This window comes from Lactuca virosa, chromosome 8 (assembly GCF_052849685.1).
Source record: "Lactuca virosa cultivar CGN04683 chromosome 8, Lactuca_virosa_CGN04683_v6, whole genome shotgun sequence".
In the NCBI taxonomy this organism is placed as follows: Eukaryota; Viridiplantae; Streptophyta; class Magnoliopsida; order Asterales; family Asteraceae; genus Lactuca; species Lactuca virosa.
In genome coordinates this window covers 185,362,993-185,435,081 of record NC_136433.1, presented here as the reverse complement: position 1 = coordinate 185,435,081, position 72,089 = coordinate 185,362,993, and the positions used below count along the sequence as shown (strand labels likewise).

Sequence of the window (72,089 nt, the reverse complement as noted above, 5' to 3'; positions counted from 1 at the left end):
TTCTAGAAAGACTCCTCTTCGTGCTACAAAGACCACGTTTTCACTAGGCCTGTAGAACAAATATCCAAAAGACTGCTTTGGGTAACCAATGAAAACACATTTCTCACTTCTAGCTGCTAGCTTGTCGTGAGTCTCTCGTCTTACGAAAGCTTCACAACCCCAGACTTTAATATGTGCCAACGAGGGAACTTTCCCCGTCCACATTTCGTGAGGTGTTTTGGCAACCTTCTTTGTAGGGACAAGATTGAGGATGTGGGCGGCTGTCTCTAAGGCATACCCCCAGAAGTGAATAGGAAGTGAAGCACGACTCATCATAGAACGAACCATGTCTAACAAGGTCCGATTACGCCTCTTAGCTACACCATTTAACTGTGGTGTCCTAGGAGGAGTCAATTGTGAGACTATCCCACATTCTTTCAGATAGTCGTAGAACTCGATACTAAGATACTCCCCGCCTCTATCGGATCTAAGTATCTTTATCTTTCTGCCCAATTGATTTTCGACCTCATGCTTAAACTCTTTGAACTTTTCAAAGGTTTTTGACTTATGTTTGATCAAGTAGATATAACCATATCTGCTATAATCGTCAGTGAAAGTCACATAGAATCGATTAGCATCCCTTGTGGTTGATCTGAAGGGCCCACACACATCTGTATGTATGAGATCCAACAGACCTTCACCTCTTTCACAAGACCCTGTGAATGGTGATTTTGTCATCTTTCCCAAAAGACAAGATTCACACATATCATCTGATTTTAGGTCAAATGATTCCAACACCCCATCCTTTTGGAGTTGGGCTATGCGTTTCTTGTTAATGTGTCCAAGACGACAATGCCACAAGCATGCCTTGTCTACACTATTAGACAAGTCAATATTAAGTACACTATTTCCTAAGCTATCAATACAAGTCACTGTTTCATACACACCATCACAAGGTAAAGCTTCAAACATAAAAATACCATTCTTATAAACAGAAATTGAACCATTCAAATCATTAAAAGAATATTTAAAACCTTGTCTCAACAATGCATGAAATGAAATAATGTTTCTCGTCATCTCAGACGAATAGCAACAATTTATCAAATCTAATCTAACATCATTACTAAGCAAAAGCTAATAAACTCCAATCTTGGTTACTGGTGAAGACTTTCTGTTTCCCATGATCAAGTTTATCCTTCCTCGCTCTATCTCCTCACTTTCCTTTAGCCCCTGCATATCAGAACATATATGAAAACCACATCTTGTATCAAGGACCCATGAACGAGAAGATAATGAGTTATTAGCAGAAATAGTGTAAATACCTGCCGAAGATGGCTTCACTTTGCCATCCTTAATATCTTGCAGATATTGAGGGCAAGATCTCTTCCAATGCCCCTTTTGATTGCAATAAAAGCAAATGGCCTCTTTTGGATCAGAAACATGAGGAGTGGTAGCATTGGGCTTAGCCTTTGGGCCATTACTAGATGACCCAGCTTGAGCCTTGCTCTTCCAGTTTTGCTTGGGAGGACCTTTCCTCTTTTTCCCCTTTCCCTGTCCAATAGCCAAGACAAGGGCACTTGGAGGTGTGGAGGGTATACTTTTACCCTTCATCCCTGCTTCAGCTGTCTGCAACAAGTTGTACAATTGGGCTAGAGTCTGCTCAGTGTTGTTCAAATGGTAAGTTAGAATAAACTGACCATAACAATCAGGTAGTGAGTTCAAGACCATGTCAATGGCCAATTCCTCATCAAAGTGAATGTTGAGCTTGACCAAACGCTCTATGTAGCGTTGCATTCTTTGCACATGTGACACAACCGACTCCCCTTCTTTCATCTTGCAAGCCATGAGTGACTTGACTACTTCAAACTTTTCTTGACGAGCTCGCTTATGGTACTTTTCCATAAGGTCCTTGTTCATCTTGAAAGGCCAGTAGTCCTCATAGTACCTTTGCAGTTCTGGGGGCATGGTTGCCACCATGATGCACGTCACTTTGGTAGCATCATCGTAATGTTTCTTGTAGGCAACAAGATCTTCAAGAGTAGCTTCAGACTCATCAAGCTCTTTGAGCTCCTTTTCGAGAACATATTCTTTGTTCTCAAAACGAAGCGCCATCTTGATGTTGGGCATCCAATCGTTATAGTTTGAGCCATCCATAACGACTTTGGAGCAGATATTGAGCAAAGAGAAGTTTTGGTTGGAGGAGGACGAAGCAGAAGTGTTTCCAAGAGTATACATCTGAAAGGAAAGAAAGTTTTAGTTAGATTTCAAGATACCTTAATAAAATAACCCAAAGATATAATATCAAGGTTAGGATCCAACTATGAAGATTCACAGCTTAGAAATGGGATGCCGAGATCCAAGAGTAAATTTCATAAAGGTAGGTGAATGACGATTCACCAATTCCACCATTAGACGAAACAAACGAAGTGAAATTCCTAATTCTTTTGAGATACATTGAAACTATTCAATGACATGTTTTAATCTCAGATTATGCTCTTCTATTTGTGACTGGGATGCCGAGGATCACAAACAAGATGTGAATAACCATGCAAATGTGCTTGGTAACCTCATTGTATTTATCATTAACTATTGATGTGCTGGTAAACCACACACGCTCCATCAAAATGACAATTATGAGATACCCATTACTACTCTTTATTAGTGCCTTTTAGTGTGCTGGTTAACCACACACGCTCCACTAACGACCAATAAAGCACAATGTGCAATTTCATGGATTAGCATACTTTTCACATTTTTCCTAAAGTAACTAGAGTTGGGATTTTGTAAAATAATGTTCTAGTACTTTCTTTAATAGCATTATACTTTTAATGAGAAGTAGTTGTCCTATCAAATCTGTTCTGCTAACGACCATCCACTAATCAAGGAAGCGGTGGGTGAGAGTGGACACCCATTCAACTACCATTTTATAGGCAGTTTCCTTATACCCCCCTTTTAGACTAGCTTCGTGAATGAGGCATACTAGCGATTTGACTGACCATATTCTTATACATATATAATATTAAACTTTTAATTATAATACATATATAAGGTATGTTTTAAACTTTTTAAAACTTTAAGGTTTATATAAATTTCGAAAATTAAACTATTAATTTAAATTTAAAATAAACCAAATTACTAGATTTAATGTTTATCTATTAATTAACTTTTAATCAATTTATTAAATCTTGTAAGGATTATCTAATCAAATTAATCAATTAATTTAATCCTAATCCTTATCCCTCTAAATTTCGAAAATTAGGGTAAAGGATAATTTCCTTATTTTTCTCAATTATCCAATTAGGCAATAATTATCCAAAATAAGATAAAACCCTAAAATAACAAGCAAATTTCGAAATTCAAGGGAGGAGGCTAGGGTTTTCCAAAACCCTAACCCTAATTTCGATTAGGGTTCATGGAGGCTAGGGTTTTTCGAAAAACCCTTTGAACCAAAAACCCTAAAAACGAAAATTTTGGCCTTTAGGGTTTAATGGCTATAAACCCTAATTTGCAATTCAACTATTATAGCAATTCAATTTAAAACAAACAATGGCTTTGATACCACTGATGGGTTTTAGGTAAAACAAATAAACTAGAAAACAATTCCTAAGTTCACATGCAACCTACTTTGGATCTATGTTTTAACTATTGAACATATAACTTTGAATTGCAAACAAGAACCCTAGAGGAGAGAGGCTAATTTCGAAATTAACAAACTAGGGTTTCAGAATTACATACCTTTCAATTGTTATAGCAAACAATTGTTAATCCTCTTGAACTTGATCTTCTTGGAAGCCTAGCACCACAAATGTAATGCATCTAATGGAATCACACTCAAGAACTAGCAAGAAGGAAACTTGAAGGAGAGAGAGGCTAGGGTATGCAAAATTCGGCCTAGGATTTCTTCCAAGGTAGGAGTGGCCGAATTTAGGAGCTGGGAGGCTCCTTATATAGCTGAGGGATCTAGGGTTTAGGGAAAACCCTAATACTCCTTTGCTTAGGGCCTAAGCTAACCCAAAGGCCTTATCCAAAGCCCCTTGGACTTTATAATTAATACTTTTAACCCCAAAATTAATTCTGATTAATTTCTGGCTAACTATTAATTAAACATAATGATTTCTAATTAATATATTAATCTTTTAACATATTAATAAATCATTTATATATATTAATTTATTAATCTTATAAATTAATATCTCTCCTTTCATAATTTCCTTGTCCAGTTGCTAGGTTGATGGCAACCTAAAAGGACTGTGCTGCCATCAATTCAAGTACATACCAATTATAGTTATGGGCTTAGACACCTAATCCAACAACCTTTCCATCAAATATTGGTGCATCTCGTATGGATAGTAGTCCTCGTAGGACTTTTGGAGTTCAACAGTCATTGTTGCGAGCATGATGCAATGTACCTTCGTTGCATCTATTTCATGAGTTTCAAACGCAACAATTTTCTCGGGAGTAGCAATGTTTGGGTTAACCTCTTTCAGCTCCTTGTCAAGAACATATTCTTTGTCCTCGTAGTGGGTGACCATGCGAATGTTGCGGATCCAATCATTGAAGTTGGTTCCATCGAAGATCACCCTCCCACACAAGTTCATGAGTGAGAATGAGCCAGAAGGGGTTGAGCCAGAAGCGTGTTTTGAGTAGACATCTGAAATAGAAAAGGAACATAGTTTAGATTAGATAATAATCCCAAATTAAACACCCAAATGAAAAATTAGGGCTAAGACCCAACATAATTATTTACAATTCATAAGAGGAATGTTGTAATCTAATTGCAAATAATATGAAGGTAGGTAAATGACGATTTACCAATTTCCACCATGAAAAACGAAAAGGACTTTAAGTTTTAAATGAATTGAAATTCCTAGATTCTTTTGAGATTCATTGAACTTTTCAATGACACGTTTAAATCTCGATTATGCCCTTCAAGTTTGTGACTGGGATACCGAGGATCACAAACAATGTGTGAATAACCATGCAAATGTACTTGACACTCTCGATGTCATTTACCACCTAATCAAGGTGTCGGTTAACCACACACGCTCCATTGATCTATGATAAACATCGAGCTACCCTTTGCTAGTCCCAAATTAGTGTGTCGGTTAACCACACACGCTCCACTAACGACTTGGCAAGGTGCAAAGTGTAATTTCATGGAATAACATACATTTTCACATTTTTCCTAAAGTAACTAAGATTGAGAATTTATAAAAACATTTAGTTACTTTATATAATCATTATACTTATTAACGAGGAATTGGTTGCCCTATCCTACCCGTTCGGCTAACAACCCTCCACCAATCAAGGAAGCTGTGGGTGAGAGTGGACACCCATTAAACTGTCATTTTATAGGCAACTACCTTATACCCCCATTAAAGATCGGTTTCGTGAATGATGCCTACTAACGGTAAGACTAGCTTTATCTTATACATACATACACACACACACACATATATATATATATATATATATATATATAATTAATCTTATGATATTATAATAGTATAAGGGTTGAATTTTAATTTTTAAAACTCTAGGGTTTAGAATTTAAATATTTCAAAATTAAAACTATTAATCAAAAATTTAAATTCCAAAACTTAAGGGCAAGTTTTGAAACTTTTCAAAACATCTTTTAGATCAAATTTGAAAAATAATTAATTAATCATATTATTAATCTTTATCACATAATTTGACCTAATCTATTTTCTTGACAAGACAATTAAAATAAAAAATACAAATAATCAATTTTATCTTATAAACAAGTAATTATCTTATTTATTGACAATTATCTTTCAATTGAATTAGGATAATCAATATCATATTAAAAAAATCAGATTTTATCTGTCAAAAACGTTTTTGGTAATTATCCCAATTCAATTTTGGTCAAAATCCCAAAAAATCTGCCATTTGACTCTCCGACTCGCCGAGTCACAGACTGGACTCGTCGAGTTCATCTGACTCGTCGAGTTCATCCGGTGACTCGACGAGTTCATGTGTCAGAATGCAAAAATTTTGATTTTTTTAGCAATGAATGATTAAACAAGGCATCAAATACAATAGAAAACAGCCTGGTCTCTAATACCACTGTTGGGTTATGAGCAAAACATCAATCCTATGGTGCACATGCAAACCCTAAAGCTTTGGATCTAGTTTTTCTATTTGTACATGCAATAATCATCCACAGCTTATAAACCCTAATCTAGCATACTATAAAAATCGAAATCAACATAAATAACTAGCACCTCAAATGCGATGCCTCTAATAGATCACAAACACCAAATCAATTGGAGAATGCAAGAAAGAGAGGGGAAATGCTAAAATCAGATCTAGGAATCCTTTTAGGGTTTCTGGTAGCCGAAATTGTGAAGCCAGGATGGTCTTTATATAGGTGAGGAATTAGGGTTTCAGCTAAAGACCTAATCCGGTTGCTTAGGCTCTAAGCAGCCCATAAGATCTTTCTAGAATCCTATGTTTGGACGAAATCCTTATGGGCTTCCATAAGATTTCGTCCACCCTATCTTTAGGGTTCCTCAGCCCACTCTCCAATTATCCAATAATTACAATAACAGTCCCATTAATTCAATTAACCTCTTTTGACCACAAAACTAATTCTAAATTAATTCTTGGCCAATGTTAATTAAATAAGAAAAAACATCATAAATGGTCCCTGTGGTTTCCCAAAATCTGAAGTTTAGTCCCCGTGGTTTAAAAACCTCATAGATGGTCCCTGTGTTTTCAAAACTTTTGACGATTGGTCCTTATTGCTAACTCCGTTAAGTTTTGTCCGTTAACTGAAGGGAATTTTCGTCATTTTACTACCACAGGGACCATTTATGATGTTTTTTTTAAGAAAAATTAAATATAATTATTTAATATATAAACTCTCTCTCTCTCTCTCTCATCGTGTTCTTCCTAAAAACACACTGAGATTACTCCTCCAATCCCACCCTTGCGAGCCTTCTTTCATGTTTCATGCTGGTAAAATATTTGATGATCGAAGGAACTCGATTTCTACTTTCTGCTACATGTGTTTGTGTTTTTTTTGGAGGAGGTATCTTGATTTCTCCTCTCTACTTCATAATAACTTGAAATGGGTGGTGTTACCTAATTCGTGAGCTACTGGGTCTGATGTTTTCTTTCAACTTTGAATGCATCAGGTGTGAAATTAGACACTTTCAGTTTTGTGAAGGTACTTTTCTTTCAGGTGTTTCATCGAGCACTTGGAGTGCATTGTTCTCCTCCTTCATTCTCTGATTTATTTATTAAGATTTATCACCATTGGAAGCATACACTTCCAATTTTCTTTCCAGAGACATCCAATTCAACAAATAGATAAACATGTATAGAACCCATTTGAAGAAAACATATTAAGATTTATCACCATTGCATTCCTGGGATTTTGATTTTATAACCAACATAACGTATTTTTCATTTTGAAACCCAACAAATTAAGGGCACAGTAGGCAATGAACCCATTTGAAGAAAACGAAAGGGGTTTTGTAGACTGAATTCTTCAGCGTATTTCTCATCTAAAACCTCATTCTCTCCCCTGTTCTTCCTCCATCTCTCCCCTCCGCATCAAATGACAAAACCTCTACCTCGCCTACCTGTTACATCACATCACATCATAAGATACTCCACCACCCCCAAAATCACCACCACCATCTTCGTTGGAGACAAACTCCCCGATCGCTGATTGTATCAAGGTGGCGCCAATGTGGATACCTACGAATCTTGGAATGTGATTAGCGTTGAAGCAGCATCCATTTTTTTCTCAGGAAATCAATGGTGAAGCTTTACAGTTGATGAAGATAAAGAAGAAAAAAGGAAGGGTTCTCTGTGTCGGAGATCGATTGAATGCCAAAAGGAAGCAAATGGGAGGGGCGTATGGTGGTTTGGGTTTTTAAGGGAAACAATTGAAAGGGAAGTACCCAGCAGCCACGCTCTTTGGAGAGAGAGAGAGAGAGAGAGAGAGAGAGAGAGAGAGTTTATATATTAAATAATTATATTTAATTTTTCTTTAAAAAAAACATCATAAATGGTCCCTATGGTAGTGAAATGATGAAAATACCCTTCAGTTAACGGATAAAACTTAACGGAGTTAGCAATAAGGACCAATCGTCAAAAGTTTTGAAAACACAGGGACCATCTATGAGGTTTTTAAACCACGGGGACTAAACTTCAGATTTTGGGAAACCACAGGCACCATTTATGATGTTTTTTCATTAAATAATATGATTTCTCTTTTAATATATTATTCACATAATATATTAATAAATCAATTTTATCCTCTTTCTCAATTATTCTTCCAGTCAAGTTACTCTGGTGAAGGCAACCCAAACGGACCATGCTACAACCGGGTCAAGTACATACTAAATATAGTTATGAGCTTAGACACCTAATCCAACAAGAAGTACATAGTGCACATTCAAATAACTAAAGAGGACTCGGAACCATGGGGGTCCGAGGGCAACGTCCCTGGTGAGTTCGAAGGGGTATTGCCTTTGGCGGGATCTAAGGGTAGCGCCCGTAGTTGGGACCAAGTGACAAAGCCCCCAACGAGGTTTGTGTTAAATAAAAGGAGGTACTATTTTTCCTACATATAAGAAAAATGGGTCAGACCGAAATTTTCCTGCCAAAACCCATTGTTTGCGTTCAATAAAAAAAGGCACCGTTTTCCCTACATAACCCTCATCTTCTACATACAAAAGAAGACTTGAATGTTGTAGAATAGTTAGAATATACAAGAAAAACTGTTTCTTCTCTCTGCAATCATTGTCTCTGGAAAACACATACAATTGCAAGGTATTTTTGTGTTTCAAAATTTAGAATAAGTCTGTATTCCAATTCAATTTGATCATTGGATTAGACCAAATCAGGTTTCACGATTCTCCAGACAATTGGTTCGGAATCACATATTTTGAAAAATGTTTCTCATACTGTCATACATGATCCTTGATTTTTCTACGCGATTTTATTGATATTCGAAACCCAAAATCTAACAGGTTATCCATGGTAGAAAACATACTAAATCTTCGATATTTAGTTTATAAGAACTTCAGTATCACCACCGTCCAAAATGCTTTGTTCGAGGTGTTCGATATCTTCATGGGCTCCACACACACACATTCGAGCTATAGTATTCGATTTGACCTTTTTTTCACTACTCCGAAAATGCCTATTCCAAAGTGGGCGATTATTATATAACATTTTTTACTTATTTTATACAAAATAACCTCGAAACTTGATTAGATTAATCACTTTCCCTTAATTCAAATATATGATTAAATCTAATTAAGCTTAATATGGAACATCATTATAAAACGGAAAAAATTGTGAAAGAAAGATCACCATTGAATTTTAGCACGCTCCTCGCACGTACGAAAATTTCAAATTCATCCACCTCACCAAATACGAAAACGATACTAGGGTTTTAGAACCGACAGGTCGGCGATCTTGGGCAGTTCGGTCATCTGCCCGTTGTATAATTTTTTCTTTCCCGTCCCCTCTTCATCCCTCCCGCTTCCTTCATTCATTCGAAATATATACACCCCCAAATACTCTCTAAACTACACGATTTCTCTCTTTTTCTCTCAAAATTTTATCTTCATTTCGGCCTCTTCAGCACTTGGAATTTCTTCTGCTGTCTTCAGATTTTCCCCTAAATTTAAGGTATAATTTGTTGATTAGTTTCTGCTTTCAGTTTAGGGTTTATGCGAGGTTTAAATTTTGAACAACAGATCTAACTTCAGTTGATGTTTTGTTGTGGCAATAACAATGGTTTTGGCTTTTTCTGTTTTGTAAAATTTTTGGTTGCCGATTGGATTAGGGTTTCTCTGTATGTTGAACTTGATGCTTGTTTATTGTGTATGCTTACTTACAGATCTCAATGTACTCTTTGATGTTATCGCTTCTAGGTTTACTGATTTGTTCGCTTTGATGACGTAGTAGGTAAAGTGTGCAACGCGTTTTACAGTAAACGTGTAACTGTGCTTAGATGTTTTGATTATATGAAATTTTGTTCATCGGTCATTTGAATCGAGAGATTTAGGGAAGTGCGTTATTTTAACGGTAGTAATTTGTATTCGAACTTGTAGAACATCGCTTTTAGACTCTGAATACTAGGCTATTTTCTATTACATCGTGATGCATGTAGAAAAATCCTGAAGAATGTAACATCATCGAACTCATATTAGAGATGATGGATAATAGGCCTTTTCATCTTATGGTAACATGCGTGGATTTTGGTTGATTTTGAATCATTGATATATGCAATATACAAAAAGTTTCAAATTATTTTATGTATCTATGCACGTGTATGATTTTGTTTTGAAGTCTCAACAAAATTTGCTCTGGAAAAGTGATGCGCATGAATCTAACCTGAATAATCAAACAAAAAATTGGCATTTGGAATGTAAACTGATTCAATTGTCAATTGCTACAACTGTTCTATGGTTCATAAATTATTCTGAATCATGCTTTTACACATTCTTTTACTGTTTTGCTTATTTAAAAGCATTTATAACATTACTGTTGCACAATTGAACTATTTTCTTTTCACTGTTATACTGTTTTCTTCCTTTTACTCAAGTTCTAATGGCTAGTTGTTCTCAAAGCACTGCTTCTAGTTGTACTAATGAGTTATGTGGTTTAAGTTTCACCTTTGGTTTCTTCTCACCTAAATTGTTATCCATTATGAGTTTTTATCATCTGATTTCACCATTTCTTATCCAGAAACTATGGAACTAAAAGATTGATTGTATTTCTCCAATCTTTTCAACAGGTGAAGATGGCTGTGGAGATTACAGAATTCCTTTTATCTGCTCAATCACCAGATGCAAAGGTCCGAACTGAAGCAGAAGTCAGACTCAGGCAATTTCAAGAACAAAACCTTCCAGGGTTTCTTCTCTCTTTGTCACTTGAACTCTCCAATGACAATAAACCTCTGGAGTCTAGAAGATTAGCTGGAATTGTCCTCAAGAACTCTTTAGATGCCAAAGATGCTACAACCAAAGAACATTTACTCCAAAGATGGGTGTCAAATGACATTTCATTCAGATCCCAAATCAAAGGTCTCCTCTTAAACACACTTGCTTCATCAGTTTCTGAAGCAGGCCACACTGCAGCTCAAGTAATTGCCAAAATCGCCTCCATTGAAATCCCAAGAAAAGAATGGCCTGAACTCATTAGCTCTCTACTTGGAAACATGACACAACAAGATAAACCATCATCATTAAAACAAGCAACATTGGAGTCACTTGGTTATGTATGTGAAGAAATCTCCCACAATGATCTTGTTCAAGATGAAGTCAACTCAGTCCTTACAGCTGTTGTTCAAGGTATGAATGTCACTGAACAAAGCTCTGTTCGTCTAGCTGCAGCCACAGCTTTATACAACGCACTTGATTTCGCACAAACAAATTTCGAAAATGAAATGGAAAGAAATTACATCATGAAAGTAGTATGTGAAACAGCTATGGCTAAAGAACCTGATGTCAGAAAAGCTGCATTCGAATGCCTTGTGTCAATCGCATCAACTTACTATGAAGTTCTTGAGCCTTACATGCAAACCCTCTTTGAGTTAACAGCAAATGCAGTAAAAGGAGATGAAGAAGACGTTGCTCTTCAAGCTATTGAGTTTTGGAGTTCCATTTGTGATGAAGAGATTGAGCTTCAAGATTTTGAAACTAATGAAACCGGTGATTCATACCCTCATTCACGTTTCATAGAAAAAGCTTTATCTTTACTTGTTCCAATGCTTCTAGAAACTTTATTAAAACAAGATGAAGATCAAGATCAAGAAGATGGAATCTGGAATTTGTCAATGGCAGGTGGGACATGTTTAGGTCTTGTTGCAAGAACTGTAGGGGATTCCATTGTCCCTTTGGTTATGCCATTTGTTCAAGAGAACATTTCAAAGCCAGATTGGCGGGCCCGCGAAGCTGCCACGTATGCATTTGGCTCCATTCTTGAAGGTCCAAGTGGCGAAAAGCTTTCTCCTATGGTGTTATCAGCTCTAGATTTTCTCCTCAATGCTATGGGAGATCAAAACAGTCATGTGAAAGACACAACTGCATGGACTTTAAGTCGAATTTTCGAATTATTACACAGCCCTGTTACTGGATCTTCCGTTATTACCCCTGTTAATCTTGAAAGAATCATCCAGGTCCTTCTAGAAAGCATCAAAGATTCACCTCATGTAGCTGAAAAAGTATGTGGTGCTATTTATTATCTCGCTCAAGGGTACGAAGGTTTTGAAAGTGGTTCTTCTGTTTTAACACCTTATCACGCTGACATCATCACTTCATTAATTGCAACTGCTGAAAGAACAGATGCTAATGACTCAAAGCTTCGATCTGCTGCTTATGAGACTTTGAATGAAGTTGTAAGGTGTTCAAATCTGAAAGAAACATCTCAAATCATTACTCAACTCCTACCTGTTGTGATGTCAAAACTCGGTCAAACAATTGACCTTCAAATTTTATCATCCGATGATCGCGAAAAGCAAGGAGATCTACAGGCGTTACTGTGTGGCGTGTTGCAGGTGATCATTCAAAAACTCAGCAGCATTGAGGAAACAAAACAGATCATTTTCCAAGCTGCTGATCAAATCATGGTTCTTTTTCTCAAAGTCTTTGCTTGTAGAAGCTCAACTGTACATGAAGAAGCCATGTTAGCAATTGGTGCTCTCGCTTATGCAACAGGGGAAAATTTCATAAAATACATGCCAGAGTTTTATAAATATCTAGAAATGGGATTACAAAACTTTGAGGAATATCAAGTTTGTACTATTTCAGTTGGAGTAGTTGGGGATATATGCAGAGCTTTGGATGACAAAATGTTGCCTTTTTGTGATAACATTATGAGTTTGCTTCTTAAGGATTTGTCTAGTGGCGATTTGCATAGATCCGTGAAGCCTCCGATTTTTTCTTGCTTTGGTGACGTGGCGCTTGCGATTGGGGAGCATTTTGAGAAGTATGTTCCTTATGCTATGCCGATGATGAAAGGAGCTGCGGAAGTTTGTGCTCAGATTGATGTGAATGATGAAGAAATGGTGGAGTATGGGAATCAGCTGAAAAGAAGTATTTTCGAAGCGTATTCAGGGATTTTACAAGGGTTTAAGAATTCGAAAGCTGAGTTGATGTTGCCTCATGCTCCTCATCTTTTGAAGTTCATTGAAGTTGTTGTTAAAGATGCTCACAGGTAATATTATATATAAAAATAAAAATAAAAATATTCACTTTTTTTTTTTTTTTTTTTTTTTTTTTTTCGTTTTACATATATTTTTGTTTATGTAGGGATGAGAGTGTGGTGAGGGCAGCAGTAGCAGTGCTTGGAGACCTTGCAGATGCACTTGGGCCCCACGTGAAGGCTCTCTTCAAAGACTTGGCGTTCTGTAGTGAGTTATTAGTAGAGTGTCTTCAATCGGAAGATGAGCAGTTGAAGGAGACAGCTACTTGGACACAAGGAATGATTGGGCGTGTTTTCTCGGTATGCGGGTAATAATAATGATAATGATAATAATAATAATAATAATTATTATTACTAGTTTTTTTTCTTGGTTACTGAAAGAAAAATGCGCTTTTTCATACAAAGTTTCGGTCAGGGTCGGGTCGGGTGAATCAATGTGAAGTCTTGTACTATGAATTTAAGTACAAAAAACTTTGGGGGAAAAGGTTGGTTATTCTGTGTATGGTTATTGAGTTTTTGGCACTGAGAAGTAAGAACTTAAGAAGGTCATTATAAAAGGTGGCTTATTGTTTTAATCTTTGGTTCTGGGGTTTTGTGTTTGTTTATGTTTTAGTTTTGAGAAAGCTTTTGGTTTTTTTGGAAGATTGAAATGATTGAAACTGATATCAGTTTTGGTTTTGGTAAAACAGTGTTAAAAATGTGAAAAAGTTATTAAAAGGGCAAAACAGTCTTTCCGAGTTAAAGAAATTTCATTTTTGGATTCTGATGGGTTCAAGTTGAAAACATTTTAGACCCGAGGAACCTCTTGGACCAAATTTGCTGTTTAGTGTTTAGCTTTTATAATTGTTAAATTAAATAAATAATAGTTTAATAAATGGTTCTTTTGAGTTTTGACTAAGTATTTTGTATTCTGCTATTTAAAAAAAAACTTGTATTTTTTTTTTATCAACAAAAATTTGGACTTAAGTAATTATTCTTAGCAAGTTCTCTGTCTATTATGAGAGTTTTTAAATATTTTCGTCAAGAATAAGAGATTATTGGAAAAGTGGATTGAATAATTACATAGATATGTATAATTTGCTTCTAAACATTTGTAAAACGACAATTAGTTACATAAAAACAGTAATGGCGATTCCAATGCTTAATTTCTTATACATTTAAATTTCTAACCCTTTTTATAAATCAAAATGGATTTCAAAATGTTTTTTAAACCGAACACTTCTTCAATCTTTGCTCTCTTTTATTAATTTATTTATGTAATCTCCTTTTCTTAGATTTTTAACCCTTTTTAACTCCTTTATATCTCTAACCCTCTTTATAACTTTGTGTGAAGTTATTTTAAATTAAGCATACCCGTGTAAATTGATGGTCGACGAGAGAAACGAATTATGACAACTAGTATAATTTCTTTGTTTGGGTTTTCGTATGCACACATGGTGTATGTATATCATATATACCTTTTGCTTTTAGTATTTTCTTTTAACAAAAGTGCTTATCATACTTTCGCAAACCATCGTGATTCTTCAGGCTTCCAAGAATAAATATCGTGTGTTGTGTGTGCAAGCAAAAACCTTAATAGCCCCTGTTGACAAATCTATGCAAATTTATTCTATTTGAGAGTCACTTCTAAGCAATGTTTTAAAAACTGGTTTTTTAATTGAACCGGTATGGTACCAGTTTCCGGTTCAACCGGTTCGACCGCTGAGTAAACCGGTTTCTATAATTTTCATATTTTCATACACATACATACACAAATCAAGAATTTGATGTCCACAAGTTCAAACATTAAAATACACATGAAAACAAGTTCTAGACCAATCTAACTATATTAAAATAACTCATAACCATAAGTTTTACATCAATCCACATGCATTAAAAAGAAAATAAAGTCCTACATGAATATAAACGCATCAAAAAACTTCATAACATTTATCATATGTTTTTATTCAGAAAAATTTTAATAATAAAAAAACTACAAAAGTTTATTATGCAAAATTTTCAATTTCATGTGTTTTTATTCAATTTAATCGGTTTAATTGAACCGGTTCAACCGGATTTTTGTAAAAATCGGCCGGTTCAATCCGGTTCAGAAATAGACATAAAACCGGTGATAGTTGAACCGCTTCCTTCCCTGATTCCCGGTCCAACCGGTTTGACTTTCGGTTTAAACCGGTTTTTAAAACATTGCTTCTAAGCAATATGTCTCTCTTGTACATTCTGACATATTTTTTTTTATTTAATTTCTAACAAGAATTAAATTAAATGAAATGGTAATATTTTCAAGAATTCAAATATTGATAGTTGCTTATTACTTTATTATTTTATTATAATAAAATCGTTATTCAAGGTTTAATAAATTGGTTAAGTTTCAGAAGATTTGGTTTAATCTCATCTTGCTCTCTCACTTTGATACTCACCACTCATTAGCTCATGAAACTATTCATTATTCAACATCCCCAGTTGGCTTTATCCTATGTCTTTTTGGGATTTGATGTGTTTTCTTAAGAGGCAAAACTAATTACGTACTTTAAATCATAAAACCATATCAAATAAATGTTTGATTCATCCGATTCAAATGTTTGTCGTTGATAGTAGGTTCAAACTTGTTTAATCATGGTTATGTTTATGGTTTCGGTTAGTCAATTACCCTACTAGTTGACTTGGGGACTCTTACTTTTTGTCATGAATTGTTTGCAATATTAAATAAACAATGATTATTTTGTGTATTATATGCAATTTGTAGCTGTCTACTTATTAATGTTTTCGTGAATTTTGATTAAGGACAAATAATGCAAGATGGAAATGTATTTTCGTTTAAGTTTCATCTCTACTAGTGAGGTCTAATTTTTTTAAAGCAATTTTGCAACCACATGTATTTTTAAAAGAATGATTATGTTATTTATGGTTGTGATATTTGCAAAAGTTATGAAATCAATATTTTGATACCAAAAGATTCAAATATTTACACAAGTTATTTGTGATTGATATAATATTATTACCAAAGTAACATCTATCATTTTAATTAATTTGATTGTAAATACATTAAGTTTTATACCATATTTTTTTTAAACTTTATTTGACCCAAAAGTATTTTCACTTTTCACATTGTCAATAAACAACAGTTATAACATGTTTATTTATTTTTAAAATATATTAATTGACACATATCTTATGTAAGATTGTCTTTTAATTTTTGGTTACCAATAAATTAAGCTATGCCATATTATTTTTTTAAGGGTAAATTAATTGATACAATATGTCACCAAAATATCTATTCTGTGAAAATTAATTTACAAGGAATTTAAATTTTATGGTTTATGTGTTAATTAATACGGATATTAATCAACCCAAAGGTAGATTGATATTTGGTCGGATAAACACATCTATGATTGTAAACATTCAACAATATTTTTTAGGTTACACGTTATTAATAAGTCAATCTAGGTATATTGTCGATGTTTATTATTAAATTTTATGGTTTATGTGTTAATTAATGCGGATATTAATCGACCCAAAGATAGGTTAATATTTGGCTGGATAAACAATGATAAATATACGACAATTTTTTTAGGTTACATGTCAGTAATACATCAATCTAAAGAGGGGCTTATTAATCGACTGATTTATTGTCAATGCTTATTATTAAATTATGTATTTTATGTGTTTGTTAATTAGCTGACTAAAAAGTTTGGTTGATACTTGGTCGGATAAACACATATGTAATGATAAACATGCGACAATTATTTTGGTTCTATGTGATTAATAAGTCAATCCAAAGAATGGCTTGTTAATTGACATTATTTACTGTCAATGTTTTATCACTAAAACAAATATATCTTTTGCAAATTAATATTACTGTCCAAAGACTTGGTATTAATGTTATGTCAATATCTAGTAAGTATGTCATAAATGAATTATTGATTAAAGTTTATGGATTAATGAGCATTAAACTAAGATTAGTTAATACTTATGTTCTCAAAACAACAAATTTGAATTCTGACATTATATCTACCAACATTGATCACATTCATATGATCAAGGGGACTAACTTTAAGGAATGGAATGAGAGAATTATATCAGTTCTCAGTTTCATGGATATTGAATTTGCATTTTAGATAGAGCAACATTCTTTAAGGATGTTGAGTTGAGTTTGGGGGAGAAGCAAGGTTAAAAACATTATCTTTAAGGATGAATTAATCTCGATTCCTATTATTGCCTTAATAGTATACAAATTATGAATCAGTGACCGACAATGTTATTCAATCTCTTATTCATAATGAACAAACTCAACAACCTTAACTTAGGATACCCCATCTATAGTACCATAGGTTTCATCAATTCATTATCCTTGTTTGGTTTTGAGGTAAATACAGTAAATGGTTATTTGTATCACAAATTCAATGTGAGTAAATTTATCTTTCTGGTTTTGTATGTTGATGACATATTGCTTGCCATCAATATATTAAAGTATTTTGAAATAAAGGATATTGGGGAAACTTATTTTGTATTAGGAATCTAGATTCAACGAGACATATCTCGTGGAATTCATGGATTATCACAAAAGATCTACATCAACAAGATCCTTGAAAGGTTTCACATGCTAACTACAAACCAAGCGACATCCTTGTTGCTAAAAGAGATTGATTTAATCTCAATCAATGCCCTAAATTTGACCTTAAAGTTAGAGAGATGTAAAACATTCCTTAGGTTTTCTTTGTTGGGAATCTGATGTATGCTCAGTATGTATACATCCATATATTATAAGGATGTTGGGCATATATCTAAGCAACCCAATTATAGATCATTCAGACGCATCCAAATGGGTTTTGAGATATCTATATAAAACAAAAGGCTATATGCTCAACTATAGGAAATAAGATGTTTTGGAGATCATTTGTATTAGGAGTATGATTTTATTAGATGTCAAAATGGTTATGAATCCATATCAGGATACTTTTACATGTTATCATGATGAGCCGACAATAAGTTAGTAATATTATATTCTAACAACAGTAGAAGTCAACTTAGTCAAATCATATTGATATCAAGCTTCTAACTATTAAAGAAAAATTACTAATGGACAAATATTTATATAATATATCAAGAAAAACTCCATGATAGCGGATCCACTCATAAATGGATTACCTCTGTAGGTCTTTCATGAGCATACCACACACGTTGGTGTGATATTTGGTTTTAGTGGGAGTTTTATGGTGTTTTATGTTTTTTTTAAGAAAAATTATGTTTTTCTGTATATAATTAAGAATTCAGTTAAGTCCAGTATTAGTTGCACTTATTTGAAGTTTGATATCTATTCAAGCTAAAGAGGAATTCGTTGGAAATCTATTTTTATTTAAAAACCATACATCATGTTTAATCTATATTGTTAGTTATATATGTATATGTGACCATCGATGGGTTTAGTTACGTAAATTGTAACAAAAACCGATTTGATCCTATACTTTTATGATTAGTGGATGAGATTGTTTAAGTGTAGCAATACTATGATAACATTCATTAAAGCGCTTATACGATTATATGTACATTTATATATTCGTGGTCCAGTGGGAGAATTTAGATAATTATGAGACCACTTCCAAGGGACATTTTCCTCGGAAATTCCTAGGAAATCGGTGTTTCCGAGGAAATACTGAGGAAAAGTTGTGCGTAGGTAAAACCCTCCTAGGAAATTTTTTGTGAGGGATTTCCCAGGAAACTTCCAAGGCATTTCTGAGGAGATACTTTTTGTCGGAAGTCCCGAGGCATTTCTAAGGCTATATTTCTCCAAGAAGTTTCCTAGGAAATATATTTTCGAGGAATTTCTTAGTAAATGTTTTTCCGAGGGATTTCCTAGGAAATATATTTCCGAGGGATTTCCTAGAAAATATATTTCTGAAAAATTTCCTAGGACCATATCTTTTTGACAGTTTTTTTGTGACAGAAGATTCCTAGGAATTTCCTAGAATATATGCAGCTTTAAAAAAAATTAAAAAAGTTGAAAATTTTATTGGCCAAAATGCAAAACAAAAATAAAAATAAAAATCAATAAATAAATAAATACAAATGACCAAATCCTATATGAAATTCATACACAAAACAATAAATCTATCTAAAAATTATACATAACAAAACAAGTTTTAACAATCATCTAAACCACAAAACATAATAAAAATATCTAGAAAAACATAAAAATATTTACTAAAATAACATAACGAGCATTTGGTGGATTGGGCTGATTATCAGGATAGTTATTACTATTGTGTCTCATGATTCGACTATTTGTGTTTGTCTTTTGGCCATTTCGCATTGTCTTTGGGTCATTTCTTGATAACTATATATGGTCCAACTCCCTAACCTAAAAAAATGTTAAAACAAACATACATACATTAGTAAACACAAAAATAGTAAAACAAAATATATATTAACAATTTTATCTATTATTGTAACACACAACATGTATTTACCAACAATTATTTCCTAAGTCTTTGTACCTGTAAATGTAAAGCCTCTAATGAAAATAAGCAATGACCTCGAGTAATTAGTTGAAATTTTTTGAATCTTAACAATATGAATCTTCCACATGTTATCATCCAAAGATTCCATTCCTTGTTATGACTTGTCTTTGGTAGCATTGGGTAAAAGAGAAAGTTTTCAGATATCATCTAAAGTTCCATGTCTGCTCTTTCAATTTAAGGTTGAGACTATAGTACATAGGGTATGCTAAAGTTATTAACAGAAACTAGTATAATTAAAAATCTAATCCAAAGTTTAGGAACTTTTATCCATGATTTCCAAAAAAGTAGTTAGTTCATACTCATTCAATTGGACATTTTACTTAGCATTTTATCAAACTATCAACAAAGATTACAAAATCACCCAACAAGTAGATTAACAGATTAGTTCAGTCATTCAGGCATTTTATCAAACACATGGTGATATTTAATAAATGTAATAACATGATAGCTAATTGTAGAATTCATAAAGACATAACCTTGATAGCTAATTGTAGAATTCATAAAGACGTAACCTTGATAACTAATTGTAGAATTCATAAATACATAACAATGGATATATACACATGTGATATAGTTTACAGAGTGTAACAACAATAGAGTAGAGTAGGTTTAAATTATTTAAAAAAAAAAAAAAAAAACTTACCTGTTCATCATCTTTTCTTCCACCTGCTTTAAACATCATCCATGCAAGATGCTTCCAACACCATGAACCTGCTAAATACCAGCCACCATAACAAACCACCTAGCCGAAACGCCATTATACCACAAACATCACCACCCTAACACCGCCTGCCATCTACCATTAACCATTGACCATTTCCCACTACACCCACACAGCCACCTGCCCCACCAAAAACGAACATCGAACCTCCTGCCATCACCACACCGAGCCACCTCCATCCTTAACCTCTACCGGAACCACAATCGATCCCAACTTACACAACCGTTGTTGTCTTCACAGCTAAAAACATCACCGTCATCACCGTCGCATAACCACCATACACAACTTACTTTAACCTTCACCCTCCACCGTCGGCTGAAAATCGAATAGACGCTTCACCTTCGGCCATATCAACAATCTTTAACCGTGAGCCAAAGAAGAAGAAAGAGGAATTTGTGGCGTCTACTTTTGGCTGCAAATGAAAGACACGCACAACACACAGAGAGGGCACAATAGTTACTGGGCTTAAATGGGCTAAAGATTTAAATTTAGGCTTATGAAAATACTACATTTAATTAATTTCCTCGGAACTTCGACGCATTACCGAGGACCGACGAAAAAATGAAAAAAAAAATAGTTTCCCACTTTAAGTCATCTTTACTAATTATTATTATAAATTTAATATTAAATTTATTTATATCATTAACTTATTATTATCATTATTTATATTCTCATAATAATAATAATAATAATAATAATAATAATAATAATATTATTATTATTATTAACAAGATTTCATTAATACACTGATACACATATATTAAAATATAATAATATTAAAAATACTAATAATGTTAAAAAAGATAATATAATAATAATAATAAAATAGTTGGAAAAATAATGAATAATATTCAATTTCCTCGGAAATGCGTAGGAACTTCCGAGGGAATTCTTAGGAACATAATTTCTTTTTTCATATTTCAAGGTTCAAACGCCATTTTTTTAGTTTTCATTTTTGTACCACTTTGTTATATACAAAATATTTTTCGCTTAACAAGTTATACTTATTATCCATATACACAAATATAAATATAGAATAAAAGTGAATGTTTTGAGTAATAAATTATGAATGTGCAAACGCATGTATAATTATGTATGTATCACATTTAACTGAGTAAGATAAAAGTTTTTAATGTATAACAAAGTTATACAAAATATGGAACGAAAAAACAATTTAAACTCTGAAAAAAAAAGAAGGAAGTTTTGGTCCTAGAAAATCCCTTGGAAATACCTACGTATTTCCAAGGGATTAGTGACAAATTTTGTATTACGTAGGAAATCCCTCGATATTTCCTACTCATTTCCAAGCGATTTCCTAGGAACATAATTTGTTTGTTCATTTTTAGATGTTCAAACAATGTTTTTTTCGTTCTATATTTTGTTTGACTTCATTATACATGAATTACTTTTATTTTACCAAGTTATACACAATATATACATACATACATGCATACGCACCATCAGAACCCATTACTCGAAACATTCGTTTACCATTATAAATCTATATGTATGTATATATGTATAATATGTATAACTTAGTAAAATAAAAGTATTTAATGTATAACAAAGTTGTACAAAATATGAAACAAAAAACAACATTTAAACCTTGAAAAAATAAAAAAACGAGTTTTGGTCCTAGGAAATCCCTTGGAAGTACCTACGCATTTCCAATGGATAAGTGACAAATTTTGTATTGCCTAGGAAATCTCTCGGTATTCCCTACATATTTCCAAGAGACTTCCTAGGGACATCATTTGTTTTTCATTTATTGATGCTCAAACTATATTTTTTCGTTCTATATTTTCTTCGACTTCATTATGCATTAACTACTTTTATTTCACCAAGTTATACGCAATATATACATACATACATGTGTGTACACCATCATAACCCATTACTCAAGACATTTGTTTGCTAGTGTAAATATATATGTATTTGTACATATGTATGGTTGTGTATGTGTATAATATGTGTAACGTTGTAAGATAAAGCTATATAATGTGCAATAAAGTTATACAAAATATGATAATAAGAATGAAAATATTCTTTGTTTCCTAGGAAAGGCATAGGAACTTCCGAGGAACTTCCTAGGAACCACTTAAGCGAAACACTCCAACGTAAATGTGAAGCTCTTTGGCATACTAAAAAAATATGATTTGTTTAATATTAAAATTGTAATAAAAATTTATCGAGGAACTGCCTAGGAACATTAAATATATATTTATTTCCTAGGAAAAGCGTATGAACTTCTGAGGGACTTCCTAGGAACTTTAAATATATATTTATTTCCTAGGAATCGTGTAGGAACTTCCGAGGGGCTTCCTAAGACAATTAGTAAAAGTTTAACATGTTTGGTGAGAGATCTTGGTTCAAAAATTTCCTAAGAAATCCCTCGGAAGTTCTGAGAAACTTCCTAGGAACCACTTAAGTGACACACTTCTAACGTAAATGTGAAGCTATTTGGCATATTTGAAAAAAATGATATGATTTGTTTATAATAATAAATGGTAATAAAAAAACTACCGAGGAACTACCTAGGAACGTTAAATATATATTTATTTCCAAAAGCGTATGAACTTCCGAGGGACTTCTGAGGGCAAAGAATTTCTCGGTATTTCCGATTTATTACCGAGGAAATTCTAAGGAAATTCCAGAAAGACGTTTTCCTCGGAAGTTCCTCGGTAATGAGTAGGAAGTAGCGAGAAATTTCTGGTCCTAGGAAATTTTTGTAGGAAACTCCACCTTTTTCTAGTAGTGAATGTTATCATTAAATATGGTTATTATGGTAAAAATATAAATTGTTGATGGACCGATTTATAAGATATTCACTTACCTTTTGTGGGCTGAGTTCCCGTTTTAACTCGATATTCTCTATACCCATTCCATCTCTCACATTAGGGTATATCTCCATTTATATATAAATGTGACGAGAAACATACAAAGATACATAGAAAAGTTCATTTTTTTATATAGCTGAGAATTTTAGAGAAAATTATTGAGATCAACTGGAAAACCAACCCTACTCATCAGATCCGTGAATCACAATGAAAACATGTATCTAATCGTGATTCTTATTTAACTTTTCTTTTAACTAGATTCGAGATAAAGATCTAAAGTTTATGCTTCCGCGTTTATTTTTTTGGTTATTAAAATTACCAACACATAAATCTAATAAAAACATAAATATATTTTTCCCTTGTCTCATACTATAGTCTTCAAATAGACACCAATACTATCAATATGACCGCCAGCAAGGCCATAAAATCCTACAAAAGAACCATCCTCAAATGATACCGTGAAATGCTCTCCTCGTATAGTACCATAAGGTCCATGGGTTTTTTTGTTTGTCCCAAATGATATTGACATTATTACTGTGTAACCGTTGCTTGCTAACCCAATTGTTCCGCTGATGGAATTTATTTCCTCATTATAATCAAATATTACCTGATCGGACAAACAAACAACGTATAAATAACAAAATTATAGCAAAATGCAGAAATTTAGAAAATGAATAATAGACTATGTATGATCAATACATAGAATGATGTAGTTCATTATTATTATACGTGTCATAAGACATAATGATACATTTGATATATACACATGCATATCATATCTAACATCTGGCACAATGTTATGGTTAACAAAATACCATTAACACTCTTTCTAGACATGTATTTGTGATTTATATCTTGTTAATGTTTTTAGTTTTTACCAAAAATTTATCACAATATGTAGTTTTTTTATTAACTTCCAAACAACGTAGTAAAAGCTTATGAGGTGATTATAACAGCCATGTCTTGAGAAACATGCATTTCCGAAATTCCGAATAAAAAAATTTAAAACTTGTCTGAGTTATGAAATGTTTACCTCGGAAACTGTTTCATAAAGATTCCAATCAAGTATTTCAGTCGTTTTGGAGTGTGTTACGCTTTTATATTTTGTGGTGAAAATGAGAAAGTTTATGCTATCGCCTTGATTAATGGTTATTTTCGTCAAATATTGATTGTTCTCTAGTGGTAGATCCCAGACGTTATGCGGACTTCCAGGGTGAGTTGTTCCCCATGTTCCAACCCTTATGATATCCTCATTAGGTTTAACATATATACCACTGCTATCAATACAATAACTAGCAACACCATAAAAGCCAACTAACGAGCCTTTTTCCCATGGTATGGAGAAAAGATTTTCAGTTGCATGACCAAAAGGTCCATGGGTCCTTTTGTTCGTCTGAAAGGATAGTGACGAAATTATTGTAAAACCATCTCGAGAACCAATGGTTCCATTAATGCATATTATTTCCTCATCACCTTCGAATATTACCTGATTAATAATTAAGCCACCATGCAAAAAGATTATGTTCCAAAAAGACATCCATACATGCATATTGATTCATACGTAACTTATGTACCTCGTAAACTGTTTCTCCACCAGCCAAACCACCATACTTGTCGGAATCGAGCAAAACACCTTCAGATTCACTAGTGAAAATAAGAGAGTATACTCCATCACCATGGTCAATAGTTATCTTCGCCAGTTTATGGTCTTTCTCAAGTTCGAAAGACCAGTGACTTTGAGAATCTCCACTTGTTCTTCCCCAAGTTCCGACCCGAATAAATGATTTGCTAGAATCCTTGCAACAAAGAAAATATACAATTACTCAAGGTCAAAAGTGGAAATAGAGATAAAATAATATTTGAGTCTTTCTTATGAAACTTACATGAAGTTCCATTGCCTTCTGAAGGTTTTGAACAATCCACCCCATTGTTGGGCGTTCGCTTCGATTTTCTTTCAAGCATCGATATGCAACCATTGAGAATAGCTTTAATGAGCCAACTTTCATTTGATTCATGAGATTGGGATCAATGATCTCGTCTAATCGGTTGTCATCACAATGCACTTGAGCCAGAGAAGAAAGAAACCGACGTTCATCTTGATATCTTTCAATAAATGCCAACCTTCCACATAAGATTTCAAATAGCACAACACCAAATGAATACACGTCATACTCCTTTGTTAGAATTCCCGTTTTTACATATTGTGGATCAACATAACCCAAGGTGCCACAAGCATTAGTGACAAGAAAAGTGAACTCAACATTTGAAGGGCCTATTTTTGACAATCCAAAATCTGATATTTTTGCTTCCCAATTCTCATCGAGAGGATGTTGGAGCTTTTTATATCACGATGAAGAACCCTATGTTGGGGTCCCACGTCATTATGAAGGTAATTAAAGCCACGCGCTGCACCAAGGCTCAGGGCCGGTCCATTGTTTTTTACTACCCGGGGCGAGATAAAAAAATTATGCCCTTATATGTGTACCGTACAATAACAAAAACATATAATCAAACAAATGCAGTAATTTATAATATAAAAAATGCAGTAATTTTTATAATCAAACAAATAATACAAACAAAATATACAAAAAATTACCTAAAACGATGTCTTCGCGCATTTTTTGAAGCGAAAACATCTCTTATTTTACAATAATCAATATTTTTAAAAAAAAATCACTTTCAATACTTAAAATTGCTAATCCATTCAATCTTTCTTGAGTCATGGTACTTCGGAGATACGATTTCAAAAGCTTCAATTTTGAAAAACTTCTTTCCGCTTAAGCAACCGTAACCGGCACCGTCAATAATATCCTATATGCAACCAACACATTAGGGAACATATCCATTCTTCTTGCATACTCCATTATTTGAATAGATGTCCAAGGACTTCGACTTTTGTATGCTTCATCCGACAACATTTTCTGCAAAAGTTTTAACTCAATGAATAAACCATCTCCATCAATAAATCTTCACCATTTTTCAAATTGGACTCAAGATTTAAACAAAATTTCTTTAATTCATCATCAACTAAAGAAACTAATTTGGAACCATCAAACAAAAAACCAAATATCGATTCAAAATATTGCATTTGTTCAAATCTACTTTTCAATTGAACAAGAGCCATATCTGTCACACCCCGATCCTTGTCGGAATCGATCGAGGCGTGATATATTGTTCAAAGTCTCATGACAACTATGTTATAATATGATTAGATTCAATTAAGTGCTAAGTATGCAAACAAGAGCCGCAACATACAAATACAAATCCAAATATGAACAACATTTATTACATCAAATTTAAATAGTCTTGTGGATTTCTAAGGCACAACCTATTTTTCATCAACTTCATTCTTCAAATCTGCATCATGGGTAAAAACAGGTCAACTACGAGAGTTGGTGAGTAATCTAATTTTAGTAGAGAAAATTGTGAAGTTGAAACCTTTATAATTGGAAATTTGTTTTCTTTTGAAGTCGGCAAACAATTGTATTTGAGATAACGGTTTATAAATCAAAAATTGATTAACAAATGATAACAACAACAATAAGTCCTCACCCTATATATACATATGTATATATATATATATATATATATATATATATATATATATATATATATATATATATATATATATATATAAATATATATATAGGATGGAGCATCTAATCATCATACACACTCAACCACATGCGATCAATCACCTTAGCGTCCCAAGGCGGGGTGGTCAACCCAATAGCGCTATTATTGTCCATAACGTACCTCAAGAATACGGGCATAGTTATGGAGATTAGACTAAAAATGATAATGCACTACAAGTACATGTAGCGTAAACAAACAATAGTTATACAATTAATGACTCACGTATAAATGTCCCAACAATGTCTCAATTGTGATAAAAAAATAAAATGAAGTTGGAACATATTAGAACCACATGATACACCCCAAAAGTATTGAAAATTATAAAATATGGGGTAGATTACTCACTTTAGTCCCAAAACGAAATGCGTGTGTCGTACGATAGACGATTCGGGTCAAAATGGCGTAGAACCTAATATAATTAATAGTTTTGGTTTAGGAACTGCTAAACAAGAATGAAGTATTAATACAAATAATTAGACACGTATTCTTATATTAAATGAATTAACAATAATTCATTTTGATTATAATATTAAGGTATTTATTTGTTAAATGAATTTTAAATTGAATTACTTACTTTGCATAATTAATTTATATTTTCAATTTAGGTCATATTTTAATAATTTCTTATTAAAATAACAACTTGCCCAATTATAATTATTTACAGATTTTAACAATTATTTATATGAAATAATCATTAAAATGCATTTTTACATGCTTAAATACTTAGGAAAATAGTTTTAAATAGTAAACAGTATTGAAAAATTATGAAATTTTTAGGAAATCATTATTTCATACAATATGAATTACTGTAAAATTTGTATATTTTTCTGAACTGTTTTAGTATTTATTTAATATTTTAATGATTAAACAACACAAAATTCGGGAAAAATAGTAAATGATTCTCAAAAAATCTGTAAAATTAACCATAGTTTTATAACATGATATAGAGCTCAGTGTATAAGTTTCAGATATTTGTGACTATGGGAAGTATTTTTTATATATTTCATTATTAATTAATCAATAAAATCATAAATAATAGTAAACAGTAATATAAATGCATGAAACTTCATATATCATGTTTAATCAGTATACATGTCATCCCATAATTTTCTCAGAATTTATTGAATGCAACAAGTATTTTATGTGAATTATTGCCCTACTTTATTGAAATAATTATGATAATTCAATAAAAATAAGTTATTTTCTGAAAATTTCCAGAACTTCTTATTTTATTGATGGTATTCTGAGAAAAATCAGGTTTATGAAAAAAATGAGTTTTAGATATTTTGGTGGATTTAATTTGTTTCTTGTATGAATTTGAAACTTTTAACAACATACCTTGATGAATGCTTCAAGAGGGATGAAGATTTGAGTATAATAGATTGTTTTTGGATGGAATATGAGTATTCTTGGAGGAAATTTCGAGATTGAGAGTGAGAGAAAGAATAGAGAAGGTTTAAGTGGTGAAGAGAATAATGTGTTGGGAGAAAAATGAAAGGAAAGTGGATGGGAGGTGTGAGTGGGAGACCATGGGAATAATCTTTTTGCTTTTGGTGGTCTTCATAATTTCCCACTAACACAAGCATCTTTTACATAATTAATATAAGAGTTTTATAAAATTTAAAGTAAAGTTTATAAAAATAGAGTTTTATAAAATTTAATGTAAAGTTTATAAAAATGGAGTTTTATAAAAGATAGGTTATGATTTGATTATAACAATCTACTTTGATTTGAAGTTTAATTATAGCATTCAAGTTTGCTTCTTTTAATTTAATTAGAGCATTATACTTTGATTTGATTTTAATATGGTATCATAATTTAATTTGATTATAGTTATAACGTTGTACTATACTATGTTGCTATTAACGTCAATTTATATCGTAGTGTATGGGTTTTGATCCTATTAGCATCAAGTAATCTTGAGTGGGGTTTGAATGAGATTGAGAGAGGTTTCGTTTGTGATCTTTTTGAGTGTCCGGCTTCGCAACGCAAGGTCCATAGACCCCGTTAAGCCATGATTTAGTGTCCTACACAATCCCGATGATTGTGCAATAGTGTTTTATCGCTTTGGTTCATTGTTTAGCACTGTTAAGGCTAAGGAAAATCAAACACATGAACTTTCCAAATGATGTTTTCTCATTAAAATAGCGAATTGTACAGTGATTACATAACGTAAACCCTATCATACAAGGGTTAATGGAGTTGACCGGTTTGACTAGTTGACTTTGTTTGACTTTGACTTGACCGAAATTTGATGGTTGTCACATCATCCCCCCGTTAGAGGGAATTTCGTCCCGAAATTTGCATTTTGATTGGGACTTCAAGAGTTTGGAAAAAGATGTGGAAAACTTTTCGTAGTACAAGAAATTGATTATGGTGAGGAACAACCCTCCTGATGTCACATGATGACCTTGGAAATTTCTTATTGTAACTTGAACTGAGTCAATTTAAAAGGAGTTTATTGTTTTGGGATGATAGAGTATTCTATGTGTGCTTTTATACTCCCTGTTTTATCCTTGGTATTACCACTATGAATATTTTATAACGTAGTTAGCGAGTTCCATCATTACGAATGTTTCAACAAATTTTGACGAAATTTGCATTATAAGTCCTACAAGTTCTTTTATAGTCGATTGACGTAAACTAGTCGTATATCATTAAGATTGCAAGGGCATTTTGGATGGGTGACCCTGCCTTAAGCCCACAACTAAACAAGGAACAGGGAATGAGGCGGAATCACACATTCTAAGTCCATAGAATCTTAATGATATATGACCATAATGTTTACACTAGCCCTCATAGATTCTAGGGGAGTAGTTTTATTGGGCTAGAAGTAGGAATTGTAGTTTAAAATAAAATAGTTATAAGCCTGCTATCTTCAAACTTGGGCTTTGGCCCCTCCCGATTCCTAATCAGAATGGTCCAATACTCCCAATTCTCCAAGCGACCAAGCGGTATCAAGAAATCAAAATCGATTCATCCCCATTTTCCCAATTCGCTGCCTATCTCGCCTGCTTTTCGTTTATCTCTGTCTCGCCAAGTCAGTCGCTTGGTCTCACTCTCGCCAATCACCATCGCCAAGTGCCTAAGTCCCCATTCACACTTCACAGAAATCAGGTATGTAATCCCGAGACCCAAATCCTGTTCAGATGTTCTTTCTTTTCTGATTGTAAGATTGTTGATTGTTGGTGTTGGCGTATTGCACTGCTGCTGCTGTTTTCTGTCAATTTGTTGCCTATTTATGCGTTACTACTGTCTTACTGAGTTTCCTTTTAATTTGGCTGTCATTTGCGATTTGGCGATTTGCCAATTTGATTTACAAGTTATGAACTTATAGATTTGGTTATTGATTTGGTTATGCTTAACAGCTTGTCAGCTTCTAACAAAACTGAAAAGTGACAACAAAGATTGATTTGGTTATTGTTAAATGAGTTATTGGTTATTGTTCTAATTTTGATTTTGATTTTTTTTTTTTTTTTTTTTTTTTTTTTTTTTTGTTAATTTCAGTTTATAATATTTTCGGCCCCCCTCCCCCAAGTTAATTGTTCAAGCTCCGCTACTGATAGATTCACTGGTAAAAAACCCTGAGTTTTTACATAGATGATAAGACTTATTTGGGTTTTGCCGTGTTCCCAAGATTCATGGTTTATAGACTTGAATAGATGCTAGTTTTAGTAATAAAAAGAAATTTAGAATTTAAATGTCGATGTTAGATGCTTGTACTGATATTTAAGGGGTTAAAAAAAAATAAAGTTTTATTAGTCAAGAATATGTAGCTTCAAAGTCAAGAATATGCAGTAGGCATGTGATGCATTAAATGCATGAGGCACAAAAGTCCTAATTTGCAGCAACATATACGTATATGTGTGTGAATTGAAGAAGAAGGTTACGGCTCAAAGACCATTCATTTCCTCTTTATTTTTTTATTTATTACTCCTCCCACTTACCTTATATAAATCATCACAGAAGAAGGTAACGGCTCAAATACCATTCATTTCCTCTTTATTTGTTATTTATTACTTCTCCCACTTCCCTTATATAATTCAGCACATTCTTACCGCGACTCTTTAACTTCTCCCTCACAAATGGATCCGCCTGCAGATCATCAAAACCCCATAGATGACCTCGATCGGTTTCAGTACTTTGATCATCAGGATCTGTTCAGGTATATATAAATGTCACTCATTACACCATCTTTCGCACAGAAAAGTGATTTTGTTTATATTGATCAAAACATGGTTTGATTTTTTTTTTTTTGCAGTGGTGACCTGCTCAACCATCAGGATTTCGAGTTGTCGGAAAAATCGCAAGAAGTGCTCGATCAGAATGTTTCCACGGTACTTAACAAAGATCAAAACATCATTTCTAGAAATGAGTTTCATGATCTTGATCCCCTTGAAGACCCCCTTGAAGATATCAGCTTATGGGATTGTTGGGAGGATGGTAATTTACCATTGGTTAGTTTCAGTGAAGATTGTAAATCCGGTGGTGAGGCTATAGGTAGTTCTAGTGCTGCCACCACTGATCACGGTGACCGGAAGGTGGCAAATAGATTGAGACCATTGGAGTTTGAAGAGATAGCGAAGTACTTTGAGATGCCGATAATCATGGCAGCAAAGGAACTAGGGATAGGGTCAACATTGTTGAAGAAAAGATGCAGAGAGCTAAACATAAACAGATGGCCTCATAGAAAACTTAAGAGCCTTCAATCCCTCATTCAAAATGCCAAGGTAAACTACGATAATAACCTTATATACATTACTCATGCATGTATGCATGCACTTGGTAACCAAAGTAGTTTTGGTATTTTCTAAAATTTTAATTATTAGTTTCTTTATAACATAAACATAGGCCCTAGGCATATGCCACATCGAATCAATTGTTTTACTATGATTTCTGATTTATATTTACATAAACTTAACTCATTGTAAATTTTATGAACTCACACGAAAAATATATTGCATCTACCTAAAAAAAATAGGAGTTGGGATTAAAGGAGGAGGTAGAGACGTTAGCAGGGCACAAGAAGATGATGGAGAAATTGCCAGGTATGGAATTGACAGAAAGAACAAAGAAGCTTAGACAAGCTTGCTTCAAAGCTATTTATAAGAAGAGAGGACTTAACAATCCTTAGTCCTTACCTTTTCTTTTAGCCATTTTGTTATAATTAGTGGATTTTAATCTACATTGTATGTGTTTTTCTCTTGATAGATTGATACATTTTTTAGTTTCATTGTGTTTGTCTATTGATTTTTTTTATGCAGAAAATTTTGTATAATTTGGGTATTATAGTTTGTATTATGTATTTAGCTATATTCTAGATTGCCGACACGACTACGCTGACGACTCTATACCAGAGGTCTATATAAATAGACTTATGAATTTAGTAGGAATAACTTGATTATAATCTTGTGATTTGTTCCATGTCTGATCCACTCCTAAGATTCACTCGACATGCCCCCAGTTATGTGTAATTAAAATTTTATTAGACTGTTGATCCTAATGAGTCTACCCTAAGTCCACAACCAAACAAGGAACATGTCAACTATGAGAAACACACATATGGACTTGTGAGTTATTTGTAAATTGATTAGGGAAATAAAGTTTTTTTTTTTTTTTTTTTTTTTAGACATTGTTGGGTAAAATAATTGTAAAACACTTGTTGGGCCATGGTTAGGAGTGTTGGGCACCTTTTGGGCTTTCCATGGTTACTAAATGTGAAACATGTAGCACTTGTGTGGGCCCCCACAAAACTAAGTTTTCACATTTCTTTCCCACTTCTAGGCCCATTAGGGAACTTAATAGTCCAATGAGTTGGCCATTTTGGAGTGTATCCTTTCGGATACGTTTGATAAGGTCGGGTATTTTGATGGCTCAAAAGTAATGTGAATGACGCGTTTTGGCCTATAGGTTTGGGAACTCTCGCCTTTGGTCCCCAGATAAGCAAACTGGTCCCTCGGTTGATTGGGATGTATACGAATGCTTACCTAGTCAGGACTTTCGGGCTACCGGCACCTCCCCCTTCCAGTTACTACGCGTCCATTACTATGATCCTACCCAACTAGAGTGGATGACTTTGAATTTCTATGAGCTATAAGGAATACATATATGTATATACATTTTGTTAAACAACTTGAGTATGTGTGTGATTTTCAGAGAAAGTGGAGAATATTCACAAGTGTATGCACACATATAAGTGTCAGGAGTAATACGTATGCACATAAGGGAGCAATTAACACACAAAGGTATTCCTAGGATTTTCTAAGTGCGAATTGCATGCAGTTGTGTGTGCATTTTATAAACTAGCATACGAGAGGACCCTAGAGGCTATAGACTAGGTCAAGGCAATTAACCTAATTCCCTATAGTCAAGGGCTCTGATACCAATCTGTCACACCCCAATCCTTGTCGGAATCGATCGAGGCGTGATATATTGTTCAAAGTCTCATGACAACTATGTTATAATATGATTAGATTCAATTAAGTGCTAAGTATGCAAACAAGAGCCGCAACATACAAATACAAATCCAAATATGAACAACATTTATTACATCAAATTTAAATAGTCTTGTGGATTTCTAAGGCACAACCTATTTTTCATCAACTTCATTCTTCAAATCTGCATCATGGGTAAAAACAGGTCAACTACGAGAGTTGGTGAGTAATCTAATTTTAGTAGAGAAAATTGTGAAGTTGAAACCTTTATAATTGGAAATTTGTTTTCTTTTGAAGTCGGCAAACAATTGTATTTGAGATAACGGTTTATAAATCAAAAATTGATTAACAAATGATAACAACAACAATAAGTCCTCACCCTATATATACATATGTATATATATATATATATATATATATATATAAATATATATATATATAGGATGGAGCATCTAATCATCATACACACTCAACCACATGCGATCAATCACCTTAGCGTCCCAAGGCGGGGTGGTCAACCCAATAGCGCTATTATTGTCCATAACGTACCTCAAGAATACGGGCATAGTTATGGAGATTAGACTAAAAATGATAATGCACTACAAGTACATGTAGCGTAAACAAACAATAGTTATACAATTAATGACTCACGTATAAATGTCCCAACAATGTCTCAATTGTGATAAAAAAATAAAATGAAGTTGGAACATATTAGAACCACATGATACACCCCAAAAGTATTGAAAATTATAAAATATGGGGTAGATTACTCACTTTAGTCCCAAAACGAAATGCGTGTGTCGTACGATAGACGATTCGGGTCAAAATGGCGTAGAACCTAATATAATTAATAGTTTTGGTTTAGGAACTGCTAAACAAGAATGAAGTATTAATACAAATAATTAGACACGTATTCTTATATTAAATGAATTAACAATAATTCATTTTGATTATAATATTAAGGTATTTATTTGTTAAATGAATTTTAAATTGAATTACTTACTTTGCATAATTAATTTATATTTTCAATTTAGGTCATATTTTAATAATTTCTTATTAAAATAACAACTTGCCCAATTATAATTATTTACAGATTTTAACAATTATTTATATGAAATAATCATTAAAATGCATTTTTACATGCTTAAATACTTAGGAAAATAGTTTTAAATAGTAAACAGTATTGAAAAATTATGAAATTTTTAGGAAATCATTATTTCATACAATATGAATTACTGTAAAATTTGTATATTTTTCTGAACTGTTTTAGTATTTATTTAATATTTTAATGATTAAACAACACAAAATTCGGGAAAAATAGTAAATGATTCTCAAAAAATCTGTAAAATTAACCATAGTTTTATAACATGATATAGAGCTCAGTGTATAAGTTTCAGATATTTGTGACTATGGGAAGTATTTTTTATATATTTCATTATTAATTAATCAATAAAATCATAAATAATAGTAAACAGTAATATAAATGCATGAAACTTCATATATCATGTTTAATCAGTATACATGTCATCCCATAATTTTCTCAGAATTTATTGAATGCAACAAGTATTTTATGTGAATTATTGCCCTACTTTATTGAAATAATTATGATAATTCAATAAAAATAAGTTATTTTCTGAAAATTTCCAGAACTTCTTATTTTATTGATGGTATTCTGAGAAAAATCAGGTTTATGAAAAAAATGAGTTTTAGATATTTTGGTGGATTTAATTTGTTTCTTGTATGAATTTGAAACTTTTAACAACATACCTTGATGAATGCTTCAAGAGGGATGAAGATTTGAGTATAATAGATTGTTTTTGGATGGAATATGAGTATTCTTGGAGGAAATTTCGAGATTGAGAGTGAGAGAAAGAATAGAGAAGGTTTAAGTGGTGAAGAGAATAATGTGTTGGGAGAAAAATGAAAGGAAAGTGGATGGGAGGTGTGAGTGGGAGACCATGGGAATAATCTTTTTGCTTTTGGTGGTCTTCATAATTTCCCACTAACACAAGCATCTTTTACATAATTAATATAAGAGTTTTATAAAATTTAAAGTAAAGTTTATAAAAATAGAGTTTTATAAAATTTAATGTAAAGTTTATAAAAATGGAGTTTTATAAAAGATAGGTTATGATTTGATTATAACAATCTACTTTGATTTGAAGTTTAATTATAGCATTCAAGTTTGCTTCTTTTAATTTAATTAGAGCATTATACTTTGATTTGATTTTAATATGGTATCATAATTTAATTTGATTATAGTTATAACGTTGTACTATACTATGTTGCTATTAACGTCAATTTATATCGTAGTGTATGGGTTTTGATCCTATTAGCATCAAGTAATCTTGAGTGGGGTTTGAATGAGATTGAGAGAGGTTTCGTTTGTGATCTTTTTGAGTGTCCGGCTTCGCAACGCAAGGTCCATAGACCCCGTTAAGCCATGATTTAGTGTCCTACACAATCCCGATGATTGTGCAATAGTGTTTTATCGCTTTGGTTCATTGTTTAGCACTGTTAAGGCTAAGGAAAATCAAACACATGAACTTTCCAAATGATGTTTTCTCATTAAAATAGCGAATTGTACAGTGATTACATAACGTAAACCCTATCATACAAGGGTTAATGGAGTTGACCGGTTTGACTAGTTGACTTTGTTTGACTTTGACTTGACCGAAATTTGATGGTTGTCACAATATCAACAAGAATAAAAAAATAATCTCTTTTAAATGCTTCTTGAGAAGATTGATGTTCTCTTTCGGTATTTGGAATTTCATCAAAATATTTTTTTTATTGCGTTTTTTAGGAAATTCGGGCTTAACTTTAACACTATTTGCTATTTCTTTTGCTTCACTAATAGCAAAGTCAAACCCATTTTCCCTATATCCTTCAAAATAATTAATTAACCCCTCTAAATTTTTTACAGCAATATAAAGAAGCATTTATTTGGATTGTAAGTTTTTGCTTACCAAATTAATTTTGTACAAAATATCATACCATATAACTAAACTTATAATAAATTCAAAACTAGAAAATTCACCATTTACTAGTGAATCAGCATTTTTACACACTTGTCCATTATCACTTATTTTAGATAATTTTTTTAAAGCTTTTCTTATTTGATAAAATTGTGTTTTTATTGCTTTAACACATTCAATATGACTTTCCCAACGAGTAGCTGATAATGATTTAAGTGTTAGATCATCAATAAACTCAAGTAAAACACTTCATCTTTTGGTTGAATTAGAAAAAACATTATAAATCGTTTGACATGTACCAAAAAAAGTTTTTGCCTTTTGTCAAGAATTTGCCATATCACACAAAACCAAATTTAAACTATGACATCCACAAGGCATATAAAAAGCTATATTATTTATATCAAGCAATCGTTTTTGAACACCTTGGTGTTTACCTTTCATATTTGCCCCATTATCATACCCTTGACCACGAACATAATTAATATCCAAATCAAGAGATTTTAGGGCATCTTGTAAAACATTAAAAAGACCTAGACCGGATGTATCTTCGACAATTAAAAACTCTAAAAAAAACTCTTCAACTTTTAATGGAACACTTTCCAAATCTACACATCTTATAATCAAAGTCATTTGTTCTTGGTGACTAGCATTCGGAGTGCAATCAAGAATTATAGACAAATATTTTGCCTTTTTGATTTTTTTAATAATTGCACATTTTACCTCGGATGCTAACATTTCAATTAATTCATTTTGAATTTTATGACTAAGATAATGATTATGTGTTTCTTTGTCTTGAATCATTCGAAAATGTTCTTTCATTACCAGATCCCACTCCGCAATCGATTCAATTACACTTAAAAAATTGCCATTTGAGTTTTCATCAATTTTTTCATTTGTACCACTAAAAGCCAAGTTATTTTTTGCTAAACATTTTACAACAGAAGTAATTCTAACCATAACTTCTTTCCAATGTTCGGTATCTTTTTTTATCATTTCTTGAATTTCTTTGTCAATTGTTTCGTTTTTATTTAACCTAATTCGAATTTCATTCCAAGTTCTTAAATTATCCATATGATCGGAACTATTTTCATGTTGTTTTAATGTTTCACTAAGATGCTTCCAATCTTTAATTCCTTCGGTTGCCAAACTACTTTTAGTTCGAACGGTTTTAAACAACTTACAACAAAAACAAAAAACTTTATCAAGTTCTTTTGAATACACTAACCATTTTCTATCAAAAGAATCACCATTTCTTAATTTCCGAATAAAAAAATCAAATGAAAAATGTCTACCAAGTGAATCTTTTGGAAAAATTGTGTTGATATCAACTTCTCTATTTGGCCCTTTTTCTATTAGTAAATCTTTCATTTTGAATCTAAATCATCCCATACTCTAGGATCAAAAATATTAAAATCACTTGGTTTATCTTTATCAAAAAAATCATTTTTTTTTCAAAATCATTGGAAATATCAACCGAATCATTGGAAGTACTAGGTGGAACATTAAAATTATTAACCAGATCATTAGAATTTTGATTTCTAACAAAATATTTATTCAAAGACCCTCTTAATTGATTAGCCTCTTCTTGTTCTTTTCTTTTTCGTTTTCTATTTTGAGCACCCGATGGTTGTTTTCGGGGAAACATGTTTAAAAATCAGCAAATTTAGTTATAAAAGCTAAGAAAAGAAAAAAAATTAATAAATCTAGTTATAAAAGCTAAGCAAAGAAAGATACAACCTGACCAAAGTTTTCGTTTTTATTTCCCACTTTGAAGATGTCTATAATCTGAAAAATAAAGCATAAAATCAGAAATACAAATCTATTTTCAACAACTACTGACTAATAGAACTACAATGAAATAAATATATACCTTTCAAGAGACTAAAATAAACAAAAATCAACCTCCCAAGTCCTGGTTCACATCACAGAAACAAGAACAAACCTTTAGAAAAGTAATTCACAAATTTGTATCATAAACAAACCATAGTAATCAGAAACTATACCTGAAGTAAACCATAAATCTCATATACCAAACAACAGAATTTGATGCTCGAATTTGTATCAGAAACAAAAGATGACTTTTTTTTATTGTAATCCAATTGATAAAATCCAACAGGTAATGATCTGAATCCTAAAACAAACATATGATTGATGGCATCAAGTTTAGAGGTGATAGATTGATGCAACAGGTTTGGTGTTTAAACAGAAATAAAAAAAAAATCACTTGAAGAAAAATAGAAAACTTACCCTAATCAGTTGAAGAGCAGAAGATGAGAAAAGAATTCAGAAACCGAGAAACCACACAGGTCTTTCGTTCCTACAACAAATCACAATAATCAATTACTCATATTAAGAACAAAGAACCGATGATTGATGGCAGCAAGTTTATGTATTTAGCAAAATCACAATCAATTGAAGAAAATTCACCCAAAAATCGAGCAAAATCACAATCAATTGAAGAAAACTCACCCAAAAATCGAGTGGATGAGAATAGAAATCGGCAATCAGGTCTCCAGTCTCCGGGTTGTGTTTGATTTCTCCAGTCTTCGGGTTGTGTTTGATGTCTTCGAACTCAGGTCATTAGAAATCAAGAATCAGAGATGAAGATCGATTGAATGCATCAGACTATCAGTTTTAGAGAAGATTGAATAAGAAATTGAGAGGAAGGAATGGGAATCGTCAAATCATACCACAGAACAAATACTTCAGTCGATTTGAACGTTCGTCGACTCCTCGATCTCCCCAATGTCCGATTTTCAAAATTTTTAGCTTTTTCATTTGACGATTGACGATTGCGTTCTCACAGTTCACAGTTCGCGCTCAAGAATCGGATGCCCCAATGTTGCCAATCGCTGTTAATTTTTGGAGCGGAGTAATTGGACTAGATTTTTGGGCCTAAATTATATATATATATATTTATATATATATATATATATATATATATATATATATATAGAAAATATGCCCCCATTTTTTTGATGCCTGGTCTTAAGCCCAACTTGCTCATGTAGTTGGGCCGGCCCTAGGCTTATTTGGAGACGTTGTATCCAGAAGAGGTTGGAGTCGCTTATATATCTATCAAGGCTTCCATTTTTTGCATGCTTATATACGAGGATATTTTCTTTACCTTCATCACAAAACCCAATAAGAGAGATGAGGTTTTTGTGTTTATAGCGTGAAAGCATCTGAATTTCCATCAAGAACTCTCGGTCTCCTTGTCCCAATGAGCGGTCCAACCTCTTTATAGCAACGGTGATAGGCTGTCCAGATAGGGTGATTTCGCCTTTGTAGACTTTCCCAAATCCACCTCTTGCAATGAAATTATCATCGCCAAAGTTATTGGTGGCCAATTTTATGTCTTCGAGTGGAATTTTTAAGTGTTGTACACCTTCCATGAGAGACATTATATAACTTAACTCTCTTCAACCTCTGTCAATTGAATAACAAATGGGAACCTAAGCACAAGTTAAGCGGAACTATTTAAGTTCAAGATAGAGTATTATATTATAGTAGTGCTCACAAAGTTAAAAGTTATTGACAGACATGGGATAATTACAGAGTCTCAATCTCAATTGAGGATTAAGCAACAAATGATTTCAACACAAAGAGCATCTCAATTGAGAATTAAGATAATGAAGGTTTAAATGATTTGATTACTTCTACAATAGATATAGATTAAATCTGTGAATCAATATGTCGTAAACAAAGAAGACATTGTCTTCAACACAACAATTAATCAACGAATCAATCAACTACACCCAAAGACTCACCTGTAAACAACGTGAAAGAAGGGGGAGGCGGAGGCTGCTGGAGGCCGGAGGAGGACGCTTTGTCGGTGTCGTCGACTAGAGACCAGAGGCGGAGGTGGAGTCAATGACTTTGGTAGATGTTAGTCTCGTCTGTGATAAGTAACCAAAAAGTCAACGCGAGCTACTGTGCAAAATGGGAAAAATCAATTCAATTTTGACTTTTATTTTTTGTCAAAATGAACGAAGGGTGTTGTTTCTTATTACCATGTTGTTTTTATTATTTACAAAATAAACCATTAATTTTGGAATTTAATTTAAATTTTTAAATCCATAACCGTTTTTTTTCTAAATTATTTTTTACAAATAAAAAACAAAAGGGATAATGACTTAAAAGGGTAACATATTATTCGATTTGTACACATTTGGTCACTGAGTTTTTTTTTCGTCCACATTTACCCCTTAAACTTGTTAAACTGTACACATTCAGTAGTTATGACCTGTTACTCCAGGTTAGCCGGGAAAAATGACTTGATAGGGTAATATATTTTTCATTTTGTACATATTTAGTCATTAAAATTTCTTTTTGTTTCAAAATAAATCATTTTTTGTACTCATTCGGTACTTATGAATGATTTCTTTAGGTTTTTTCACGACATCTTACGTGAGACAATCATTGATGAGGTGCTTGGGGTTGTTGATGCTTATGTCAAATGCGATCTCGACTGCTTGGTTGCGTAAGTCTTGTGGTTTGGCTTAGGTCTTGTATTTTGAACATCGTAACTTCTTCATACGATATCAGATTTTAGGGATCTTTATCCACATTGTTCATTTTTTGAGTCTACTACAACTTTCATTAAGATTACCCCCGTTAAAATGTAATATATTTTTACTAACGATTTTATAAAAAACATAAATAATTGAATTCATAAAAAACGTATGGACAGGGGAAGACGCAGTAATACATAGTAGGTGTTGCCAAGATGAAATAGGTGTTGCTGATACATGGAAAATCGGTATAAGCGTAAAAATAAAGCGAAATTTTTTCCACTTCGAACAGAAAAAATAGGTGTTTTCGGTGCAACACCGGGACCATACTAAATCCGCCACCGGGTATGGATATAAAAATGGTAAGTAAAAATATATTATTTTTTAATGGGAGTAATCTAAATGAAAGTTGTAGTAGACTAAAATACGAACGCATGTAAAATCGTTAAAATCCGAGATCATATGAAGAAGTTATGACGTTCAGAACACATGACCTAAGCAACCAAATAGTCGAGATCGCGATGGATATAAGCATCAAAAGCCACATACACCTCATTAATGAATGTCCTACGTAATATTTTGTGAGATCAAACTAAAAAATCATTCATAAGTACTAAATGAGTACAAAAAAATGACTTAATTTGCAAAAAAAAAAAAGGACTAAATGTGTACAAAAATATTAAGGACTAAATGTGTACAAAGTGAGAAATATATTACCCTATTAAGTCATTTTTACCGGGTAACCTGGAGTAGCCGGTCATAAGGACTGAATGTATACAGTTTAACAAGTTGAAGGGGTAAATGTGGACGAAAAAAAAACTCAATGACCAAATGTGTACAAATCGAAAAATATATTACCCTTTTAAGTCATTATCCCAAAACAAAACTAACTAAATATAATGCTAGCGTTTAGGGGGTAACTAAAAATAATAATTTTTTTTTCCTTCCGTGGCATGTATACATAATTTTCGGAAGCATTAATTTTAAAATAACTTTTCATTTCATCGTTTTCATTTTAGAACATTAATTTTTACAGTGTATATATATATATATATATATATATATATATATATATATATATATATATATATATATATATATATATATATATATATATATATATATATATATATATATATAGAGAGAGAGAGAGAGAGAGAGAGAGAGAGAGAGAGAGAGCCTATAGTTTCCCGACAATACAAGAACCAAACAATAGCCATTAGATAAAAATAATATAATGTCAAGATGATTTATTGCATTTTTGTAAATAATTGGAAAAGCTAAAGACGGTGTTATGGTATTCAATTTAATCGACGAGCATTTATGGTACTGAAATCAGATCATTTCCACCAAATCAATCGATGCCTTTTTTCTCCTAAATTCTCCCATCGTCTCATCATCCCTCTTTCTTTCTTTCTTTCTTTCTTTCTTTCTCTCTCTGTCTCTCTCACACACACACACACATACAAACACATCTTCATTCTCCACTTTTCGCCATCAGAGTTTGTCCTTCATTGTCGTCGTTGATTCAATTATTAAATGTGACTTAAGTATTTGGAGCATTCTTATAGAGTAATTGGGTTCAATGGAGCACTTAGAACTCAATGGAGCACTTGAGGTTCATGGAGCATGTGAAAAAGGAACATGACTTCTGAGAAAGGAATGTATCATCAGACAAAGGAACGGATCAAGTGACAAAGGAACATATCTTCCAAAAGGCGGTTTGGAGCAACTTGGAGCAACATGGAGTAACATGGTCCAACATGTTGAGCCATGAAGATGTTGAGCCAAGGCGATGTTGAGCCAAGGTGATGTTGATCCATGAAGATGTTGAGCCAAGGTGATGTTGAGTCAAGGAGATGTTGATCCAAGAAGATGTTCTGCCACATCTATGAGACGTTGCATCGGGAGAAGGATGTTGCGCCATCTTGGTGAGATGTTGCGCCATGGAGAAGATGTTGCGCCATCATGGACCATCTTGGTACATGATACACCATCTCGATTCCTTTGTTGTGCCATGTTGATCCACGTATGCTTAGAAGATGATCATGCTTAAGAAATACACCATGTTGTGCTACCATGATGGATGTTGGACCATTAGTGTTCATGATGCGCCACCTGTGCATCATGTTGCTCCACTATGGTCAAGGTGGTCCATTATGTGTGTTGCTGATGCTCATGGGTTGTATGACATGGAAGAATGTTCTAGAAGAATCTACATGGCGGAATATGATTGATTGTCACCATTCATGGGCCTATGGGCCAATGGGCTTGACCCATTAGGGTTTTAGATCTGATCCCTCAAGTATAAATAGGGATGCATGCTAGGTCATTTTGTATCTTGAATTCTAGAGTGTTAGACGAATCTCTGTGAAAATTATACTTGTAACTTCTGTTTGAGAGCTATGAAATAAATAATACTCCCCTCCTTCCCGTGGACGTAGGTCACCTTAACTGAACCACGTAAATAATGTGTCTTGTGTTGTAACATCCCGACTCCCAGGTATAACATTTATACACATTTATTTTCAAGTTAACTGAGCGACTCGATGAGTGGGTGCCCCAACTCGTCGAGTAGAGTCGAATTGGCCAAGTGGGTTTAATAACCAACTCGACGAGTTAGAGAGCCAACTCGCCGAGTTGGTGCTATGTGAGGAAACCCTAAATCTCCGGGTTTATGTCCTATTTAAAGGGCCTTAAGCCCTTATTTCCGCCTCCCTCATCAACCTTGAGTACTGTGAAGAACCCTAATCGAGTTTTAGCTTGTTGTGTGAGAAGGAGAGGCTATCTTGAGTATTTTGGTGCACCTTGAGAGAAGAAGAGGAAAGCATTAAGGCTTGGAGCAAAGAGGGACGTTTGGATTTAGAGGTTCTCAGTGGATAGCTTCTGTTTAAGGTAAAAAGATGCTATATTGATCATTTTTCTTGTGAGATCTTAGTTTGGGGAGTTCTAGGGCTTTTCCCCATCCTTCTTGTGTTATTGAGTCCCTTGAGCATATCTTGAGGTTGAAACCTCAGATCTGGATTGTAGGAGGTTTTGTGAGTCCAAAGGCCTAAGCTTTATGGAGCTAGAGGCAAGCCTATGAGCACCAAACCCTTGTTGGAGCTTGTATTGGCATTATGGAGCAAATATGCCATGCATGAACGTAAAGATCCAAGCTTTACGTGACATTAGAGCCTTGGGAGATTAGATCTAGAGTTTGGAGTGGTGGACCTGCCTTAAAACGTCTGAATGGGAATACATACTGAATGGACTCGTCGAGTCAATGATCTGACTCGACGAGTCGGATAGGGTTTTCCCCGTTGAGTCTGGACATGGGTAACTCGGCGAGTTGATGAGACAAATCGACGGGTTAAGTCGGGTTTTTGCGACATCTCAGAGGAAACAAGGGGACTCGACGAGGCACATAGATGCACTCGGCGAGTCAGGTCTATCTTGAGTTTATTTAGAGTTGTGATCTCTAAGTGTTAATTAGAGATGCTTATTACATGTAGGCGGGGATTAGACTGTTCGAGGGGTATTCAGTTTCCTTGCTTGTTGACGAGGCGAGTCTTCCCACTATACTTACCTAGAGTGGTAACTTTGTGTGTGACCGGAGGGTCTTATGTGTTTATATTGAGTATTGTGATATCCTGCATTATGTTTTTGTGATTTATGTTGTGTATTATTCTGAGCTTACTGAGTTAGGACCGGAGGGTCCACCCGAGTTGTGGGACCGGAGGGTTCCACTGAGACACATTGACCGGAGGGTCTTATTTGAGTATAGCCATGAGAGGCTAATGAGTTATGTGTGGTATTTGGGTAACTTACTAAGCTTCGTGCTTACCGTGTTATGTGTTTCAGGTACTTCTCAGGATCACGGGAAGGCACCGACTTGATTGTACACACACACAAGTTGGAGATATGTTTGGAGGATCCTGGATTGTGTTATAAACAATTTTTGAACATGTGTTTTTGATAACTTGATATTGTGGGGATTTTTGGTGTTTGTGCTAATGAGAATTATGTGATTTTTAAAATGAAAAATTTGTTTGAAAATTTACTGTGTTACATGTGTGATTTTGGTTTTACTAGGTATCCACTTTACATCCTAACATCATCAGTTACGGGATCCGCTAGTTGCCCCCTGAGGAGTTGAAGTCATAACTCCAATTCACCTTTATGAAGTCAGATATGAGTTTCCGGCTCTATAATTGTCGTTCTCTTTTGGTGGTTGTGGAAATTGAGGTGTTACACCTCCGATCCTACCCCACACCAAACCACGTTTTGCGTCGTCATATGCTGATAATATGGTTTCTTAGACGAAGGAGATAAACGATGATGAAAGAGGCAACAAAGTTCATTATTTATTTGCAGCCGATCCACATACCAAAGAGGAAAAATCTCATCACCAACACCGGAATGTACCATGAACTCATTGTTATCAACTGGTACAACTCCATCACCAAAATTGAGCATCACAAGGTATGTATTCTTCCTTAAATTAGCAACGATAAGCCTTTGATTAACCATATTTTATGTTTCTATCGATAATTATGTTGGATTAAAGTGTCTAAGATCATAACTAAATTGGTATATACATGAATTAAAAGCAAAATCCTTTTTGGGTTGCCCTCATAACTAGTAATTAGGTAGAATGACTTTTGGAGTGAGAGATTGATTTATTGATTTACTATATGATTAATAAATAGCAATAAATAATTTGTTAATATATTATGTGATTAATATATTAATTAGAAATGGTATTATTTAATTAAGAATTAATAAGAAATTAATTAAAATTAATTTTAGGATTAATTGGATTAATTAAAGGTGCAAGGACTTACGATGTAATTGTTTAAAAGTTGAAAAAATGAAGGCCTCCAGAACCTTCCATAGGTAGACGGGTTTGGAGGAGCCTAATTAGGGTTTCTGGAAGCATCCTGAAGATAAGGATACTGAATAACTTCTTGAATTTGAGATATTATTATTTTATTCAAGATTAAGGTTTCCAGGGTTTTCCTATCAGCTATAAATAGGGCCTTTGGGTGCCTCATTTTCATCCACTCCTATTTCCAAGAGAATAGACGATTTTCTCCCCCTTCTTCTCTCTCCTCAAGTCTTTTAATTTCTAGGGTTTAAGTACAAACCATTAGAGGTACTAAAATTTTGGTGCTTGCTCTCCAAGGCTTTCAAGAAGGAACTTTGTTTGGTTATTTTCTATAATAATCAAAAGGTATGTAAAACCTAATTCTGTATATATTTTGATTATTATAGGGTTCCTTTAGGGTTCTTGATGTTCAATAGTTTATTGCTATCAATTAAAGAAAAAATAGATCCTTTATAGGTTGCATGCGAACTTAAGGGTTAAGATTTTCATTTCATATGTAATTTTTTAACCTATAAAACCCTTCAAAGTGATCATCTGATTAGTTTTATGCTAACAAATTAGGGCTTCATTTTGCACAAATTAATGAATCGAATATTGAAACAAAGTGTTTCTATTATAATTTTGCTACTAATTATTTGAAAACAGCTTGACTCTACAAATGGAATCTGATACTTCCTAATTTGCAATTTCTATTCATCTGAAACGACTTGATTCTACAATGTACACATTCAATTCTTCATTGATAATTATTTTCACCTCAAGTACTAAGTGTTTTGTTTATTTAGACAAAGGGGTTAATTGTTGAGGTTGAATTAGTTGAGGAAGAGGTTGTGAATGGAGAACAACATGTTCTGTCTCTATATAGGTCCATTTTTGAACAATGTGTATCTTCCAAACAAACTTTAGTCCAGACTTCTCCTACACATGCAATGAAGAAGGATTAAATATCAAATTCAAGGAAGCAACATCCCACTATTATCTCCAAAACATTTTGTTCTTCAAAAAGCTTCCTTTTCCGAAACTTTTATGCTCTTTCCACCATGAATGCTGGGAAAAGAAGCTTATTGCAGTCCAAGATAAGGCATAGCAAAGCCAACAATTGTTCTGAGACTGCATTTTCATATGATAATGAAATGAATGTATGATTTTTTTATCCTCTTTACCTTTTTGCTAATAATTAACTACCTATAGCTAACTCATGTATCTTTGAATAGTAGACCAAAGGAAACCTGCATTTAGCCAGGAAGAAACTTTGTTTACAATTTAAGGTTAAAAGAGCATCTTTACGAGTGCCCCAACATATTATCAGAAGAGATGGTAAAATGTATGGCTCCTGCATACTGTTATATACATGATTTGAAAACAATGCTCAAGAGGTGTTACTTCTTCTTCTTCCATAACTTCAATGAAAAAGATCAAACTTGCCTTAATTTGTTTGTTTAGTTATTCTTACCAACTTTTCCATTATGGTTTCTATCAATTTATAGCTGAGAGCTTTCTACAATTGCAGATTTCTTGGATTTCATGTAAATTCTCACATAATATCAAAAATTTTATATAGAAAATGATGATAAATAAAGAGATTTGGTGATATAAATGATGCCAAACAATGATGCATTCCATTGCAATTGATTTATTAGGTGGAAAGAGTTCTTTAACAATATATTAGAGTCTTGGTCCATGATGAAGACACCAACTATGTAGTTGTAAAAAGATCATTAATAAGTAATTGATTTCTTGGTATAGTTAATGGATTTAATCAGAGAGCAATTTGATGAACTGATGAAATCACATATGAATTACATATAATTCACATGTAAATCACATGTGAATCACATATGAATTACATGTGATTTACATAAATCATATGTGAATCACATATGAATTACATGTGATTCACATTCACATATGAATCACATGTAATTCATATGTACATCACACGTGAATCACATATGAATTACATGTAAATCACATGTAATTCACATATGAATCACCAATGAATCACATATGAATTACATGTGATCCACATGTAAATAACATGTAATTCACACATGAATTATATGCGATTCAAATGTAAATCACATGGAATTCACATATGAATCAAATGGGATTCACATGTAAATTACATATGAATTACATGTGATTTACATGTAAATTACAAGTGAATCACTTATGAATTACATTAAATTTAGACATTTTTATTAATATTTCTAATAACACAAAATTAATCATAAATGAGATTGGTAAGATGACGATCATGTATTTAATGAATTAATTTTGATCAAACGCTCCACCTTTATTTCTCGGGTTCTCGGGAAACTATGAATTCTCAACGGATCTCACCTATATATATATATATGGGAACGTTCAATCGAGAACATTTCTTATTGCGAGAACATTTGATAACAAAAATCTTTCTATAATTTCCAAGGTGACATTTTTGTAATTAAATAAAAAACTAGATGCAAATAAATATATTTATATAAATAAAAAATAATTAAAAACAGTTAAAAAAACCCACAAACCAACACTACTCACCATCCAACCAAAACGACCCACCACCACCACCACCTACCACCACCAGCACCACCAACAACCCATCACCACAACCTACGACCCACCACCTACCACCCCCACCAACCACCCATCACCACCAACTACCACCCCCACCATATACCCACCACCACCCATAACTCACCACCACCAACCACCCACCACTACTACCGACCACCTATCACCACAACTTACAACCCAATACCATCACCCACCACCACCACCTACCTCCACCACCAACCACCACCCACCTCCACCACCACCCGTCACCACCAGCTACCTCCCCCACCCGCCGCTACCATCCCACCCATCACCAACCAAAACCACCACCCATCACCCACCACCCATCCCCACCACCACCTCCACCACCACCCATCCACCCCCACCCATCACCACCAACTACCTCCACCACCCATCACCACCACCACCATCCTACCCACCACCATCACCACCATCCCACCACCAACCACCACCATCCCACCACCAACCACCACCACCCACCATTACCCCCACCATCATCCACCATCATCAGCACCACCCACCACCACAACCAACCACCACCCGTAACGGCCACCCACCACTATCACCAATCACAGCCACCACCCATCACTACTACCTACATCCCCCACCCACCACCACCACCTACCATGTGACAACCGTCAATTTTTGCTCAAGTCAAAGTCAACCAAAGTCAACAAGTCAAACCGGTCAACTCATCTAACCCTTGTATATTAGGGTTTCCATTGTGATTCTTATTGTACTACTCGCAATCTTAATACAAAGTATCACTTAGAGTTTTTACGTGTTTGGAAATTCTAAACCCTAATTAGGGTAAGTGATGAATCTATTCGATAAAACATTATTCCTTAACCCCTCGGGAGCGTATAACATTCATAACAAGGCTTAACAGAGTGTACAAACCTTGAGTTACAAAGCCAAACACTTAAAAAGGTCGCAAACGAAGTCTCTCTCAACCTCTTTCACTCTATCTCTCCCAAAAATCTCTCTGTATGAGAAATCTCCCCAAGTGTGTGAAATCTCTCCCAAATCTCTCTCTGTATGAGAAATCTCCCCAAGTGTGTGAAATCTCTCCCAAATCTCTCTCTGTATCAGAAATCTCTCCAAGTGTGTAAAATCTCTCCCAAATCTCTCCAAGTATGAGAAATCTCTCCAAGTGTGTGAAATCTCTCCTAAATCTCTCTCTGTATGAGAAATCTCTCAAAGGGTGTGAAATCTCTCCCAAATCTCTCTCTGTATGAGAAATCTCTCCAAGTGTGTGAAATCTCTCCCAAATCTCTCTCTGTATGAGAAATCTCTCCAAGTGTGTAAAATCTCTCCCAAATCTCTCTCAACTTTTTATAATCACTCGGGGCATCCCGACCCTTAATTTAGTCGAAAACCGCTCGAAAACGGAAGTTTACGCAAAAAACAGCTTTAAGGAGCCGAACCCTCTTAAGGAGCTGAACCCTTTTAGGAACCGAACCTCCCTTAAGGAACCGAAACCCCTAAGAAGCGAAACCCTAAGAAGCCTCCTGGACCGAACAACCTTAAGAACCGAACTAGGAGGACCGAACCGAAGCTGCTGATCCGATCTGCTGAACCGAACCCTCGCCTTCGGTCCCTTCTGGTGAGTTCGCCTGCGAGGCTCAGACCGAACCTCTTACTCTCGGTTCCAATGCACCAACCGAACCCTACCTTCGGTTCTAACCCTCTCAAGACCCAACCTTCGGCCAGACTTCAGAAATTAGCATTTTCTTCCCGGTTTTTGACTCAATCTTCGTTTTAAGCCTGTTTTTCGTGATTTTAACACGGGATTTTCACCAAAACTCGTAATTTAATATAAGAGACCCTAAATATTCATTTTTAATCATATTTTTGGGAGAAATCCTTGTCCAAGAATAAAATCTATTAAGTTAGATTTTGGGGTACAATGTTGACTTTATCTAGAGTATGACACAAGCAACCTCCCCCATACCTTCATAGTACAACCCTCAGTCACTATTCCCCCTACCTAGTCAACTATTTGTCATTTGACACCCCTCCTCCAGCTGTAAAGGTTCATCAAAAGCTAAAAATCTTCTCTCTCCTCCCATTTCACTCACTTTTCACCAAAGAGCAAAACACATTCTCTCTCACTTCCTCTCACCAAGAATTCGGGATTCAAGGCTGATCTTGAGCTCTCCACACACCTTGGTAAGTAAATCTCTTCCCACACTTGATTTACTTACACTTCTTCACTCAAATCATGAGTTCCTTACACAAATATCGTCATATTTGTTGTTAGATCTTCGAATCTTCAAGCATCATCTAAGTGTTCTTGAGTTGAAGACTTCTTTTCTCCATCATCCGTCTACTGAAATCACTCAGGGTGAGTTCATACCCCTATCTTTTCATTTTTTTCTTAAGTTTTAAGGATGGGAATACAAGTTAAAACACCAAAAACTTAACTAAACTCAAACAACAGCTTTCATCATAAAAGTTGAGTCTTATTCACGGACTGTTTTGACTATCTTAAACTTAATATATTTCAAAATTGTTTAGTATGAAAATATTTCAGGTTCATACCTTTAAAATGACTACTTGCAAATCTCCATACAATTTTTCTACGATTTATGGTGATTTTTATAAAACTGCCTATCATTTCAGAAACGAATTCGGACCAGTCTGTGAATATGAACATTTTAACACAAGTTAAAGACTTCTAAAAATCATAATAAAAATTATGAATAAACTAGACACATTTTTTGAACTTTCAGAATTTACGGATTCAGTTTTCGACTTTGTATGATATTTCTATGATTTTTCTAAAACAGTGCAGAAAGGTTAAAAACTAGTTAACAGCTTACAACTTTCATAACACTTTGTAGTATGTTGAGCAAAGTGTATAACCATATGTTCTAAATATTGAATGTATTTTCTTGTTAGTTTATCATCATAAACTGAAATTTAGTCATTCATGATAAGGATTCTTCATTCATTTCGAACACATATAATAAACTATAATAAGCATAGTTTATGGATTTTTACTACATGAGAAAGGTTTTACTCTCAAAACAAATGGGTTTTTTCATATACTATATAACAGTATAGTTTATGTTTCATAAACAACACCAACAATTATGTTAAACTATAATAGGTATAGTTTATGTTTCATTAACCATTTCAAACTCATTTACCAAGGGGTTTTCAGTTCAGTTCACGTAAATCTGTTAATGAATAAATTTGTGAGACATTCGCTTCGTGTTACCTTCAAAGTAACAAAGTCAAAAGTCTTGTAAATTGTAACCAGAGTCTCTTGTAGGGAGAGCGTGATAGTTGTGTATAGATCTATACTGGGTCTGACAAACCCACACCTGAGCTGCATGCAACAGCTAGACCGGCAGGTCTGAGGTGACAAGTGTCATTTAACTTGCGACGCCTGAAGAACGTCATATTACGAGGCCGACTGAGTCATAGCATGGTTATAATAACTCGCATGGGGTATTAACAAAACATAAGATTTACGTGTTTTACTTCTAAATTAAACGAGTTTATGTCGATTTAAACTTGCATGGATTACTTTAAGTATGGAAAAATACTTGTACATTTCGGTCTTGACATTTAGGACTACATGACTTTTATAAAGAAAATATTGGATTTTTTGGAATCATACTCTATCGTTTTTACAAGGAAAACGGCTTTTTCCTCAAACAAAACTCTTATGAACTCACCAACTTAATTGTTGACACTTTTCAAAACTACTTGTATTCTCAGGAAATCAGTGAAACAGGAAACCAACAACATTTTGAGGATGGGACGTTAAATCGTCAAACAGTTCATTTTGTCATCATAATGTAATTGATTTTGAAACATGTAAACATATACTATGGTGTAACCTTTTCAATTATATTTATGATGGTTGTATTTACTTTGAGCACTATTATACTCGTTGTTGTGATAGTATACATGAAGTCCTCCACCCCCGGACGTTTCCGCCATCCTTGGTTTGGGGGTGTGACATACCACTAGCACCCCACACATTACCCCATCAAAACCACCCATCACCACCACCCCTAACTACCAACCACTACCACCCATCACCTCGAACCGCCTCCACTACGCATTACCACCACCTCACCCACCACCCATCACTCGCCACCATCCCCATCACCAACCACCACCATTACCCACCAACATCATCACTACCTACCACCATCATTACCCATCACCTACCACCACCACCCACCACCACCAAACATCACCACACACCACCACCACTACCCATCACCAAACATCACCATACGCCACTACCACCCGTCATCACCCACCCATCAACACCACAACCACCAACCCACCTACCACCCACCATAACCCCAAACCCTATCACCGCCCATCACTCCACTTATCATGTCCGTCACCACCACCACCACCCACCACCCGCCACCACCACCTATCACCACCCATAACCACCACAAACCAACTATAGCCCACAACCCAATACCCCTACCACCACTTACCACCACCGCTACCACCCCACCTCCACCACCACCGTTGCTCACCACCCCCCACCACCCATCTCTACCGCACCACCACCACTACTACCTACCACACACCACCACCCATCTCCACCACACCACCACCATCCACTACCTATAACCACCAACACCATATTGAATCGAGAAAGCAAAAATATATATTGTCCATATAAATCATATGTGATTAGATACATATAATCAAATGTGATTATATGTATCTAATTACATTAGAATAATTATTGAATCAAAAAATGCGAATATGATTATTGTACACATTAATCATATGTGATTAAATACATACAATCATATATGGATAATATTCATTTTCACATTTTTGATTCAATAGTTAGTTTATTGTATTTAATCACACGTGATGATAATCATATTTGCTTTATGTGGAAATTATTTGTTTTCACGTTCCTGATTTAATATATGTTTCCATGTATATAATCACATATGATTACATGTATCCGATCACATATGATTCATATGAACAATATTTGTTTTCTCTTTTTCGATTATATAGTTATTATCATGTATTTAATCACATGTGATTATATGTATCTAATCACATATGATTTATGTGGAAAAATATTTGTTTTCGTTTTCTTGATTAAATAGTTGTTCTCATGTACACAATCATATTTGATTATATGTATCTAATCACATATGATTTATATGGGCAAGATTGGTTTTTGTCTAAATAAATCATGTGTGATTAGATACATATAATTATATGTGATTAAACACACGAGAATAACACAAATAAATTTTATCCACATAAATTATATGTAATTAGACATACATAATCACAATCATACGTGATTTAATACATCTAATTGCATGTGATTATATATATCTAATCACATATGATTTATATGGATAATATTCATTTTCGTCTTTTTGATTCAATATTTCTCTCATGTATTTAATCACATGTGATTATATGTATTTAATCACATGTGATTGTATGCATTTAATCACATATGAGACAAATAAGAACTATTGAATCTAGAATGAAAAAACGAAACTTGTCCACATAAATCATGTGTGATTAAATACATATAATCACATGTGATTAAATACACGAGACTAACTATTAAATCAAAAACACAAAAAATGAATATTGTCCGCATAAATACTATTTGACTAAATATATATAATCATATGTGATGATATGTATCTAATCACATACGATTTATGTGGAAAATATTCATTTTCACGTTCTCGGTTCAATAGTTGTTTTTTGTCTACTTTAATCATACGTGATTCATTACATTTAATCACATGTGATTATATGTATCTAACCACATATAATTTATACGGAAAAAGCGAATCTTGTGTATATAAATTATATGTGATTAAATTTATATAATCATATGTGATTATATGTATCTAATCACATATGATTTAATAACATAAATCATTATGATTAAATAAGCGTTCACGATTTAATGTGTTATTATGTATTTAATCATATGTGTTTATATGTATTTAATAGGTCAATCGATTAATATTTGTCTCAATTACTTGTCTTTATAAGACATTTTATTTGTTAGAATAAGAAAATATCCACAATTCAAATAGTAATTAATTCAAGATGTTTATATGTTTTTGAAGCTTCAATAATTTAATGTTGTTTTATAATTTTTTATGCAATTAATATAAAATAAAAACCAATTGTTTTGTTTTGTTTTACATATGTTAAATATTCATATTAGATATCCTCGTTTAATGAGGATTTTTTGTTAACAAATTTTAATAACTATTAAATGTATATTAAATTTATGTCATTCTATTTAAATGTGGCCATGAGAGAAGAGTACTATTGCCGCAACAATAGGAAAATCTTTTAAAACTCTCAGTCCAATCAAAGGTAAAAAGCTGATTTTCAAGAGAAGAAGAAAAATGATAAGCTATACTACAACTACATGTAGCTTGCAATTGTACTAAAATATGTTTATTACCTCAATAAATCACACACAAATTGAAATAAATTAGATCATGTTGTTCAAATGGATCCAACTCTCTTATTGCATCTCCTTCAGTGTATTTCTCTTGTTCTTTGACTTTCAGTATAAATATATATCAATGACCCCCAATCTGGATCTGCTTCTCTCTCTCTCTCTCTATCTATCTACACTCTTAATCAGAGGTGCTTTTACATATCCTAGTTCCTCGATGAAACAAGAAAATCATATCTCAACTTGCTTTTATGTTCGACATGCTCACCTAAGATTTGTTTAGGATCAAAATCTAAAACAACTAGAGTGGAGCATCTCTCGATCGCACCAATTGCTTGCACATTAACACACATCCGACCTCCATCTTTTTGGTGTAGTTATAACATCACATCATCCTATTACATAAGTTTTCAACTCACTGGAGAAAACAAAGATAGGTTGTGGTGGAGGAGATGACGATCTGAGGTCGTGGTAAAGCAGTGGTCTAGTAGTCAATGACAGTAGTGGCGATGGTAGGACAGTCGTCGACGTTGTTGGACCGTCGTTAGACCACCGTCGCAGAGGTGAAAGAAGAAAGAAAAACAGATCTACATTCTCGTTTTTAGTCTGTAAAATGTTATAACGAGAGAGAGGATCTGGTTCTTTTTCCGCTTTAGACTGATATGGTGAAACAAGATCTGATGACTGCCAAACGATATGTGGTGGTTGTGGCTGGTATAACAAGAACTGGTGATGATTCTAGAATATGAGAAACAAATGTAGCTGGTTTTCGATGGTAGGAGGTGGTGAACTAGCAGATATGGAGGAAGTGAAGAAATGACAGTCTCATGGATCCGACGACGGTAAGTGAAGAGGAAAAGGAGGTGGTTTCCGATAGTAGGAGGTGTAAGGATAGGGCGAAGAAACTGATATGGAGAAAGTGAAGAGTCGCCGCTTTGGTGTTTCGGCAGTGTTACAGTGTTCCGATGGCGTTATGGCGGTGTTACGGTGGTTCCGCCAGTGATCCAAGGATCATTATGGTGGTCCAAATCTAGGTTAAATATGAGAGAGAGTATATGCGTGTGTTTGAGTGTGTGACATGTTTACAAAAAATAAATATAGATAAAATTGTTTTTATTAAATACGAAATAAAAATATTTTTAATTAACTTTATTAATACTTAAAATTTTGTGGCTTAAAATTTTGTGGTCCAGATTTGTTCTCGAATGTTTTCAAATTAAGAATTGTTCTCATTTGAATATATATATATATATATATATATATATATATATATATATATATATATATATATATATATATATATATGGGAAAAATGAATATACCTTACAACCTTATATACACTTAGGTACCCAAAGTCATCATAAAACGTCATATTGTATAATATTTGTATTGTAATTGTCCAAGGTTGTTAAAATTCAACTTGTAAGTTGATTTACTTCCAAGATTTTCTGACTTTCAACATTATCTTACTCCTAGATCAAGTATTTCTATTGAACATCTCATGGAAGTCTACATATACTATCATTGCAAATAAAAACGGTTTTGGATGAAGATAATGGTGAATATCCGAAAATGTTGGAAGTAAATGAAGTTAGGGATTGAATTTTAAGAACCTTGGATGATTACAATGAAAATATGATACAAAACAACGTAGTATGTTGGGGTTGGGTACCTAAGCTTACATAAGGATGTTAAACTTCAACTTGTAACTTGATTTACTTCCAAGATTTTTGGACTTTCACTAATATCTTCCTACTACATCATATCTTTCTGTTGAACGCCTTCTGAAGGTCTACATATACTACCATTGCAAATGAAAATGGGTTTTGAGGAAGATAATGCTGAATATCCGAAAATGTTGGAAGTAAATCAAGTTAGCGGTTGAAGTTTAAGAACCTTGGACAATTACAATGAAAATATGATACAAAATGACGTAGGATGTCGTGATTCGGTATTTAAGCTTATATAAAGTTTTAAGGTATATTCAACTTTTCTTTCTCTCTCACACTCACTCTCTCTCGTTCTCTCTCTCTCTCTCTCTCTCTCTCTCTCTATATATATATATATATATATATATATATATATATAATTTTTAATATGATTCAACATAAATTATTTATCTTTATAAAAAAATTTCTAAACAACTACAACTACTCAATTTACCTTTTAGTTTATACATATAACTAGACTTTTAACTAATATAGCAATTTTATTATAGTGTTAATCTAAACATAGTTTTTAAATGCAATAAAATTCTTTATAATTTTACCTATTAGAACTTAATATGCTCTTTTAAACGTGTTTATACTACAAACATGCACATATGAGACACCTTATAAGACCCTATTTTTCAAAAAACAGGCTCCTAATATGCAAAAATTGGGCTTAATGAATAGAAAACTAATAAGACTTGGTCAACATTAAGGAACCAGACTCTGTTTTGTAACTAAAACACCAATTTCTGTCGCTACAAAATGGACTTTTAATAAAAACCAATACAACCCATTTTTTATAACATAACAAAGTCTTATAAAGCTGAAACACAAATTACAAGAGGGATATAGAACACATTTTTTAGCAACCAGATTTTTTAGCTTTCATATTGAATCTATTCCTTATCTGTAACCTCAAAGAAAGTAATCTAAATCTTTTCAAATATGCAAAAACCAAATGAACATATCGATAATAAAAACCAGAATCTGAAACCGATAATCATGTTTAACAAATCATGAAACAAAACTTATATATTTGTAAGATAATCAGATAATGATAAAATTATTTAAAGGATAATTTCCATTACTTCCAATAATTATTTAGTTTATTTCTATATATATTGTAGTTATTCAACCGTTAACTCACAACATACGAGAAGTTTAGAGAAAAAAGGCAATTATTACTCCATTAATAAGAGAAGAAAACCATAATATATTTGGTATACATTTAATTGTTTACTTTTAATAGCTTTGCACTTCATCCGTAATTCCACCAGATTAAATATGACACATGTTGAAACCAATTTTATTGTATCAGGTAGAAAATCGAGACATGTTATAGAAACCGGTAAGCTACAACATAAGTATTCTTATTCCTTAGTTCTTTGTATGTATCTCTAATCATATTGTATTGTTTTTCAATTACTTTACCTTTGATGCAATTCAAATGAATTAAATGATAACATGTGTTGACACAACTTTTTGTTTATGTATGTAGAATATTGAGAGACGTCACATGAGTGGTGGGAAAGTATAAGCTACAATACACTTATTATTCTTCCATAAGTCTTGGTATGTATATATAATCCTACTCTTTTCTTTTATTCACTTTTGATGGAAACATGGTGTTCAAGATTAAGTTTCAAAACATTAAACATTGAGTTAGCAACATAAGACATTTAATATAAAACTTGCACATCATAAAATCCGACAAAGAATCACATTACATGAACATGTAAGATTTAAATCAACAACCAAAGAAGGATAAGATTAACAACCTTTGTTGTCCTTTGGTCCTCATTGGAGGTTAAACGACGACGATGATGGCAAGAACCCAAAGTAGAATCATCTAGAGAATGTCCACCAACAAGCTCCAACACCAGATGAATGATAGTTCAACTCTTGAAAATACAACCTCTTGATCTTGAACAACCAAAAACGAATTTTTGGTGTTCAAGAGAGTATGTTTTGTCTTCTTTTAACAACTAATAACTTAGAGAGAGAATGAAAGAGTTTGTGAGAGTAAAGTTCCGTTCATATGCTTAAGCATAAAGAAAAATGAAAGCCTTTCACCCTTTTAATCATCCCACACATGCAAGAGTCAATCATGACAAACATAAAAGCCTCTACATGCATTGGACCAACCATAAAGGTGGTGTGGAGTGATTATACACGAAATCATGAGAGAAGGAGGCAAAATTAGTCAAACGCTCATTCTCTCTCCTCTTTAATACTCAAAGTTTTCTATTTTATAAAACTAGCTTTTATATTATGTAAATACTTTCAAATATATACATATATTTGTCAGTTTTATTTATTTAATCTAACTCTTTAAAATAAATAAATAAATCTAACACAAACTAAATTATATAATAATTAAACAATATTAATACAAAACTTATAATAATTCATACACTCTTATGAATAATGTTTTATTATTATTGTTACTATTACCATGTAATAAAAAAATTCATGAGTTATAATATTTTAATATGAATCAAACTCATATACTAAAATATTAATTCAAGTGTCTACTTGTTATTGGTGTGACCCTATAGGATCATATGTTATTAACAATATCGTTTTATGATCATTCTTGAGCATATAGAACCAACAATCTCCCATTTGTGCAAGATTAAATCATCCAAGGATATAGAGAGTGGTGAACGTCTAGCAACATTTCACTGCCCCCCAACAACACATGGCGAAGTGCCATTCAACAACATTCAATTCCCATAAGCACAAGGATTCAATTGATGTGACTAGGTGATGTATCAGTGGTCCCTTTGTTACAGACATCATGTTAAACATGAGATATTGATCGCAATCATTCTTATTTGGTGTCAACTTTATTCAGGCGCCTTAGATGTCTCACTCTCAACATATAAGAAGAACTAATCCCTCTTTGACCACATATGCCTCTTATGCATATCATATTGTACCTAATGATGACCTTATGACTGCCTGGTTAAAGAGCAGGGAAGAACCATATGAACGCACAATACTCCTCACACTTGAGTCACTAATATGTATCTTAGGTCTAAGGATACAAAGATACTACCATGTTCAAGAGTCACTTATGATGACGATCCACGAAGTGATCTTGAAGCGGTCCATGTCCAATACTTGTTCCACAGTAAGTACCAATGAACTTGGTTGCAATCCTTTTGCAAATTTCATTTTGTGAAATTCAACCAATCCAATTCATATTAGCCTTTGTTTATATTTATTCCCGCAAATATGATTGAATGTGGACCTTTTAGAATAATTAGCATTATTCAAGGATTAAACATGCTAATATAGAACACAAAAAATATTAATGAAAGTATCGTATCTCGATATCTCAAATTCCTTACATAATTGTTGCTTACAATGTTCCAATCATCTAAACACTAAATCCAAATCAAATCCTCTCACTAGAATAACGAAGCCTCATCGATCTAGCGTGATGCTCATGCTTGGCTAGTGGTAGTGGCTTCGTGAATGGGTCCGCCATGTTTTGATCTGTATGAACTTTGCGAATACAAACATCACCCTCTTCAACTATATTTCAAATGTAGTTGAATCTTCGTTGGATGTGCCTGGTTTTCTTTTGTGATCTAGGTTCCTTAGATAAAGCCATGGCACCCTCATTATCACAAAATATCTCTAGGGGATCCTGAATGGAAGGGAAAACCCCTAGATCTTCAATGAATTTCTTCATTTAGGCTACTTCTTGTGCTGCTTCCGAAGCGTCAATGTATTCTGATTCTATAGTTGATTGTGCAACTACGCTTTGCTTCGTGCTCTTGTAAGAAATTGCGCCTCCATTAAGAATGAATACAAACTCGGATTGCAATTTAGAATCATCTACACATGTTTCGAAACTAGAATTAGTGTAACACTTTACACTAAGATCTTCTTCCAAACCTCCATAGACGAGGAACATTTATTTAGTTCTTCATAACTACTTCAGAATGTTATTAACAACAATCCAATCTACTGGATTTTGTTGGCATCTACTCGTCATGCTCAAAGCATACGATATATCAAGTCTTGTGCATAACATGTCATACATGGTGGATCCAATTGCAGAAGCATATGAGATTCCATTCATTCTCTCTAGCTCGACTTTTGTGCTAGGGCATTGAGACGAGCTCAATATAGTTCCATGTGGTATTAGAAAAAATCTTTTCTTAGAATTCTCCATCTTAAACCTTTTCAAGATTTTGTCAATGTATGCCCTTTGACTTAAACCTATAAGTCTCCTTGATCTATCTCTATAGATCGTTATACCAAGAATATAAGCTGCTTCACCCAAATCTTTCATTGAGAAACATTTGTCAAGCTATGATTTAACTCCTTTCAAAGAAGGAATGTCATTTCCAATAAGCAATATGTCATCTACATATAGAACTAGGAATGTGACATTACTCCCACTAGTTTTCTTATAAACACACTGTTCATCTTCATTTTGTATAAAACCCATGCTCTTTGATTTTCTCATTGAAACGAATGTTCCAGCTTCAAGATGATTGCTTCAATCCATAAATGGACCTTTTAAGCTTACACACTTTGTTAGGATACTTTGGGTCAACAAAACCCTCAGGTTGAGCCATATAGACATCTTCTGACAAGTGTCCATATAGAAAAGTTCTTTTGACATCCATTTTGATGGGTTTTGGGTAAAACAAATAAACTAGAAAAACAATTCCTAAGTTCACTTGCAACCTACTTTGGATCTATGTTTTAACTATTGAACATATAACTTTGAATTGCAAAACAAGAACCCTAGAGGAGATAGGCTATTTTCAAAAATAACTAACTAGGGTTTAAGATTTACATACCTTTCAATTGTTATAGCAAACAATTGTTAATCCTATTGAAATTGATCTTCTTGGAAGCCTAGCACCACAAATGTAATGCCTCTAATGGAGTCACACCCAAAAACTAGCAAGAAGGAAACTTGAAGGAGAGATAGTAGGGTATGCAAAATTCGGCCCTAGGGTTTCACCAAGGAAGGAGTGGCCGAATTTAGGAGCTGGGAGGCTCCTTATATAGCAGAGGGATCTAGGGCTTAGGGAAAACCCTAATACTCCTTTGCTTGGGGCCTAAGCTAATCCAAAGGCCTTATCTAAGCCCCTTGGACGAAATCCTTAGGGTTTCCCCTATAGATTTCGTCCACCTCCTTCCAAGGAGGTTCTGGAGCCTTCCACTCAACTATTTGATAATTGCAAACTAGTCCCTGCACTTTATAATTAATACAATTAACCCCAAAATTAATTCTAATTAATTTCTGGCTAACTATTAATTAAACCTTATGATTTCTAATTAATATATAAATCTTTTAACATATTAATAAGTCATTTATATTAATTTATTAATCTTATAATAAATTAATATCTCTCCTTTCATAATTTCCTTGTCCAGTTGCTAGGTTTAAGGGCAACCCAAAAGGACTATGCTGCTATCAATTCAAGTACATACCAATTATAGTTATGGGCTTAGACACCTAATCCAACACATTTGCCATATCTCATAGTTATAATATGTTGCTATGGCAAGTAGTATCCTTATAGACTTTATCATAGCCACTGGAGAGAAGGTTTCCTCATAGTCAATACCTTGAGTGTGTGTATAACCTTTCGCCACAAGTTTGGCTTTGTAAGTGTGTAGAATTCCATCCATGTCAGTTTTCTTCTTGAAAACCCACTTACTCCTTATTCTCTTACTATTTGGAGGAAGATCAACCAAGTCCCATACTTGATTTTCATGCATGGATTGCATCTCAGTGCTCATTGTTTCTATCCATTTGTCTGATTCAGAATCTAACATATCATTATGATAGTTGATGGGATCATCGGAATCCACAAGAAAAATCTCATCAATGAGAAATCCGTATCTCTCCGGTTCTAAACGAACTCTACCAGATCTGCGAACACCGTGTATTTCATTAAGTTCCTGATCAATGACTTTTTCAGGTTGAACAACTTCTTGTTGGGTACTAGTGCCAACCTCCTGTGCATTAGGTTGTGGTTCTTTCTTAAGTTCCACATGCCTCCCAATAGCTTCATCCATTAGAAACTTGCTTTCTAAGAATTTCGATTTCCTAGCAATAAATACTTTATTTTGCGCTAGGATTGTAGAAGTAATATCCTATATAATCTTTATGATATCCCACGAAAATGCACTTAGTAGATCTTGGATCTAATTTGTTAGAAGCTTCTTGTCTTACATAAGATTCACATCCCCACACACTTAAGTAAGATTATGATGGAACCTTCCCATGCCAAATCTGATAAGGTGTTTTGTCTACTTTCTTGGTTGGAGCCATATTCAAGATACAGGCTGCTGTTAGCAAGGCATAACTCCAAAAGGTTAAAAGGAGAGTGCTTCTACTCATCATAGATCTAGCCATATCAAGTAGGGTTTGATTCATCCTCTATGAAACACCATTATGTTGTGGTGTTCTAGGTGGAGTGAGTTGTGAGATAATCCTACGACTCTCTAGATGAGTTAAGAATTCATCACTTAGATACTCTCCTCCTCTGAGGGACTTTAATTGTTTTATTGAGTTGATTTTCAACTTCACTTTGAAACAATTTGAACATTTCAAATGCTTCATGTTTATGTTTCATCAAATAAACATAACCATAACGACTCTAGTCGTCAGTGAAAGTGATGAAGTATATTTCGCCATTTCTAGACATGGTATTGAAAGGACCGCATACATTAGTATGTATGATTCCTAACAAATCCTTAACTCTTTCACTTGAACTAGTGAAATGAGCCGTAGTCATATTTCCATATAAATAAGATTCACATATATCCAATGCATCAAGATCATTTGCCTTCAACATACCACTCTTTTGAAGTTGGGATATGCGTTTCTTGTTTATATGTTGTGACAACCGTCAAATTCAAGTCAAAGTCCACAAGTCAAACCGGTCAAACTTAACTAGTACTTGTATGTTAAAACTTATTCTATGTATAAAAATGTGTGCATTTGTATGTCAAGAATTCAAGTATCTCGGAGAATCTATGTGTTTATCAGTGTAAAACCCTAAAAAGGGAGTTAAACGCATCAAAACACGACTATGGACCCTTTTGGGGACTTAAAACAATCATAAACGAAGCATAACGGGATTCACGAACCTTGCATTGCAAGATTATACGATAATAATGGCTAAAATTAAATCTCTCCCAAATCTCTCCAAGTATGTGAAATCTCTCCAAGTATGTGAAATCTCTCTAAGTATGTGAAATCTCTCCCAAATCTCTCCAAGTATGTGAAATCTCTCCCAAACCTATCCAAGTATGTGAAATCTCTCCCAAATATCTCCAAGTATGTGAAATCTCTCCAAGTATGTGAAATCTCTCCCAAATCTCTCCAAGTATGTGAAATCTCCCCCAAATCTGTCCAAGTATGTGAAATCTCTCCCAAATCTCTCCAAGTATGTGAAATCTCTCAAAGTATGTGAAATCTCTCCCAACTCTCTCCAAGTATGGGAAATCTCTCCCAAATCTCTCTCAAAATCTCTCTCAACTTTTTATAGTCATCCCGACCCATAACTTGGCCAAAAACCGCTTGAAACGGAGAGTTATATCGAAAAATAGCTAATTAGGGCCGAAACCCTTCTTAGGAACCGAACCTCTTAGGAGCCGAACCCTCCTATTAGAGCCGAAGATGTCAGAACCGAACTATCAGAACCGAACTGTCAGAACCGAACTCAGCAGGACCGAACCTCCCATGAAGCGAAATAAGCCGAACCCTCGGTTCATTTCGGTCCCTCCTCACCTTCGCTTCCTTCTTCCGCCTTCAGTCTTCCCCTTCTACTTTCGGTTCCTAGCATCTAAGACCGAAACACACCTTCGGTCCATAGCCTTAAGGACCGAGACCTCGCCCCTTTCGCTCCTTAATGCCGGTTTTCGACTACTTTCGCTTCCTAAGCCCGTTTTTGACGGGATTTTTTCACCGAATTCATATTTTTACCATTTTAAACCCCAAAACTCATATTTTATTTATTTTTCAAGGGTTTATTAATTATAAATCATTATTTACATTGAAGAAAATATCTAAGGATATTTTACATTACAAATGGGTCAAGTGTGCCCACTTGCACCTATGTGTCACTTTCTCATTTGTCCAACCTTATCCCCATCACACACACCAATGTAAACATCCCTTCACCTTAGCCACTTGCTCCAGCAATCCTTCATATAAAGAAATGCCTGGGGATTTCCTTGATCATTTTCTTCTCCATAAAACACATATACACTTCTTAACCATCAAGAGAACTTCTTTTCTCTCAACTTCCAGACACACTTTTGAAGTGTTCTTGAGTTATTTATTGACTTATTGGTAATTATTTCCTTCTACCTCAAGTGCTATTACATGTTTTCATAACACTCTTGGATCATCTACGCACATATTAACACGAAATTGTTCTTAGGATCATCCAACACTTCACGTGTTCATCAAGTGTTCTTGACTTAATACTCCTCGTCTCCGACCTTCCACTCTTCAAGAAATCACTCAAGGTGAGTTCATACCCCTATATTTTCCAGTTTTCTTTAGTTTTCAGGGAGGGGGGGGGGAATAAAAGTTAAAACACCAAAACATATTTAAAACTTAACTTGACAGCTTACAATAGAAAAGTTATGACCTGTTCACGAACTGTTTTACCTAACTTAAACTTAATATCTTTCAAAACTGTTTAATATGCAAATATTTCAGGTTCATACCTTTAAAATGACTACTTGTACATCTCCATACGATTTTTCTACAATTTATGGTGATTTTTACAAAACTGCCTAACATTTCAGAAACAAATTCGGACCAGTCTGTGAATATGAACCTTTTCACACAAGTTAGATACTTCTAAAAATCATAATAAAAATTATGAATAAACTAGACACATTTTATAAACTCTCAGAGTTTACGGATTTAGTTTTCGACCTCGTATGATTTTTCTATGATATTTTCAAAACAGTGCAGAAAGGTTAAAAGCTAGCTGCATAACTTACCATATTAACAACACTTTATAGTATGTTGAGCAAAGTGCATAACACTAAGATCCTAAATGTTGAATGTATTTATTGTTAGTTTATCATCATAAACAGAAATTAGTAATTCATAATAAGGTTTTCCCATTCATTTCGAACACATATAATAAACTACAATAAATATAGTTTATGAAATTTTCGATAAAAGCATACTACATGAAAAAGGTTTTACTCTCAAAACAAATGGGTTTTTCATATACTAGATGATAAACTATAATAGTAATAGTTTATGGATTTCATATCACTAATTTATTTAATAAAATGTGATTTCACTTCCTCCACGGAAGAGGTTTTATACTCAAACTATATGTAAACTAGTTAACGTAAGTTGTGAGACAATTCTCTATCGTACTCTTAGAGTACGGGTTCAAATTGTTAGGATCGAGACACTTAACACACGACTCTAAACACACACAACTCACGAAAAACAAGAACACAAGGATGAACATGAGGGATTTAACGTGGTTCGGTCCTTCTCTGACCTACGTCCACCGGTAACTAGGAATTTACATTTCTTGGTGCTAATCTGCACTCTTTCTGTGTTACACTAGATACAAGTTTTACAAATACAGAATAATCTCTTATATAGAGATGGAAATCAGAAGTAGTAAAAAAACACAACTGGGTCTTCATTCAACAATTGTGGCTTCACAACTTCACATTGTTCCTGCCATTTTTTACCAGCTTTTCTGTGGATTCACACTCAACATTTCTGTGGATTCACACTCAACATTTCTGTGGATTCATACTCAACAATCTCCCACTTGAAGCCACGGAACAATCTTCACCTGTGCTTCAACTGTGCATCTGTATTTGATCTTAAGTCCTTCCTAGTTACCCTGGCCTTCTCTTCAATTAACCTGAAGGCCAGTTGAAGCTTTCGTTAGCTCCAACACATCAGTCATGGCTAAGTCTGCCACTGACCTGTTCTCTGTCTCCATCGGCTCCCACTGAAATGAACTGCCCGATCCTGGAACATCCTGAGAACAAACGACACTCTCCATATAAAGTAGATAATCTGGAGAGACTTTTACAGATGGAATACTGGTTCTCTTAACCCACTGTGTTCTGGGTATTCTAGCTGAAGCACAACCCTTGTTCCCACTGCTATGAATGCCCTTGACTGGTTTTTCTGAACCGTTCCAAACACGTTCAACCTGAATCTGACCTGTGACTCTGGGTTTGCCATCTGCAAAGCAAACCTTCTTCTGTCCACGAGACTCTATGAACCGGATTTTGTTTTTCTTCTGAACTGGGACGGTTACTCCCTCAGACGGTAAACTGACCATATATAATTAACCCCTCTTATATCCACGAGCTATCACAAGATTTCCTTTAACAACCTTCCACTGCCCATTCCTGAACTTAACCTCGTGTCCCTGTTCATCCAACTGCCCAACAGAAATCAATTGTTTCTTCAGACTTGGAATTACCCGGACATCCTTCAAAGTCCATGGACCAACTGGAGTCTTCAAATCTAAGTCACCTATGCTCGTCACATCAAGAACCTCATAGTTCGCCAGTATTACCTTACCAAAATCTCCTTCTTTCAGATTCTGCAGTGCTTCACGGCTGTGGGTAGCGTGAAATGAAGCACCCGAATCCATAACCCAGGAATCCACATTGCTCTCCACACTACAGATCAAAACATCATCATCTGAATGGTCTACTGCAACGTTAACTTCTTTCTTGTCTTTTGGACATTGATTCCTGAAATGTCCAACCTCTTTACAGTTCCAACAAGTCACATCATTTCGAGTCCTCGACTGACTCCTTCTCCTGTTCCCGCTCCCACTACCTCTGTTATTTCTTCTACCTCTGACCGCATTCAATTGTTCACTTGATGATTCCCCGGAATTTCTTCGTCTGACGTCTTCGCCTAGAATTAAATCCCGAATTCCCTCAAAAGTGAGCTCTTTCGATCCTGCGGAACTAGTAACGGCTGTAACTGTTCCGGTCCAACTGTAAGGTAATGATGATAACAGTAGTAAAGCTTGAACTTCGTCCTCAAATTTTATTCCCACTGACCCAAGTCTGGATAAAATCGAGTTCAAATTGTTGATGTGTACTGTAACTGAACTTCCTTCCCTCATCCTCGTGTTGACTAGTTCCCGAATCAGGAAGACTTTATTTGCTGCCGACGGCTTCTCGTACATATTAGACAATGCCTCCATGATTCCCTTTGCCGAGGTCTCCTTCAAAATGTTGAAGACAACATCCTTTGACAAAGTCAGTCTAATAAATGCCTTGGCCTTCTTATCCAAAGTCTCCCAGTTTGCTTGTGTGATCGCCTCCGGTTTTTCACCTAAAACTGCGTCCAACTCTTTCTGTACGAGCAAATCTTCAATTTGCATCTTCCACCAACCAAAATCTTTCCCATCAAACTTCTCAATCTGAAGCTTACTGCTTTCTGCCATTTTCTGAAAGATTAGGGGCTAAACTGCAATTTTCTGAAAGTTCATGGGCTAAACTGCAATTTTCTGAAAGTTCAGGGGCTAAACTGCAATTTTTCAAATCTGCTACAGTGTTGCTACAGTGTTGCTACAGTGTCGTGTTCTCCGGCGGAACGCCGGTCTACAGTGCCGTCTTCTCCGGTGGAACTCCGGTCTACAGTGTCGTCTTCTCCGGCGAACTGGTTTTTCCGGTAACTATTCCGGCAAACCTTTGACCGGCGATTTGGACGTCTTCCGGTGGTCAAAAAATTCAGAAAAAAATATTTTCGGAATCTTCGGAACGAGACCTTTCCAACGGTATACACCAAAATCGTTTTTGACGAAAAAGAATTTCGACCAAAAAACTGAAATTCACCTTCTGGAGCTAAACCAACGCTTTGATACCACTTGTTAGGATCGAGACACTTAACACACGACTCTAAACACACACAACTCATGAAAAACAAGAACACAAGGATGAACATGAGGTATTTAACGTGGTTCGGTCCTTCTCTGACCTACGTCCACCGGTAACTAGGAATTTACATTTCTTGGTGCTAATCTGCACTCTTTCTGTGTTACACTAGATTCAAGTTTTACAAATACAGAATAATCTCTTATATAGAGATGGAAATCAGAAGTAGTCAAAAAACACAACTGGGTCTTCATTCAACAATTGTGGCTTCACAACTTCACATTGTTCCTGCCATTTTTGACCAGCTTTTCTGTGGATTCACACTCAACATTTCTGTGGATTCACACTCAACATTTCTGTGGATTCATACTCAACACAAATCCTGTAAGTTGTAACCAGAGTCTCTTGTAGGGAGAGCGTGATAATAGTGTATAGATCTATATTGGGATTGACACCCCATACCTCGCTGCTAGCTACAGCCGGACCGACAGGTCTGCGGGTGACAAGAGTCATAAGATCCTGACGTCTGAAAAACGTTGTTGCAGGTTATTTCTCGTCATAGTATGGTTATAACGACTCACATAGGGAGTTAACAATCTTTCCAGTTTACAGGGAAAATTCTATTTTGAAAAGGGGTTTTATCTATTTAAAGACTATTATAAACATTATAAGAACAAAACCCACACACATTCTCGGTCTTGGGATTTAAGGCTACATAACTTTTTATAAGGAAAATATTGGATTTTCTTTGGAAACGCATTACGATTATAACATCATAAGTACAAAACACACACACATATTCTCGGTCTTGGGATTTAAGGCTACATAACTTTTTATAAGGAAAATAAGGGATTTTTCTTGAAGTATACATGGCAAAGTACCAGGTTTAGCACTAAATGACTTTCATGATATTAAAACTACGTTTCATCTAGAATTGTTAGACTTCAGCTATAATTTGCTAAGTGTGCATGTTAGAGTTATATATGAATTTAGTCGCAATCGACTTAGAATTGATGGGCCCGCCTTACTTCCTGTTTCTTGTTTGGTTGTAACGACTCACATAGGGAGTTAACAATCTTTCCAGTTTACAGGGAAAATTCTATTTTGAAAAGGGGTTTTATCTATTTAAAGACTATTATAAACATTATAAGAACAAAACCCACACACATTCTCGGTCTTGGGATTTAAGGCTACATAACTTTTTATAAGGAAAATATTGGATTTTCTTTGGAAACGCATTACGATTATAACATCATAAGTACAAAACACACACACATATTCTCGGTCTTGGGATTTAAGGCTACATAACTTTTTATAAGGAAAATAAGGGATTTTTCTTGAAGTATACATGGCAAAGTACCAGGTTTAGCACTAAATGACTTTCATGATATTAAAACTACGTTTCATCTAGAATTGTTAGACTTCAGCTATAATTTGCTAAGTGTGCATGTTAGAGTTATATATGAATTTAGTCGCAATCGACTTAGAATTGATGGGCCCGCCTTACTTCCTGTTTCTTGTTTGGTTGTGGACTTAGGGCAGACCCATTATATTCGACAGTTTATTTAACTTGAATTTTATATAACTTATATACACTGGGTAATTATAGAAGGAATCTACAGGTCTTTCTAGAGTACATTATTGCATAACATAGGAGAGTTCATTTCGCGTTTAATAAAGAAAATATTGAATTTTCTGGAATCATATTCTATCGCTTTTTACAAGGAAAACGACTTCTTTCTCAAATAAAACTCTTATGAACTCACCAACTTAATTGTTGACACTTTTTCAAAACTACTTGTATTCTCAGGAATTCAGTGAAACAGGAAATCAACCGCTTTTGAGGATGGGACGTTAAATCGTCAAACATTTCATTTTGTCATCATAGTGTAATTGATTTGAAACATGTAAACACATACTATGGTGTAACTCTTTCAATTATATCCATGATGGTTGTATTTTACTTTGAGCACTAATATACTTGTTGTTGTGATACTATACATGAAGTCCTCCACCCCCAGACGTTTCCGCCATCCTTGGTTTTGGGGTGTGACATATGTCCAAGATGACAATGCCATAGATAAGAGTCACTTAAATCATGTTTGAGTTTGTTGGTGTTAGTATGGCATACATAACTATTATTAGTGAACTATCTAGGTTTACTTCATATATCCCATTAAGAGGTGTAGCCTCAAAATAAGATATATCATTCTTATAAGCAGAAACAATGTTGTCATTAAAATGATAAGTAAAGCCAGATTGTTTCAAACGTGCAACTGAAATTATATTCCTAGTCAAGCTAGGTACATAAAAAACATTATTCAATGTCAAATACAGGCCATTAGGTAAAAGTAAATCATAATCTCCTAAATCTTGAACTTGAACTCTTGCTCCATTTCGCACGTGGAGGATGATTTCACCTGTTTTCAGTTGCCTACTCCTTCTGAACCCCTGTAACGAATTACAAATATGAGTTCCACATCCAATATTAATTACCCATGTGATAGATGAAAAAGTATATAATTCTAAGTCTATCACATAGATAACTGAAGTGCCAGCCTCGACCTTCTTCTTTTTTAACTCTACAAGGTAGGTAGGACAATTCCTTTTCCAATGGCCAAAGACACCACATTCAAAGCATGTGTCTTCTTTAGCCACCTTCTCCTCATTCTTCTTAGTCTGTGGGGTTTAGGAAACCTTTTTGCCTTTACCCTTGACAACCTCATCCTTGGAGTTCTTGGATTTGGGTTTCTTGATTCCTCTTTCCCTTATTGAGAGAACAAGAGTGACTTTGTTGGGAATGTTCTTCTCAGCAGTTTTGAACATCGAATGTAACTATGAGATGGGTTTTCCCCAGCCATTCATGTTGTAGGTCATGATGAAGGTATCATATGATTTTAGCAATAGGTTGAGGATCAAGTCCGCAGCTAACTCACTGGAAATGGAAGAACCAAGTCTCTATAGATGATCAATATGACTCTTCATCTTGAGTACATGCGAGCTCACATTCTGTCCTTCTCCCATCTTATACCCATGTAACGCTCAGACTATCTCAAAGTGTTCCGTCCTTGCTTGCAGTTGGAACATGTCCTTCAGTTGGGTGATGATGTTATATGAAAAGAGATGTTCCAGATCCTTCTGGAGGCCTGGTATCATCGTGGCTAACATAAGGCTCGCAATCTCGATTGAATCATCTACATGTTTCAACTAAGCATTGTAAGGAGCCCTAGGAGTAGGAGCAGGCTCGTCGGCGATATGAGCATCAAGCACATACACTTTCTTTTCTGGAATGAGGACAATTCTCAAATTACGGTTCCAATTGAGAAAATTTGTACGGTTGAGTTTCTCCTTCTCAAGAAGTGATCGAAGGTAATTGTTCTGGTGGTTTGAATTTTGGGCCATCTAAAAAATTTAACAAAGTTCAGTTAGTATTTTTTATGTTTTAAATCTTTAATAATTAATACTCTTTGTATCCAAAAACATTAATTAATTAAAGTCTAGGATCTAAAGTTGCAAAACAAATAATCGGTTAGTCACCTTTATCCCGTTATTTATTTCAACAAGGTAGGTAGCGATTACCAGTTACATCTAAATGTAATTCCTAGATGCATGGGATCCTTAACAACCTTTTGTTAATTGGCATGTTTGATTCCATCTATTCCTCGGGTCTCTAATGCTTAGGTGACATTTATCACAAAAGATTCCTGATCATGTCATCCATCTTAAAAGGCATGTCGAATTGATAGATAACTAGTAGTTAGGTGACCTTTATCCCA

General features: G+C 34.1%; 3 protein-coding genes and 3 long non-coding RNA genes across 9 annotated transcripts; 1 reads left to right on the top strand and 5 right to left on the bottom strand.

Moving 5' to 3' along the window:
- Positions 1-9,445: 9,445 nt before the first annotated feature.
- On the top strand, positions 9,446-13,748 carry LOC145129676 (ARM repeat superfamily protein). The gene is made up of 3 exons (XM_079064438.1): positions 9,446-9,654; positions 10,766-13,185; positions 13,281-13,748. The coding sequence occupies exons 2-3, from the start codon at positions 10,772-10,774 to the stop codon at positions 13,483-13,485; spliced, it is 2,619 nt and encodes an 872-aa protein (XP_078920564.1). The 5' UTR covers positions 9,446-9,654; positions 10,766-10,771; the 3' UTR covers positions 13,486-13,748.
- A 5,489-nt stretch (positions 13,749-19,237) lies between these two features.
- On the bottom strand, positions 19,238-20,865 carry LOC145129248 (uncharacterized). The gene is made up of 2 exons (XR_013717400.1): positions 20,332-20,865; positions 19,238-19,528 (listed from the first exon to the last, which is right to left on the bottom strand). It is a non-coding gene; the product is annotated as an uncharacterized LOC145129248 (long non-coding RNA).
- Positions 20,866-23,610: 2,745 nt separating this feature from the next.
- LOC145131124 (agglutinin-like) lies at positions 23,611-25,864 on the bottom strand. The gene is made up of 5 exons (XM_079065854.1): positions 25,843-25,864; positions 25,130-25,518; positions 24,821-25,042; positions 24,280-24,732; positions 23,611-23,853 (listed from the first exon to the last, which is right to left on the bottom strand). Exons 1-5 carry the CDS (start codon positions 25,862-25,864, stop codon positions 23,611-23,613), a joined length of 1,329 nt encoding a protein of 442 aa, XP_078921980.1.
- Positions 25,865-25,924: 60 nt separating this feature from the next.
- Positions 25,925-28,402, bottom strand: LOC145134376 (uncharacterized). 2 transcript variants are annotated; one of them, XR_013719112.1, is made up of 3 exons: positions 28,221-28,402; positions 27,228-27,291; positions 25,925-26,603 (listed from the first exon to the last, which is right to left on the bottom strand). It is a non-coding gene; the product is annotated as an uncharacterized LOC145134376 (long non-coding RNA). The 2 variants fall into 2 exon arrangements; XR_013719113.1 differs by having other exon boundaries at positions 25,925-26,167.
- A 4,923-nt stretch (positions 28,403-33,325) lies between these two features.
- On the bottom strand, positions 33,326-35,265 carry LOC145134948 (uncharacterized). Its single transcript, XR_013719434.1, has 3 exons — positions 35,084-35,265; positions 34,091-34,154; positions 33,326-33,500 (listed from the first exon to the last, which is right to left on the bottom strand). It is a non-coding gene; the product is annotated as an uncharacterized LOC145134948 (long non-coding RNA).
- A 688-nt stretch (positions 35,266-35,953) lies between these two features.
- LOC145132964 (uncharacterized) lies at positions 35,954-40,150 on the bottom strand. Of its 3 annotated transcripts, none has more exons than XM_079067920.1 (8): positions 40,065-40,150; positions 39,422-39,749; positions 38,985-39,189; positions 38,764-38,865; positions 38,542-38,611; positions 38,298-38,425; positions 38,165-38,206; positions 35,954-38,079 (listed from the first exon to the last, which is right to left on the bottom strand). In XM_079067920.1, exon 8 carries the CDS (start codon positions 37,660-37,662, stop codon positions 36,616-36,618), a length of 1,047 nt encoding a protein of 348 aa, XP_078924046.1. In that variant the 5' UTR covers positions 37,663-38,079; positions 38,165-38,206; positions 38,298-38,425; positions 38,542-38,611; positions 38,764-38,865; positions 38,985-39,189; positions 39,422-39,749; positions 40,065-40,150; the 3' UTR covers positions 35,954-36,615. The 3 variants fall into 3 exon arrangements, with proteins under 3 accessions (XP_078924046.1, XP_078924048.1, XP_078924047.1); XM_079067922.1 differs by having other exon boundaries at positions 38,764-38,858; XM_079067921.1 differs by having other exon boundaries at positions 39,422-39,723.
- Between the last annotated feature and the right edge of the window lie 31,939 nt (positions 40,151-72,089).

Bases quoted from the DNA above. Each gene is read 5' to 3' on its own strand.
- LOC145131124 (XM_079065854.1), bottom strand. From the start codon at position 25,864: ATGCGCGAAGACATCGTTTTAG. The intron at 25,043-25,129 runs GTAAGTTTCATA...CTTTGTTGCAAG, and splicing joins AGAAGGCAATGGAACTTCAT to GATTCTAGCAAATCATTTAT. The intron at 24,733-24,820 runs GTACATAAGTTA...ATTATTAATCAG, and splicing joins GTGGAGAAACAGTTTACGAG to GTAATATTCGAAGGTGATGA.
- LOC145132964 (XM_079067920.1), bottom strand. From the start codon at position 37,662: ATGAAAGATTTACTAATAGAAAAAGGGCCAAATAGAGAAGTTGATATC.
- LOC145129676 (XM_079064438.1), top strand. From the start codon at position 10,772: ATGGCTGTGGAGATTACAGAATTCCTTTTATCTGCTCAATCACCAGAT. The intron at 13,186-13,280 runs GTAATATTATAT...TTGTTTATGTAG, and splicing joins GTTGTTAAAGATGCTCACAG to GGATGAGAGTGTGGTGAGGG.